This window comes from Amborella trichopoda, chromosome 4 (assembly GCF_054954075.1).
Source record: "Amborella trichopoda isolate Santa Cruz 75 chromosome 4, AtrichopodaSantaCruz75HAP2 v2.0, whole genome shotgun sequence".
Taxonomy (NCBI): domain Eukaryota; kingdom Viridiplantae; phylum Streptophyta; class Magnoliopsida; order Amborellales; family Amborellaceae; genus Amborella; species Amborella trichopoda.
In genome coordinates, this window is record NC_142339.1 from 6,384,897 (window position 1) to 6,456,985 (window position 72,089).

Consider the following 72,089-nt stretch of genomic DNA (forward strand, 5'->3'; position numbering starts at 1 on the left):
TTTATATATATTTTTTTTAGGTAGGGGGCAAAAAAAAAAAATACCTATAAAATTGGCTCAAAAGGATATCTATAATTTACCCTTAATTTTACATCAGACCTCATAATCCATGCGCATAACGGAAAAGGACGTTTCCGTCCTCTAACAAAAAGGTCATGGTACCTCAAATCATTTCCCTCGCAAAATAACTTCTACAAAAACACGTAAAGCGTAATATCCATTGTCCCCTCACCACGTGGCGTTATCTTGTCAGCTAATAAAAAACCAGCGGCGAGGATCGAACGGTCCTTATCCTCTGCATGCATGATTGCTTGCGCCCACTGATACCAGCCGAGTCATAAGGATAACGGTCGTTAAAACGGCCGTAAAATGCGATATTTTGTCGTGAAAATTCGCCCTTTAAAGACAGGCCAATACGGTGGCTTCACGCAAAGTCCGCCTATAAAACCCAAGTACTTGGCCCTCTGTCTCTACAAATTTTCAAAAGCAAGAAACAAGGGGAGAGAGAGGGGGGGAATTAGGGTTTTTTGCAGGCTGTAAGGCGATCCATTTTGTGAGAGAGAGAGAAGCCATGGGGAGCTCCTTCAAAACCAGCTGTTTTGGAGTTGGAGCTCCTTTTAATGGCGTTTTTCTCGCTCTAGGGCTGGTTTCAATGACCCTCTGTTTTAGCGGGGCTTTCTCTGAGTTGACGAAATTTCAACAAGGTGCGAAACCAGATGGATCGCTAGACCTGCTCGTAGTTGGGGATTGGGGCCGAAAAGGAACTTATAACCAGTCTAAGGTGGCTGAACAGGTTCGTGATTGAGTTTTATGATCTTTTCTTTATGGTCTCTGGTTTTTCATCCAAAAACTGAGTTTCAAAGGGAATTTGGTGAATGGAGATTTGTTCATGCTTTTAAAGCGTAAAGTTTGAGCTTTAATGGATTGATTAGGAGTAGATTGAATGCTGAGGGTCTTCTGGAGCTTTTGTTCTGCAATTTTTCAATGGATATAGAGATTTGATCAATAAATTTGTACGATATTGGAGGATAGAGAAATTTTGATGCTTAGATATAGCTTCTTTTGCTTTTTTCCTTCATAGTGAAGATTCCTCTGTTACTTTAATGGTGTTTGAACTCAATTTTCGATTAAAGATTGAGCTCCTCTGCTCTTTCTTGACTAATTCTTGCTCGTTCCACCTAATAAATTTTATGCCCTAAACCTATTGTAAAAGGAAGCTTTTATCTCCATTACTTCTTTGGATTCCAATCCTCACTTCCAAATGAAGCAATGCTTTTTGGATTCCAATCCTCACTTCCAAATGAAGCAATGCTTTCACTTTCTTTCCGATTCTGCTTCCTCCTCGGCTTTTTATTTTTCATAGTTATCTTCCTCTGCTTTTGCTTTAAGACTCTCCTTTGATCACAGACTTTCCTATCAATTATCTGAAACTTTCCTGTCTTAAACCTCAACTGAAAAGCAACCTTCTACATTTTCTATCTTTTTATCATAAATAAACATATTATAATTCAAATTTTCAGAAACTACTGAGTCCTGAGGCGAAATTTTCATTAATTTTTTCAGCAGAGATATACGATAATACAGAGAGCCACAATTGTTTCAAACTGATCAGAGTTGTGATTTCGAGTTCATGACTTCATATTCTGATGAGTAATTGAATCCATGTTATTACAGATGGGGAGAATCGGCAATGAAATGGGCATAGACTTTGTGATTTCAACGGGTGACAATTTCTATGATAACGGTTTAACAGGCGTTGATGACCCCGCCTTTGAACAGTCTTTCACAAGCATCTACACTGCTCAGAGCCTTCAAAAACCCTGGTACACTGGTAAGTCTCTCTCTCTCTTTCAAAGTCATTTGAACTCGGCGAGTTTTTCGGATACCACCCGATTATCCCGAGTTTAACCCCTAAACCACGTCGAGTTCTCATGATTTTTCTATTCTCACTAACTAAACGTCTTAATCAATACAAGTAATGACCATTCTAACTCGGTCTTTTTTGGCGCCAATTTATTAATATTTTCTGCCGATTAAAACCTCCCGAGTAATTGCCAAGAAAGGAGACGATTTTGTCTAGAAACTACTATGCACTAAACACTAAGACGTGTCTACGTTAAACTTTGACATTTATAGAGAAAAAGGAACAAAAGCGATCGAAAGGGGTCGATTCATCTCTTCTATCAGATTTTGAATTCCACAGTAAATATGATTACATATAACCACATGGCTCGCTGTGATTGAATGATGAGTTTTTTTTCCTTAATACAAATTCAATACAAAAACATTAGGAAAAAAAAAATATTATATATATATATATATATATATAATTTTATTTTATTTTTTCTTTTCTTAAGATTTGATCGTGTGTGTTTTTTGGGTGCCCAGTGTTGGGTAACCATGATTACAGAGGAGATGTCTTGGCTCAGCTGAGCCCCGTTCTCAGGAAGCTCAACTCCAGGTGGCTTTGCATGAGGTCCTTTATCGTAGAAACAGGTAAATTTACAGTACAAAAAGCCCTACTTTTTTAATTAATCGGCTTTTTATCGTGAATTGTTCTCCATTTTTTTCTTTGATTCCCCGGTCTACCATTAATCCGCGTTATGTTCGGTTTGTACTCTATCATGTTCAATTAGTTGGCAATTTAAGCAGATAAATCGTCCATTTCTTCACTATTAATTGGCAATTACTCGCCGTTATGGTCGGCTGGCATTCTATCCTGCTCAATTAATCGGCAATTCCTCGCCGTTTGTACGGCTTTTCTTTGAAGTGGAAAATTACGTCACCCCAATTACGCGCCGATTATTCGGAGATACCAATGGGCCTTGTAACAGATGAGCATATTCTTGTAAAATATGCCCTCACAAAGGAATATCCGATCTTGAAATGGACGGCGTGGATTTCTTCATAGCTAAAGCAGTGTCGATCTCAGCTATCCATTGAAAAGTGCGTCATCAGAAGGCATATCCAGTGTATACGGATTCCATGCCGTCACACTGAATATATCTTACAAAGAAAAAAGGAATCGAAACTATGATAGCCACCTAAATCCCACCCAACAAGGTGAAAACTTATAAAGTTCATAATTTTTGAACATTATGATCAGGAAAGGTTAAAATAAAAGGGATGTGGTTTGTATAGAGCCTAGGCTCTAAACAATCAAAATTGGAGCTTACCTTCAAATAGTATTGAGAATTGTGGTTTCAATACTGAAAATTTTTGTGATAGCTTTAAAATATATTTTTATTTTTATTTATAAAGTTCAAAGTTTCAAAAATAGTGTAGATTGACAGCTCTATAAAAACTTGAAAATCTTGATGGTCCAAAAATGCATTACAAAATACACTATTTTCAAAACTTGAAATACATTTTTTTCTTATGTCTGTGGTTCTTGATGTCGAAATGATCACTTTGACGATATTTGGACATCAAAACAATCTCTTCTAGTAAAATTTTTGATGTAGGTTCTAATTTGATTGTTTAGATCTCGGCTCTATATAAATTTTTCCCTAAAAATTTTTTTAAAATAAAAACTATGAGATATGGAAAAAAGGGAAAAAGTAACACTTCATCCAACTCATTTAGAATTGTCGAAAACCTTTAAATCTAAAAAAAATATCTCAGTATCCCCTATTTTTAAGTTTTGTTTTTTTGATAAACTCAATGTTTCGAAAAATATCTTTTAACCCCTTAACCACTTTAAACTTATTTTTTAACTTAAACAAATGAAATTTAAAAATAGAAGGTATGAAGATACTTTTCCTTAAATCTATTATCTCAATTTGACCATTATGATTGTAAAAAATAGATAAAGATTTTGAACCTTTAAGATAGTGTATATCTGGAACATATTATCTAAACAGTCCATTTTCAAATGTTGATGGTATGCAAAATCAGTCCCATTTTTTTAGGGACAAAATTCATAACCGGCATTGTAAGTTAATTCTAAAACCATCGGAGAGATTTCCTGTGTCACCCGAGATTTCCAAGTGAGACTTTACCGACTTTTATTATTATTATTATTATTATTGATATGGTCAAGGCCTTATAGAAAATGTATTTTTTGGATTATTTTGAAATATTTTAGAACTTAGACCGTAACATCAGAATTATTTGTAATTTTATCTTTTATTATATCAGCAATACATAAAATATTAAAAATTTACTATTTATTTGTATTCAACTATTTTTACTTATTTGAATGAATTTTTATTTTGCAGAGACCGCCGATTTCTTTTTCGTGGACACAAACCCATTCGTGGATGAATACTGGGCCATCCCCAACGAGCACTCTTACGATTGGAGAGGCGTTATTCCAAGACACCGATATATCGAAACCCTCCTAAAGGTGAAATAAAGTTCCTCGATATCTCATATGGCCGCTGTTTAGAGTCAGTCGACCTAAAAAAAGGAAAAATATTAGAGGACCCAATCAAACTAGGGGAGCACCTTTGCATCATAGGGCTGGCAATGGACCCAGACCTGACCCAGGACCCGAGAGGTAGACTCTATCTAGGTTGGATTCCAGAATTGGCTTCGAGTCCAAGATGCATTATTTGGGTCCAGGTTTGGATTCGATCGGGTTTGGGTCCCACACTTTATTTCCAGGTCTGGGTCCGGGTCTCATATCATTTTTTTGATCTGGGTCCAGCCGAACCTAGACCCGGACCCAAACCCAAACCCAAACCCAAACTCAAACCCAACCCGACTCGACGCATTGCCACCCCTATCCTTGTTTAGTTATATGTCAATTTATTAAAATATTCTTGATTGTTTAGGATTCCTAATCCTGTCCAAGGGTAATTGAGGTATCTTTAAATTAATTTTTAGGAAAGCTACATATAACTGATGCATTGTGTACGAGATATATTAATGCTCCTAGCCCATATTTTCCATAGTAATCGTTGCCTCTATCCTTTGTTTTTTGGACAAAACAATCGTTGCGTCTCCATCCTTATTCAACGTATCCCTACCACATCAAGAAACAGAACATTTGAATGGTGGGAGCCACTTGCAAATTCTTGGAGACAGATGGTATCCTCCTTGTGGGGAAATATGTCATATATTGAATTGTAGGTCGTATGTTGAATGGTAAGTGCGAGCTACAAATTCTTGGAAAGTGATGGCTCCTCTATTTGGGCGAATAGGTTATTTGGACTTTGCAATCTTAATCAATCCAATCAAGGCGCACTTCCAAATTTTATTATAACTTGTAATTTTGATGAAAAAATTATTAGGATTATGTCAAAATGTATTTTCATATCTAAGTATAAAATTTTTAACTCCAAAAATGGTTAAAATCAAGTAGATTTATAAACATATGAAAACTTTAAAAATGAATGGTCTACATAATGTATTGAAAAATGTATTACTTATGGGATTCATATTCATACATCTCGATGTCGAGATGATCAATTAGATGTTTTTTAACCATTAAAACAACCTTTTTTGATATATTTTTGTGGTGCATCTATAATTCTACATTTTAAGGTCGCAACCTTATATACATTTTTTCTATCGGTTAAATCACTTTGAACGGAAAAAAAAGAAAAAAAAAGAAACTCAAGAAGTCAAGTCAATTAATTTGTCAATAAGTGGTTGCTTTAATGAAATCGTTTCACTTTTGTACCTTATCAAGCATTTTTTAAAAAAAAATTGCTCAAAATGTCCATGCTGAGTGTTTGGAACCCTATAGGAGTAGAGGCTTTTTTGATAATTTGGCCCGTGAGACATAAGCCAATTTATCACTTGTTTTATTTCCAATCAAACAAGTTCTATCCTATAGGAGTGGAGCCTTTTTTGATATGTTGAATGGTAGGTGCGAGCTACAAATTCTTGGAAAGTGATGGCTCCTCTCTGTGGGCGAATAGGTTATTTGGACTTTGCAATCTTAATCAAGACGCACCTTCAAATTTTATTATAACTTGTAATTTTGATGAAAAAAATCTTAGGATTATGTCAAAATGTATTTTTATAGTATAAAATTTTGAACTCCAAAAATGGTTAAAATCAAGTAGATTTATAAACATATGCAAACCTTCAAAATGAATGGTCTACATAATGTATTGAAAGATGCATTATTTTTGGGATTGAAAATCTTTTTTTATTTTCATATTCATACATCTCGATGTCGAGATGATCAATTAGATGTTTTTTAACCATTAAAACAACCTTTTTTGATATATTTTTTAGGTGCATCTATAATTCTAAATTTTAAAGTCGCAACCTTATATAAACTTTTTTTATCGGTTAAATCACTTTGAAACGGATAAAAAAAAAAAAAAAAACTCAAGAAGTCAAGTGAATTAATTTGTCAAGAAGTGGTTGCTTTAATGACATCATTTCACTTTTGTACCTTATCAAGCATTTTTTTAAAAAAAATTGCTCAAAATGTCCATGTTGAGTGTTTGGAACCCTGTAGGAGTAGAGGTTTTTTTGATAATTTGTGTGTCATTTTTTGGCACAAAATCTAAAATAAAATTTATCAAATATTGTGATACATTTTCAATCTTTTGAATTTCATATCAGTTAAAATTAATTGTGATCTCTTTGTATAAAAAAAATAAATAATCTAAATGATCTTATTTTGTTAACCTCAAAGCAAGTCAAGGTGTTTCACTTACTTTGTCCCTTGGGTCAAATAACAAATAATACCCGTACTTTTTAATTATTTACAAAATAGTCAGATGAGAATGTTTCAATGAATAAATATTTTAATAGTATTAAATTAGTTGATTTGACATAAACATATTTTAAGGTGGCATAACAATATATATCCTCATTTTCGGGGTTTATGACGAGTGCTGAGTCTTTTTCCTGTGTTAGCGTAACGACGGTGAGGTCATGATCTAACGGTACGCTTTTTGTCAGCATGTCGACGTCGCACTACGTGAGTCGTCAGCCAAGTGGAAGATCGTGGTTGGGCATCACCCGATAAGGAGCGTAGGCCACCACGGTAACACCGTGGAGCTTGACCAGCTCCTCCTCCCAATCCTCGAGGTAATATCAAAGTTTCGATTGACAGGATTAAATTATTTTATATAAATTTATCAAATTATTTACGAAAGGCGAAATATTGAACTCCTAATTTATAGATTTAATTTCAAAATACCTATACTAAAAAACACGTAGATTAAATTGCTAGCTTTCTATACTTCCACTAATGTATGGTAGCCGTATAGTTCTCCTTAACCATCACATTTGAATAGCTGAGATCAATGGTTTAAAAATCGGATCGGTGATCCGGATCGTCGATTCGCTGAATCGGTTGGATTAAAGCTTCAAAAAAATCCAAAAAAATTATTAAAATTCATTATAATTGTTGTTTTTTAATAATCCAATAAGAAATGAAGGTACTACATTATTAACTTTCATTTTTTTCATCAATTTGTGAATATTGAGATGCTCTTGTATAAACTTAAGTATTAAATTTGCATCACATTAAAGAAAAATCATAGAATTATCATGGATAAAATATATAATTATACATGGACTATAATAACTAAATCAATGAAAGAATGGCCATTAAAATCTCGTTTTGACGAAAAACCCTAATCCGTTAAAAAACCCAAATTATTACAGCCTAAGTAACTATAATCTAAAATTATTACAGCCTAACTAATTATAATATTATATACTGAAATTATAATTATTAGTTTATATTTTATAATTATTTTATTAGACAAATAATAACAAATTAAAAATATTTTATAATATTATCTAATTTAAAATGTATTATTGACAACGGTAAGAAAAATAATACATTACATGATTTATAATGTAAAATTTAATAAATAAAATAAAATATTTGGTTATCAATGTAAAAATTAATAGAATGCGTACAAATTTTGGAAATAACACTTCAATTTTTCAAAAATTTATTTTTTTAGGTTTCTATAATAAATTTAGTGAAAGAGATTGATAGTAGAAAGATGGAGATTTCAAATAGAATAAACTTTTTATTTTTTAATTTTTTATGCCTTTCATATTATTTACAAAAATAATTATACCACTATATACAACAAAAATTAACTGCTATACAAAAAATTAACTTTTTTATTTTTCATTTTTTTATGCTTTTTATATTATTTGCAAACATATTTATACCACTATATACAAAAAAAACTACTATACAACTAAAGTGCAACATCAAGTAACAAAGGTCATAACCATCCCGCTGTCTCGCCACATGTGATTATAAATTGTTGATTAATAGAATATATTTACATTCCGTTTTTATTTAATGATGTTTGGGAATTATCCCATATCGAGAGATGGGTATTCAACTTTGGTATATAAATATCTATGTAATATGAATTAAGGTATTCGCGTGGAAACATTGGGGCAACCTCACACGTGATTTTGTCGCACGTGTCTGCTTGTTGCACGTGTCGGAGTGGTGACGGCGGTTCCCGTTTTATGTGTGGAACCGGCTCGTTCTGTGGCGATTCCCGTATTCGACTCGGCATTTGTGAAAACCCTGGCTGAGATGGATCCGATTACAATGTCATGTCTCTGCTTTGTTTTATTTTTAATTGGTTTTTACAAAACATTTTGACACCAAATTTTAGACGTCCACTTCCCTCTTAAACTCATACCTGCAAAAAATTATAAAAAACATATTCTCGATAAAATAAAATGAGCAAAATATTATTTTAATTTATTAAAAATATTTTTTTGTATTTTTTAAGTGTGCCCCATTAAGATATGCCACATACCAACTTTCACATTCATATAATTTATAGAATAAAAACAAAAAATAAAATACTTTGAGACATCAAATCTAGATCAAACGATCAATAGCTTATTTGATCTAAATTGGGTAGCTGGATAAAGGAAATAAAAAACTTCTATTACCTTTTCCAATTGTTAAATACGTCATCTCTTTTACTGATACCTTGGCAATTTTTAGTTATTGTATTTTAATATCACATGACTGTAAACCCCAAGCAACCTCTTTCCTCCTCCCAAACACCTCCTCTTCTTCCTTCTCTCTTATCTGCTTTGAAATGAATGTTGACGTCTTAGCTGTTTAAATAAATGCCAAATACTAGATGTCTAAGATTTATTTTTTGCTGCTACAATACTCGGCCGTATTCAGATCGGGCATGGGCCGAGTACTTGGCACGCGTCTTGGTTCCGAAAACTAAATCAAACTGAGCAAATCAGAATCAGACCTTAGTATTTCATGGCCCAGTACGATTTTCCAATCACCTTCTCTCCTCAAGGGAGAGATTGTGACCCAAAGAAAATTGGGTCTATTTGAAGAGTATGGTGTGAAAGAACTCTTCTAGACTTCTGCCCTTTTGTCTTTCTGAACTTTACTATGCACTTGTCTCTTCATGTGATTTTCTCTCCCCCAAAGTGTATATACGGCTAAAAGCGTATTTAATCATGGCAGGCTAACCACGTCGATCTCTACGTCAACGGCCATGACCATTGTCTCGAGCACATCAGCGGCATTACGAGGTAAATTTACATATGGACACACAAAAGAAAAAAAAGAATACAAAATAGGGTAATGTTGGGCAAAAATTATTTGGAAGGTTGATCGATATGTGTTTTTTTTTTTTGTCAAAATTGCCCTTTGGTCTACCGGTCGACCCACCTTTGTATAATTTTCACCTAAAATTGACCTATTTTATATTTTCTTTTTTTTGTACATGAACATAAATTAGTTTAAAAATAAACATAAACACCCAATAAATACCTGCATTTTTTAAAAATGACGGGGTCATCACATGCTCTTCCAAAATTCCCGTATCTTGTTTGGTGCCTTGGAATTCCTAGACTTCCCAAGCCACCCCAATAATTTAGGAACTTTCTATTGGAACCTAAATCTCCAACTACAAACTACATGGCCTTAGCAGTGACAATGAGCCAAGCCTGGGCAGGGCCAACCATGGCCTTGCCCTGCCTTGATCCTTCAATGGCCAAGCCAAATAATGAAAAAATATACATGTATATAAAAATATACATGTATATAAAAATATACATGCATATAAAAGACGAAGACATGAGGGCCTGGACAGGCTGAACCGGACCGGCCGTTTCTTGGCCCTAGCCGAGTCTTGATCAGACTAGCCCTTGAGCCATGGTTGCCCGGCCCTCGGACCATATTTTGTAGCACAAGCCCCAGTTTTAGGACACCCGTCCATGGCCATCCCTTAATGCCTTCAATCTGGTTAATTTTCAAAGTCAAACTAAATTAGGTTAAAAAACCAAGCTTGGATCTAATCTCTCAATTTTAAACCCAATCTTGTTTTGCATTATATTATTTTATTTTATTTTTTTTTAATCTTTTTTTTTTTCATTTTTCTTTTGCCCCCCCTTTTCAGCCCTATCCAATTCCTGACTAGTGGAGGGGGTTCAAAGGCTTGGAGAGGTATTGATGATAGTGCAAACAAGGACGGTCTCCGATTTTACTACGATGGGCAAGGGTTCATGTCCCTCAGCCTCACACCAGACAGGTGTGAATTCGTCTTTTATGACCTCAATGGCCAAGTCCTCCACAAATGGGAAATTTCGAAAGAGCTCCACTTTGCCAACTAAACCACCTCCTCTTCCTTGGCCCTGATCTTCTCCCTCCTTTTTAACGCTTCTGTAAAATATATTGGTGTAGGTAAATGGTTAGTTAGCTGATGTTGTTTTACGAAATTCAAGTGGGGAAAAAAGAAAAAACACAATTTACCCTTCTATAATAGGGAATGATTGCCCTTGTAACATATATTTGCAGTTAATTGAACTAAAGTCCTTGATTTTCTCTTGGAATTGACGTACCTCTTTCTCTCGAACAAGCATACTGTACACTTGTTCTTTTGGGTAAAAGGTGAGCCTTTTTTTTTTTTTTGGGGTCTAAAATTTTGGGATGCATTTGAGATTTATAAGATGATTAGTTTCAAAAATATCATCATCAAATCTTGTTTTCAACTAATTGGGTTGGTTACACGAATCCTTGTTCATCATTCTACTCTCTTAAAAGATATCCCCTGTCTTTTTTGACCTTTCTACTTGAATTCACTTAAACCGCTAACTTAAACCTCCTAAGAGGTATTGCGTTGTACATGGTTAGGCCACCTAAATCTGTTTTTTATCATCTCATCCTCAATAGGTGCCATACCTAAATTATTTTTAAAAAAAAAAACAAGAAGATTTCTTTAGCAGTTGGATATTTCCATAGTTGGCACTCATTCTAGAACATTAATTTCATAAGGCTTAACGTTTTTTTTTTTTTTTGTCCTTTTCAAATTAATCGCGTGTTGAAGAGGAAACATCCCTAATCTTAGGGTCTTTAATATTTTAGATTTCCTAGAGGGGGTAGATTATGTCCCCACCAAAAACATAACATCTTTTGAGCTCCCAAAAAAGAGAGAATAAAAGGTTAAATCTAAATGAACAAGTTCAGTAGTTTCCTATAGGATCATTACTCTTAACTTTAATAGTTTCTATCTCCGCGTACAATCCAAACTGGAAATATAGAAAGGGCAACAAGAATCAGCAACCATTATCATATGTATATTACAGCTTAGTGGCATTGAGAAAAAATAACATTCAAAAAAATAGAAATAATAAGTGATCAAAAAATCGTGCATCCGACTCGAAATCAGTAGAATCAAATCAGAACGGGGAGGCTCGCAATCTCAAGGTATAAAATAGTGAAATCTCCCGAGTCTCTCAGTTTTTCATCTTTTTAAATATTGTTAACTGTCTCTTTGTCTACACAGACCACACAATAACTATTTTTTTACAAACTAAAATAAAAAACAAAAAAGAACACTACCTGATGAAGTGAGTGATGTCTGACACATTAAAACACAAAAAGGGTATCACTTTTTCTCTCCAACTTATTTTCATAAAAATTATTTTGCCGACATGATAACAGTAACTGAAAAGCCTCACTTATAAAATATAGAAAAAGACCAAAAGGTCGATAATATCATATCTTTCTCCTCCTAATGTTAGGGTAACATAGATCAAGGCAATCGTGATAATTAGCACTGACGTATTAATTATTGACAGGGTGTTGCCTTTTTGCTTTTTTTTATTTTTTTTATTTTTATTTTTATTTTTTTTTATGGATAGGGTGGTTCCTTTTGTCACTTTTACCTCCTTTCTCTTATTATTATTATTATTATTATTGTTGTTATTATTTATAGACAGGGTATTTCTTTTCGCTACTTTTTTTTTTTTTCTATTGTTTTTATAAACAATTGTTTCATGCAAGCTAGACCGCATTTCTACAGTATGTGGTCTAGATGTATAAAGCATCCATCTTAAGGATATATACAAATAGGTGGTCCATCTAAAAATAATTGTAACTAATTGTCCAAATGTTTTTTTAATATAACTATTATTTCTAATTTTTTTTTTTTAATCATATTTATTCATGATCTCCATGTTAAAGATTATATAAACTCCAAAAATTACGATCAAATTATATTTTAAAAATATATTTATTGTAAAGCCCGTATTTCTACAATATGTAAGCGGGCCGCATGCTAACGACATCTTTTTTTTATAGGCAAGCTTTCTATGCTTCCCCTACATTATAGAAGTATCCAACCGTCCATTCTGAATGGAGGGCCAAGATTGCTCCAATCACAATGTCACGTCTTTACACTATTTTATTTTTAATTTTTTTTCTATAAACTATTTTGATACCACATTTTGCACATCCATTCCTCTATTAAACTTGCACTAGCGAAAAGTATAAAAAAAATATTTTCAATAAAATAAAATGATCAAAATACCCCTATAAATTTCAAGAGGTATTTTGGTCCTTATATTTTATCAAAAAATTGTTTTTAACATTTTTTATAGGTGCGCTCCAATGAGAATAATGCACGTACCAAATTTCATAGTCATATAATTTGTATAAAAATAAAATACTTTGATACATCGGATCTAAGATCAAATGATGAGTGGCTCTCTTGATCAAAATTGGACGGCTGGATGGTAGGGGGAGGATAAAACTTCTATGCTGTAGAAAAAACACAGAAACCTTTCCCTTTTTCTTATTACTATTTTTGTTCTTTTATGTTTTTCTTCTATTATTTGTGCGTTCAAGGCTTCAATAATGGAGGAGTGAGAAGGAACATAACCAGCAGCTTTACAATTTCCCCACAAGTGCGCAGTTAGAAGCTACCCATTTTTATTATTGTTTATATTACAACAACTTTACAATTTCCCGACAAGTGCGCCAGTTGGAAGCCACCCATTTTTATTATTGTTTATATTACAAAATTAGTTGGTGTCAATCCCATTATCTGCTTTAGAATCTTAGAAGAGAAACAATTAAAATGAAGGAAAATTAATCAAGATTCATAATAATGTAGGAGAAGATATTGAATTAGCTTGTTTAGTACATCAGTGGGGCGCTTGCATTACTCCTTTTTTTTTTCTGCAAATTTTTGGAAATTATTGTTCTCTACTCTGTACTCCCATGGGAGCAATACTTTGCACCTACTTTTTCACTCGAAAGACTTCCTTAAGATTTTTATTTTAGTCTAAAATTTTGAGAACCACTTAAGAATATCACTAGATGGTTATTTTCGAAGAACAAAACTTGAATTTTTAGTTTTGTGACACTTTGATCTTGCCCTTCAAAAATTAGACGGTTACTATTATGTCTTGAGAGATTTTTTTTTTTTTCAGAGTTCAATTCTGAATGTTTTTGATATAGTCTATGGTTTAAGAGGCTACCTCCCCAAGATTTCAAGTTCTAAAATTACTTCCACATTGGGTTTTACACCAAGGAGTAAAGCACGGAATACTCCCATGGTTATAAATCTTTTCACAATAATAAAAGGAAAACGTTTATATAAGGGTGAGGCTCTAAACAATCAAATTATGACGCGCATCAAAATTCACTAAAAGAGGTTTTTTGAAGGACAAATTTCTCAAATTGATAATCTCGACCTCAATATGTATGATCATGAGAAAAAATAGATTTCAAGTCTTGGAAATAATGTATCTTGTAATGCATTTCCTATACTGTCAAATTTCAAGATTTTCAAGTATTCATACACTATTTTTTAATATTTAAATTTTATAATTAGAGATGAAAATAAATTTCCAGACCATCACAAAGTTTTTCAGTGCTGAAACAACATCTTTCGACACTTTTTGAAAGTGCGCCGTACTTTGATTGTTTAGGGCCTTAAGGCTTATTCAAACCACACCCATAATAAAACCGGCCGGTTGGGAACAAAACAAGCAGCTTTTAAAACACTAAAGAACAAGACAAGCTCAGCAAAGGTGCACCAGTCAGAAACTTAGAAGCCATATATTCTATTAATCTTTGAATTAAAATATTTCATTTGGGCTCATTCATTTCTCTATTGTCTCTTTAAATTCTTCAGCATAAATTTGTCAAAACACCTATTAGAATTGAAGTATTTAAAATGTTAAACCCAATGTTTTTCTATGTTTTGAATTAAATCAAAAGATGCGAGTGAAATGTCAACTTATTAATATGTCATAGATAATATGATAACTTTCACATTCTTTGAAAATGTACTATATACAATTAAATGGTTTAAAATGTCTGAAATCGCTCATGATACTGCTTGTTGCCTGGTGGGCACTGTTTTCTTCAACGTTTTTCTAGATTTTTGTTTTCTCGCTGTATGCTGTTGTTTTTCGGATGTCAAAAAAAAAAAAAAAATTTATGTATTCTTAGAAATGTTGTTCTTCGCATTGTTCGACTACCCGGATAAGGCAATTCGGACTTGCCACCCTGGTGAGCATGAGCATCCTGAGTTTGGTGTTCAAGCTCATGATCTTAAAAGAGTTCCAAAAAAAATTATTTTTTTTTTGAAAACAATAAATTTATTTGTATTTTTTGTTCTTATGTTCTCTGTCAATTTGGGAAAGATTGGGAAGTGTTTTGGCCATGAATACTTATTTTTACATTTCCTTTCTTTTTGGATTCTAAAATATCCTTACAAATTGATTTTTTCAAAATTCATTTTTTCACTACCTTTTTTTACAGCATTTAGATGTGTTCTATTTAATTTTACTTCAAACATATTTTTTATTTTTAGTATTTTTAACACATTTTTGGCCTGGCCAGGACCTGCCTAACTCAAGTTAAGTTGCTCGGACTCGGCCCGGTCTAGGACCCGGTTCCGGGACCGAGACGTTCTTTCCTACGCTTGGTTCTTCCATCTCAAATCTCTCTTTTTTCGAACTTAAAAAATGAGTAGTGGTAGCACCATACGAACCCCAACTAAAAATCTAGATTTTTATTCTGACCTAACACCTTCGAAAATCCTTAACTCTATAAAAAAACAGTTAGGGGGCTGTATACCCCACAAAAATGGTGGAAATGGGTGATATAGAGGTTAAGAAAAAGTGCACCGAACCGTCACTGATATATTGGTGGATGCTTTCAAGAGAGTCGTAATGAAGTAATGAAGTGTAGAAGTATGGTTTCAGTACATGGGCATAATTGTTAATCGGTAAACCAATGGCCAGCTAGAAAGAATAGTATATAAGTAGAATGGGAGCCGATAAATTTTCATCATGCGGTTTAAAATGCACATCACTATTTTAATTTTTAATTTTTTTTATATAAATATGATTAATATAAAATTTTGGGTGTATATACCTAATACTATTACACACCATATAAAAATATAAAAAAAATATTTTTTAATAATTTAAAATGACCAAAATACCCCATAATTTGTCAGGGGTATTTCAGTCATTTTATATTTTAGAAAATATTTTTTATTTGTGCGCTCTATTTTTTAGTACACATGTCTAAAGTTTCATTATGATTCAATTTATAGAAAAATATTTAAAATTAAAAAAGTGATATACATTCTGAACTGTATTATGAATGTATGACGACTTCCATTCCACTTATATTACTATTTATTATAGCTTGTTAGTTATTGTTAGCTTTTTTACATTATTAATTATATTAGTGCTTTTTTGTGTGATACAATTAGCATTATGTATGATAAAAAATGCTTGTAATATTTGTGTGTCAAAAAAAGTTGCGCAATGTTGGATGGTGATATATAATCACCTTCGCAAGGAGAACATATTTGAGTGGGAGAAAATGTTAGGGAGAGAGAGATTAAGGGTATTGCCTTGTATTGGACCAGATTTATCGGTATTTTCTTGAAATGATGGAGCCAATTGAAGGTATCGAGGAAAAGAGTCTATTAATGATTTTGTAATAGGAAAGAAAATTAGAATTTTTTTTTTTTTTTCCATTGTGAAGTAATCTCTGTAAAACCTTCAAAACTTGTAAATTTTTCCGTGATAGTAAATTCCTCTTTGCCCATTACCTGCAGATATAGCCCATTTCAAGTTAAAAAAGTAAATTCGTGTGTGCATTTGGTTTGTGACTCTGTTGTGGTTGTTTGATTCCCATTTTGTTTGTTTTTTGTTTATAAATTCAAAGGTTCGTACAATTTTCTCATTCCTAACTGCCTTAGAAAACCCTGGCGCTCTCTTTGTGCAATTTTGAAGGAACAGAGCATACAACAGATTCTTCCTTCTGTAGGTTTTTTATTCATTCTAATGACAAACCCATCTGGAGCATCACTTGATGCTTCAGAGGACTTTGATTTTACAGAGTTCAAAGAGAGGAAGAAGAAAAAATTAAGCGAATATCATTCGACCTTCTCGTTCCCTCCTCTTAAATCCGAACTCCTGTTCAATTGTAGCTATCCTAGTGTAACTTCACTCTTCTCAATCATTCTCTCGCTATGCGTAACTTCTCTCTTTCATAGTAGTCTCTGTAGCAATTGAGATAACTACTCCAGAATCGGAATCAGAACCTGTTAACTTCTCCTCCTTAGTCGAGCTTCATGCTCCTAGTAAAGGGCAATGGATGGTTCACGGGAAATATTTTCTGAGTTTTGGGGTTTTCGATTTTTGATGGTACATGTTCATCAGCTCTCATGGGTCAGTGTGGACCTCTTTGAGCATGATGATTACGGCTAGATTTTCCGGTTTTCTCAAATTGGACGACGCCTAGACATAAATCTGCTATCTAGCTATAGAGTTGTACATATCAGGTGCTCAGGCTTCGAAGGGGTCGGTCCCTAGTGGATTTCCTGCAGTTGAGTACCTACAGACCATGGCCAAAGGGTTGTCATTCAAGTCCTAACATTCTGAGTTTGGACATCCTGCCAATGAGACCTATAGCTCTTCAAATTCTTGAGGGACACTTCGGCACACCATCATTCATGTGCTGTCGTCGATCGTGATGATCATCATCATTTATAAAGCCGATATTCTCTGGAATCCAAATGATTAGTTCCTTAGTCAATACCGCCATTATCGTTTTGGGCAATTTACTCAGCAATCGAAATCATGTGAAGTCGCCATTGTGACTCAAAAGGTCTGGACTTGAGTCTTTTAGGCTATAACACCATTGAGCACGACAATGGCTTGCATTCAGCCCCTCACTCATTCATGCTGCTATTTAAGCCTGAATTTGGTGCCTTTGACATTTATGTTAAACATTATATCATTCAGGTCATTGCATTTACCTGAATGCTCGACTTTTGGCCACTTATCCACGTGAAGTATTATCCTTTGCTATGGGTGATGATTTACCAATTAATTCCCCCTCTCATACTGCGTTTGTTCTCCCGATCTCCGATTTTTCTGTGCCATTGCGCATTTAAGCGTCTTCAAGGGTTAACAATTCATTCAAACAGCTCATTAGAATTCTCACTTTCTCAAATTGTTTTTGATGTGAGCAACCTCAACGTTTGTAGCAGTCCTCAGACATCTTGACACTTTCTTCCTTTGATTTCTTTAAGCAACCCTTTCAATTAAATGTAGAAGCTTAAAAGATCTGAACTCTTAGTTTTCTTGACTTGCTGGTGGGGGAGGGTACAGTGCATGCTCCTCCAAGGCCATGAAGAGAACTTCTTACTCTCTCTCCCAATTTGTACTTTCTTATAATCTCTAGCCCTCCTGCCCAAAAAAAATTTTCCCCAAATTTTTACCATTATAGATTCAAGAACAACAATTTGAGCTGCTGGATTGACTCTTATAATCTCCTCATATTTTCCTTCTGGCATTTTCTGAACTTCACAATTATAAAACCAAGAGGGGTTAAAGAGTGTTAAAACTGTTCTTTTCATGAAAATATTCTTTTCCTTAACCAAGATTTTGCATTTTCGACATTTACAGTGGCAAAATGGATATTTCACTAAAAGAGGAGAACATTTTCAAATGGAGTATGCTGCCACATAGTGTACAATTTACCTAAGACCTTAAACAATCAAAGTAATGTGCACCAGAATAACAATTTAGGTGTTGGAAGCCTTACAATAGCCTGAAAACTTATATTTAGCTTTAGTTATAAAATTTAAAGCTTCAAAAATGGTCTGATCATATAGATCTATAAATGGTACAAATAATATGCTGCAAACGTACTATTTTTTGGAATTTAAAATCCTTTTTTTTTTTTTTTAATGTCTCTTGAGATCAAGATGAATGATTTGAAGCTTCTCCTGCATGGGAATAACCTTTTTGGGTAGGATATTTTTTTTATTTTTTTTTTTGGGAAGAATAACCATTTTACCTTGTAAATGATAAAAATACCTCATGGCATTAATATTCATGGTTGTTTAACATAATTTATTTTAATCAAATGAGTAACAAGTAAAACATAGGATTGTGTATGGATCCAAGCCCCGGGTTGCGCCAAGGGGCACCAGAGCCATGCCCAAGACAAACGGCCTTGACCTAGGGCCAACCCGATTTAGCTTGAACCAACCTCACCTTGCCTAGCCTGATTTCCAAACCCTTGAAGCCCGACAGTATGGTCTCGATTCATTTTGTTATACTACGAATGTAATGCTAGAAATGTAGATTATGCTTAATGGGTACAATTTTTACAAGGTATTGTCTAATATTTATCTTTTGTACATGAAGGTTAAAAATTAAATTGACCAAAATACTTTTAAAAGTTTTGAGGAGCATTTTGATTTATTTAATTATTGTAAATTATCTTTTTATATTTTTATTAAATTGACCTATTTTTTAAAAATATAGGCTCCAAATTTCAAGTGATTTGGATTTATATAAAAAAATTAAAATTAAAATACAAAATGCAATCGTGACCGTTTGATCGGCTCAGATTCAATCTGGACCATTGGACGTTTTACTGTAGCTGTCAAAAGGCTAACCTTATACTCTCATATATATATATATATATATATATATGATCCTATAAAACCCTCCGCCACCCATGTATGTAAGACATCAAAAGATCATTATTAAAATTGACACGGATCTCTAAAAAAATCAAATTCCATACACTGTGATAACTTTTTTAAACATTCTTATCAAATTTAATAGTGATCCTTTGAGATCCTACACACATGGGTATGGGAGGGTCTCATAAGCCTCATGGGTATGAAACTTGACTTTTTTAGAGATTCGTACCAAATTTAATGGTGATCCTTTGGGATCCTACACACATGGTTGTGGGAGAGTCTCATAAGATCATTACTATATATATAGAGAGAGAAAAATCAAGTCCCACATAACTTTTCTAAAGATCTATGCCAAATTTAATGATGATCTTTTGATATCGTACACACATGGGTGTAAGAAGGTTTCATAAAATCGTTACTCTATATCTATATATATATATATATATATATGGAAAAAGCTAACAAACACCAACAACTATAATAAATAGTAATATAAGTGAAATCTCAACTGTCAGATCTTCATCATGTGGTCAGAATACGTATCACTATATGAATTTAATATATTTTTCCAAAAATCATATCATAATGAAATTTGAGCCGTGTACTAAAAAATAGGGCACATGCACAATTAAAAAAATATATATATATATTTCTCAAAATATAAAATGATGGAAATACCTCTGAAAGCTTACAGAGGTAATTTAGTCATTTTTAATTATTGAGAATAAATTTTTTTTATATGTTATATAGTGCGTAATAGTGTTAAGTCTGTACATCCAAAATTTCATCTTAATCAAATTTATAGAAAAAAATTAAAATTAAAATTAAAATAGCGATATGTATTTTGAACCACAAAAATTTGACGGCTAAAATTCCACATAAATTATTATTCACGATAGCTGCCAAGTGTTCGGAAGGTTTACTCTATATATATATATATATATATATATATATATATATATATATATATATATATATATATATATATATATATATTGAGAGAGCGACTTAACCCTCAATCTAAGAATTTAAATCCACATATCACAAGAAAAACACTCCAGATCCCTACCCCATTTTTGGGGAACCCAGCTGAATTTCATTGCATGTGTGTCAAAAATTCAATAATTCCTAGGAATTTCCAGCCATTATTCTGGCAATGGAACATTGAATATGGATCCATGCAATTTCCATTGAGGCAAACTGGTCACAAGTTTCCTCCGCAACCCATGAACATAGTCCTCCCATAAGGCAACCGCCATGGAGAAGTCAGACCAATCAAAAGGCTGCATATTTTGACAATAAGAGTTGATGGGAAAACTTTCGGAAAAAACACTTTTGGGTTCAAAATATGCCGGGAAAGCGAGTTTCCGGTAACTGGTGATATCTGATAAGAGATGTGTTCTTTCAAGGCCATGAGTAGCGCTCATCTTGCTTTTAGAAGCTTGCAGTTCTGAGCCTTTCCATCGGTAGAACTCCAAGACCTGTTAAGATGAACCATTAACAACTGTGCTTCATTGCATGAAAACCCAAAATAGTCGCAAACATTCCATGTGAATTTAATCCAAATAAATTTATTTAAGAATTTTCGTAGAATTGATGAAAAATTACATGATGAACATCTCTCTCTTCCTTCTTGTTATGGAAAAATATAGGAATCTCTCTCAAACTTCCCAAAACATAAATCCAAGAAAAACCAGTCGAAAACAGAAGAAAAATAATTACCTGGTGAGCATGTAAAGCGTTTGCAAACTCCTTCCCAAATATTTTGCCTTCTCTCCCCAGTTTCAGTGGCTTATCAAGCATATCACATGGTTCCCAAGCAACGTCTTCAAACTCATTGGAAATGTAAAGATCGAACCCAAGGGCATGTACTCTTGCCCACCGAATATCATAACCTAAGTGATGTTCAGTAAGTGAAGAGGGTGAAAACCAGTACATGTTGTTCGGAGCTGATAAAGGAATCCATGATTTTGTATCCTCATCTTTGCTATTTAGAGAGAAAAGGTTGAGAAGCTTGGCATCCTCATCATAGGAAATATCGCGTGTGAACCACAACGTTAATGTGAGCCTTTCACCCTCTGTAATCTGCAGAAACCAGAAAATATAGAACAGTGATTCCATCAAAAGAAGAGGGAAGAGAACAGTGAGATTGGAAGGACAAAGACAACATCAACGTTCAAGCCTCCTCCTCCTCCTCTCTCTCTCTCCCTCTCACACACACACACACACAAAAAAAAAAGCACCCAAAACCCACCAAGATCTCTCTCCACCCCCCTTCAAATAAACCCAACAAATGGCCATTGAATCAAGAGAGAATCATTAGATTTTTCCCTTCATTTTTTTTTTTGTTATTGATATGATCCCTATGTTCTAAATAGCCACATGTTCCACTCACGTGACTATAAGATGTGAACGAGAGGTTCCTTCCTTGGACGATGACTCACCTAGACCATTGGACTCTCTTCATATGTGCTAGAAGGTCACAGCCATATAGAAGCACTGCAGAAAAATCTTTTGGAACTATATGTCAATCTCCATTGGCAGTCTGCTCTATCGTTAGCCCATGTGATTACCCTCTTTCAATCTCCTTTGACCAAAGAACAATGTTGAGATCAGGTATGGAAAATACGTTCTTATCAATCACAAGTATGTGACAATAGTTTTAGGCAATTGAAGGGGAAACCCAAAAAAGCAATTTGGATACCTAACTTTACAAGTTAAAAGCCACCCAATGGTAAAGTTAAAATATTTGAAGAGGGCTGGAATTTAACCAGCTGGATAACCAGTCCATGTAAAGCTGAGTGTCCATATAGTTTTCTCAGGTTTTTCCAACAATCTTCTATTGTGAAACAATCTTTATATTAATAGATTATAATATGTCATGGCTTGTCTGTATTTGGAATATATGTAGTATTTAAGAAAAACTAATGAATTGTCAAGATATGGGTGAAGATTGGTCATGGTTTAGGATTTGTCTTGGTTTACTTAAACCTCCAGCATCTAATTAAACCATGTTTAGTGAATGATCCCATTCCCTCCCCGACACATTAATAAGTTAGAAAACGGCATTATTTGGTCCACTCACTCAATTCATGGGTAAGGACCATTCTCTCAGAGGCTGATTTGGAAAATGAAGCAAAACTGATGTAGGCGCAAGTAAGAAAATACACAGACTGGAAAAAGTCGTAAAAGAACCATATGAGAAACAAACAAAAGTTGCAAGTCCTACTCGCCAGGGCTTAATAGCCTCTCAATCAGCTTCAACAGGAAATGCAATTCTCAATATCTCAAAACCTGCTGCCCCCCCTTCGTTGGGTGGTGCTTGTGTGGGGGGGGGTGTGCCACCAGAAATCAGGCTTGAAGCTCTTGCCTTACCAACGAGCTGACTGCTGATGGCTGTTGGTCTCAACTACCACCAAAAGGCTCCAATGGAGATCAATATTTCACATGGAGGACTGTGCATCTTTATTATGGGTGTTCTTCTATCATGCGACCCGACGGCTCATGTGCGACCTGTGGCCCACACCTCCGATTTGTTCAGGGCGAGCAGCCTAAACTTCGATTCGATCCGGGTATTCAATCCCGCCGCTGAGATGCTCAGTTGACCCCCTAACCTTGATACGAAGATAGCTTCTTCCCAAATTCGTGCGCATTCTCTCAAAGGCTGATTTGGAAAATGACGCAAAACTGATGTAGGAGAAAGTAAGAAAATACACAAAGGGAAAAAAGTCGTAAAAGAACCATACGAGAAACAAACAAAAGTTGCAATTCCTACTCGCCAGAGCTTAATAGCCTCTCAATCAGCTGCAACAGAAAATGCCTTTCTCAATATCTCAAAACCCGCTAACAATTAGATCTCTCTTATTACCCATATATAACTATGTTGCCCCAACCCTAATAGATCTCCTAACATCATCATCATCATCATCATCATCACAGCCTTTTCCCAACTATTTGGGAATAGATTTCCTAACATCTATCTAAAAATTCCAAAACATCCTAACAACTCGAGAAATACCAAATACATCCTAAAATAGAAAAACAGTGAACTCTTGCTGAACAAGGTTTTCCTTCAATAATTCTGCAAAACAGATGCTACAGTTGTTGCCTTTGTCTCATCAAGATATCACAAAATGATAAATTATAATGGAGATTTTGATGCATGGATCAAAGTTATGGTCTTCGACAGAATTCAGTCTCTTAAGGTACAATAAAACCTATTTCCAATGGGATTTCTTCTTGGGACTGGATTTCTTGAGCCATGGAACTTGATTAGGAATAGGAACTGCAATATTACACCTTGGACTCTAGGTAAGCCAAATTAAATCCCATATTGTAATGGATATTCTCATTCTCATCTCGAACAGATGCAAAAGTTGCCAGTTGGGATAAGCCATCTATATTTCATGAGATGATCGAGGAAGCACCTTAGGATGATCTTATTTTTTATTAAGGTGGGAAGTATTTGGTATTGACAAAAATAATTCAAAAGACGAGACCTTGCTTTCATTCATGCAGTCAATTCTACAAAAGGAGAACGTGTAGGTTCGAAGAGATCAAAGGCAACTGGTGGGAAAATACCACCAATTAATAGAGAAGAAGAATGAGGAAGGCAAGGGATTCGGTTTCGGACCCATCTAACTTTATTTTAGAAGTCGAGAACGAGTCTTTTCCAACTGGAGAAGAATGACACAGTCTGCTTCCAGAGGGCATAACTTATAACCTGGACATTCGCTTGATGCATCCCAAGACTCATTTCTAAGGTCTCCTCAAGATCTTTAAAACATAGCTCTATGTACTTTTCCTTATTTTTGATGTTTTGGGGATGAATTAGAATTAGAAGTGATGGTTATTTGTGTAGATAGGCTTTAGGAGACTTATTTCTTGAGAGTTCGTTTTTTTAAAAAAAAAAATTGAAAGATAGTTTTACTTGTTTTTTATCTTCTCCTACAAACAGAAATGCTACCAGGACTATCAAAAAGAATAGAAATGCACTCAATCGTTAATATCCCCATTCCTTGATGGACATAAGGGAACAATCCACATGCGATCTAATTGATTACAAAGATTTGAATTTATGGAGATAAACATCTTCAGTATGTCATTCTAATGATGAAAATGCAGCTTGTATGTTGCTGACGCACATAGGTATAGCAGGTGCCAAACCAAGTCAAACTTCTTAAATTTGTAAACCAATGATTGGCAATGATTTATGTCAATAATTGATCATTTGATAAATGGTAATCTAGAATATCTGCTTAGGATAATGATCATCTTATTTGAATATAAAATATTTAGAAGCAATAACTGCTTCTAAATTGTTTTATTAAATTTATATACAAGTATGACTCAAACAAGGACATACATATTTCAATAGCTCAAAAACACCCAAGAATAATGACCAATATAGTAATTCCACTCATTGCAAATGTCAGAAAGTTTGTTGAGACTCATACACCTAATCCAAAGAGTTAGTCCATAGTTGCTGGGTACGGGAACGGGAATGGTTCCGGGATCGAGAGTGGGATCGGCAGATCGAAGCTATACTAAAGATCGTTGTGTTAGGGATAATGCCCGTACAGCCTCAAAGGTCGGGATAGAGGTCCTTATGCGTTGGGGATCGAGCTCCTTTATTACATAGGATCGAGAGTTGTTATATAAAGATGCAAGATCCTATACATAAGAAGCGAAGTTCCCGAGGACATTTTTTTAGTTTCTTAACTCAGGAAGCGTATTACTGAAAGTGATCCAAATATTATGGAGCGAGGAATAACTTTTATAGGAGCGAGCTCCATTTTCTTAGAACACAAATTCCTCGTGTGGGTAATAAGGACCTGTGGCTTTAAAATGTAGCTCCCGGCGTTGTTAACCAAAAACATGTAGGCTTAGTCCTTCTATGAAATAAATGAGGAACTTTAAAGCAATCCCATATTGGCGGGATCCGGATGCCACATATGACGATGCTTGTGTTCCGTTATTTTAGAATCTAGATCCCAATGCACTCTGGAGTGTGAACCATAAGACTAGGGAACGAGATCCTATAATGTTCAAGAACGCGAAATTAAATTGTAAGGAACTCGTTCCCTTATAAGATGGAGCGAGATCCCGAAAACACTAAATTGAGTTTCAGAAAAAATCCGCTCCGGGATCGAGAGAATCGAGATTCTGCAAGCGATCACCAAGCAAGAAAGGAGATCCCGGTAACAATGAGTTAGCCACAAACTAGAAAATCTCAGTTCACATCATATCTAGACGCAAGCATTCACTGGTTCTGACCATTGCCCCTACTCAAATAAAACCCTGCAATAAATGATCTATGAGCAACTCACCTTCAACTGGTGGCAGCTTAGACTGAAATTAGAAGTTACAAAATTGTACTCCTAAAAGATTTGCTAGCAATACCTAGAAGCCACTAAGGAAGGGAAGTTCATTATTACAATGTTAAGATGATGACAATTAAATATGGTGCGAACTGTAAAATGCACAATAGCCACCAAAACAATGTCCTATGTGAGAAAGCCAACTGGACAAGGGGAACAAATCCAAAAGGTATAACCAGGCGTTGTTATAATAGGATTGATCAAAGAGAGTGAATTCCCTCAGTGCTATACTTAAGCGTTGCATCATGTCCTAGGGTTCTACGACACACACCTTGAAGTAGAACAATAATGATTTTCTTTTCTTTGCTATAAATCTCAACCACCAATTATAACAAAGTAAGATTGCAAAGCAACCTGATCAACTACATGCTTTACTACAAACCATGGAGTTCAATGATAGTGCATCCCAACTCTTCATCCCTTAATATCAATTTAGAAATTCACCCCCTAGAAATATCATTGATAGTAAATTTCTATCACCTTCCAAATTGAGAATGACCTAATGAAATATCAACTTTTATGACTCCCATTGTTATATGATCAAGAATACCAAAACATATGTTTCAAAAAATTAATAAACTTCACTGGTTAATAGGTAATATATGTCGAGGAAGTACACCACACACCAGTCGTATATGGTATATAGCACACCAATATGGCATCAGAGAAACTCTTGATGACAGTGAAGATCTGCAGCTCAAAATGATAAATATTCAACTGGGTAAACTTAATCTCCACCAAAGTCATTGGGAAGAAACAGTGATGCTCCAGTCTGTACCATACATCATACACACCACTAGTGTTTTAGTTAAATGTATAGCATAAAGAAACATAATGAGCAACCCCTAGGCAACATAGAGAGGAAAAAAATAGCAGATGATGTCTGAAGCAACAGCCATTAGGCACCCATAAATCAAAAGGTGATGAGACAACACAATTGACTTCAAAGCGAAGCAGAAGATCCTTAAAACAACTTTCATATACCTTGACCTGACTGATAACCAGGCTCTAATTATAGGAAGATAATCATCCATAAGTTAACCGTGAACACTGATAAAATTTCAAGTTGAAAATAAGAAGAAGTATTTCAGATCTACCTCATCAACACAGTGAATGTTGCGATCATCTGCTGTATAAATAAGTACATCCTGATGATACATCATTGAGAAGTACAATTGTTAGATACGAAATGACATCACTAACTGTAATTTAGGAAAAATGAAGAGTAAATATGCCACATCTTAGAACTATTAAAAACCCGCATACTCCATATGTTCTCTACCTACTAATTACTACAAAGTTAGGAGCTATAACAAATTCTTCTAAGAACCGTTATCAAATAGCAGTTCACATAAGTGTGACCTAATTCATCGAAAATTATACAGTTCATGACTTACACCAGCCATTGGAACAATTGTTGCGGGCTCGCCTTCTTGGAAGTGGAAAAGTCCGCCTTTAAAATCTTCACTGTGATTGCTCAAATAACAAACTGCCTTTACGAATCATGAAAAACAAAGTCCAGTTAGTCTACAGAAGGCACGAATATCTTATATGGAAGGGACGGCATACCATATACAGGAACTGTTTATAATATATACAACCAGGGCATCTTATGGCCATCTCCAAGAACAGATAGTGGAGATTAAACACTCCCAGGTGAATCAGGAAATATGGTTAATCTCCATCTTCCATGATTAAGAACAGATATTGGATGCTCTGGTTTTGTACCATACACCAAACTTACAGTAAATATACTTACTGCAAAATGCCGCTGCTTAAGATAGGGCCGGTTATCATCACTGTGCCATCCAATACTTGATCCACAACTCCAACTGAACCACAACAAATACCAATGAGTATATTAATTTAAATCCCAATAGCTTTCTCCCTGTGTTTCCTCAAATTCAAATTAATTCAGGGATTAAAGACATATCATCAAAATATATATGACAATTCAAACAATAACTCCGTGAAATAAGCAATGGAGTTATAGAACATACCCAACCTGATTAACCCTGTGAATTCTATGAAGAGCTCAAACTCACACCCAAAGAACTCTTCAACCCTCTCTTTCAATTTTTCTGCAATCCAAGAAACCTACTCTTACAGTAATCTCTAGAATTTCCCAGTTCTATTTCTCAATAAATAAATTTCTCTGCAATCCAAGAAACCCATTTTTCCATAATGTCTAGGAATTCCCAACGTCACTTAAATGTTTCTGGAAACAATCTGGTTTGAAATTCTTCTTTATACCAAAATTGTACATTTATTAAACTGAAAATGAAGGATAATGGAAACATGTAAATAATACCTCTGATGTCCACAAGTGGGAGGATGAGGTGAGAGGAGTTAGTGGCAATGAGATGAGAGAGAATGGTCGACAATACATGTGGTCTGTACCCCACTGCACAGTTGCTTTTGTGTATGAATTTAAGCTCCTGTCCAATGGAAGTTAATAAGGATTTTGAATGGGTTTTTGTACGCTGTGAAGTTTAGAGAGAGAGAGAGAGAGAGAGAGGAAGAGATGAAATAGTACGTTTCAAAAACAGAATGGTTAGGTGAGAAAGAGAAAGAGAAAGAGAGAGAGAGAGAGAGAGAGAGAGAGAGAGAGGAAGAGAGAGAGAGAGAGAGGAAGAGAGAGAGAGAGAGAGGAAGAGAGGAAGAGAGAGAGAGAGAGAGAGAGATAGAGTGAGTGAGAGAGAGATGGAATATATATGTTGTTTTTCTCTTCAGAGATTAGGAGGTAGGTTCTGAGAGAGCTTAAAAGTGAAAACAGGAATAAGATTTTTCTCTGAAAATAAGAATGGACCTTCGGGGAGTTGACAGAGAAAGAGATGAATTTCACTGCATAATTGAAGTAATTAACAAAAGGAAAGTACTATAAGCAGATAGAATGCCCTAGTTTTCAAAAGGGAAGGTCTAGAGAGAGATGAGAGATGAATTTTGCTGTATAATTAAAATAATTCTATACTTTGAGGAGGGATAATGCCTTATTTTTAAGAAGGAAAAGCATTCAGAGAGAGAGAGGAAGAGTACCTCGCATAACTGGGTGGACATGAAACCAGGGAGAAAGAGACGGGGATGGTCAGCCATCACTGAAAGCGCGCGAGCTTTAGAGAGAGAGATGTTAACCTTTGTCCCAGGAAGAGAGAGAGAGAGAGCGTGCGTGCCTCAAGAGAGAGATTTACATTTTTTCCGAAAGATTTCATGCTCCCGAAGGAGCGTGTCCATTTAAGGAGTATTTTATTAATTTTTTGCAACGGATGCATCCGTTGCTTTAGATGTAAGGTCACCACCTTCAAATTTTTTCGTGGTATATAATTTTGATGTAAAATGTTTTTAGGATTATCTCAAAATCTATTTTTATATCTAATTGTAAAATTTTTAATTTCAAAAATGATTAAAATCAAGTAGATCTATAAACATATAAAAATCTTGAAAATGGACGGTGTAAATAATATGTTGTAAAATGTATTATTTCTGAGACTTAAAATCTTTTTATTTTTCATGGTCATACATCGATGTCGAAACGATCAATCAAACGGCCTTTCAACATTAAAACTACTTTTTGCGATGGATTTTTGACGTGCATCCATAGTTCTACATTATAAGGTTGAATTTTTATGTAAACTTTTTCCTTATTTTTTAAAAAAATTTATTATATTACACATAGGTATTGTATGCAATGAGACCATTTACCTTTTATACACCGTGGTCACAATTCCTTACAACAAACTTTGATAGCTTGTTTAAAGTTTGAGCTTGGTCAATAGAATAATTGCAGCTGTCCAATTTCACATATAATGGTCAAAATTAATGTGACCCTCATGTATCAAAGGTAAATGGTCTCATTCTCTACTTTTTTCTGTAAGGGATAAATAATTTAATACCTTACATTTTTTTTTTGTTTTAATTTCAAAATACCCATGAGAAAAATACATGATCTTAAGTTTAAATAGTGGCAAATGAGTAAAGTGTTAAATAATTCATGACATTATTTATTTTGATAAAAAAAAAAATTTCTTTACCTTTGCATCCATTTTCCAAAATACTCGCATTTTCTCTTTGAGTTAGAAAACGGTTCAGTCTTTTGGATATTCGAACCCTTCTTTTCTTTTCTTTTCTTTTCTTTTCTTTTCTTTTCTTTTTTCTTTTTTTTTTTTTTTTTGTAAGAAGGGCAGTTTGGATATTTAAAGCTAAAGTGAATATCATTAAAAAGAAAGGTGTGGTTTCTATAAGGTTGCAACTTTAAACAATCCAATTAAAGTGTACTTCCAAATTTTATCATAACATGTAATTTTGTTGTAAAAAATTTTTAGGATTATCTTAAAATCTATTTTCATCTCTAATGAGAAAATTTTAACCTCCAAAAATAGTTAAAATCAAGGAGATCTATAAATATATAAAAATCTTGAAAATGGATGGCCTAGATAATGTGTTGCAAGATGCACTATTTCTAAGACTAAAAAACTTTTTTTTTTTTTTTATATCCATACATCTCGATGTCAAGACGATCAAGTAGAGGGTTTTTCAACATTAAAACAACCTTTCCAATAGATTTTTGAGGGGCATCTGTAATTCTACATTTTAAACTTGCAACCTTATATAAACTTTTCCTTAAAAAAAATTCATAAATCTATGTAGAGACTTAAAATATTTATTAATTAAGAATATCAATATTTTGGAAGATTGTAAAGTGAAATTTACAATTTTGAGTTTTCTTTTCTTTTCATTTTATCCCCATTTCAGGAGTTCAAATCTCTAATTGATTTTTCTTTTGAAATCAGTACAGTAGTAGGAACTAACTATTTAACATTTTACCCTAATTACAAAATTCCCCACCAATGCGTATTGGAATAGTTACAAATGTATAAAATGTTAAAGAGTATGTATACTATGCTCCCTCATGAGTATAGTTTACTTCTATGCCCTCAGGAAAACGACTTCTTAGGAGGATTTTCCCATTTTGAAATCTTAGGAACCACTTATTAGATGATTATTTTCAAAAAGATAAAATTGAAATTTGAGTTTTTTAACAGTTTGATCTTACCATCTAAAAATTCAATCTCCATATATTATTTTTTCAAGTTCATATTAATTAAGAGCTCTTTTATTGCGGTTAATCTACGGATTTATGAGGTTACATCTCCAAAATTTGGAGTACTGAAATTAATTCTAAGTGGGGTTCTACCCGCGGAAGTAAATGGACATTCTACTCTACTCCCACTAGAGTAGAATAACCTTTGGCAAAATGTTCAATACTGCATCGCTTGTAAGTAGTTTGATAAATTTTCCTTCGCTTTTTTTAATTAAAATTTGGGTCAGCAATTCGAATGCCTGGTTGTAATTTTTTCTTAACAATAAACGACTCAAATATGGATTATTTTTTAATTGTGTAAATTATTTTGGATTTTTACGTAAATTTCTCCAAAAAACAAAAAACAAAAAATCATAGTATGGGGTGAAGACATCCGATGTCCAAACTGCTAACATATATCTCTTTTTAGTCCAAAAGGGCAATTTAGACATTGGACATCCGAACCGTGTATTTCACTCAAAAAAATATCAATTATCCGATCCAGATTGGATGGTCAAGTGCATATATCGTCTTTTAATTTAATATTTGTATAGCAGGCTAAGCTCAAATTTTGAGATTATATGTTTATCAATATTAAAAGGGTGCAGGTGGCATACAGATGCAAAATGTTCTTAGAATTATATCAAAATCTATTTTTATATCTAATTATAAAATTTAAAATTTAAAAATGATTAAAATCAAGTAGATCTATGAACATGTGAAAATCTTGAAAATGGATGGTGTAGATAATATGTTGTAAAATACACTATATTTTAGACTTAAAATCTTTTTTTTGTCACGGTCATACATCTCAATGTCGAGATGATCAATCAAAGGGTTTTATAACATTAAAAGTAGTACCTTTTCCGATAGATTTTTGAGGTGCATCCGTAGTTCTATATTATAAGATTGCATCCATATATAAACTTTTTTCTTACAAAATACAAAATAAATATTTTAAAAATAAAAAAACAAAAATACCTCTAAAACATTGATTATTTTTTATGTGTATTTTATAGGTGCGTGTTGGTGAGAAATATGTAAGCCCAAATATTGATCTTAATCTGATTTAAAAAAATGAAACTAAAATAAAACAATACATACTCCCAACCGTCTGATCAGACAACTGAGCTTTTTCAGGATTAAAAGAAAAGTTCGGACAATAGATGCCCAAACTGCCTACACTTATCCATTTGTTTGAGCGAAAGAATGATTAGGATATTGGATAACTAAATCGATATTTATAAGGGTTTTTCTTTTTATTTTGCTAATACGTATTTTTGAAATCTTGGAGTTTTGCTCTCAATTGGTAGAAGACTTGCCTAGACAAAGAGAGAGAGAGAGAGAGAGAGAGAGAGAGAGAGAGAGAGAGGGATAGATATTTGCTCCCAATTGGTGGAAGTTTTGCCTAAATGTAATACATTTAGGAAGTAGGGAGAGGGAGATTTGTATGCTATTTGATGCCAAGAAAAAAGAAGATTTACTTGCTATTTGATGCCAAGAAAAAAGAAAAGGTCTTATGGTATGTAATAATTTATTTTATGCCGAAAGATATGCTGCTCTCTTAGGAGCATACTGTCTATTTTCTTCCTTGGATAAATCTTAATAGGAATATTTTTATAGCTCAGCTTGTTTACTACAAGACTACTTATCTTTGTAATAAGTATTATAAGTATGTCGTTAATTGACATCGGAGTAATTATGAGCTCCTTATTACAAAGGATAGAGCAATTCGTGGGGTATGAATCTGAGAAGAGAGAGGATGTGAGAGTTCATTTCCCCTGAGTTTAGCCCCTAGGGCGCTCCGGGCCCTCTCTCACACACGCATTGTCACATTAACGACATCACACTCCAGATAACTTCACCATGAAATAAGATCTAGACGGCACTGAAACCAGAACAATTCATTAAGCATCATCCTGACTCCTGAGATTTCTGATATCCAAAAACAAAATAAATAAAAAGAGGGATGCGAACCTCACGTGCTACAAAAACAAGTTTCCGTGGGACAGCCAAAGCCGCTTTCACTCTCCCGCTCTTTACATTTTTCCCATCCTCACCAGGTTTCGAGCACAATCCCCTCAGCAATAAAAACAAAAATAAAATTAACAGAAACCACAACAAAAGGAAGAGAGAGAGTTACACCTCAGGAACGAATAAACTCCAAAACTAATAGGAAAAAAAAAGAAAGAAGGGGAATAAACTCTCCAATTGCTTAAAATCACTTTGAAGCTGCCTTCTTCAACCCTTTTGCACCATTCCCATTCGACTCAGACTTTAAACCCTTTACAATCCCTTCAGCCTTCCCATTTGATGATCCTCCACTCTCCACAGACCCGCTCTCAGCTGCAGGAAAACTGCTCTCTGCTGCTGCAAAACTTCCATCCCCTGCTGGGAAACCACCATCCCCAGACGTGGGCCCTGCAGGAGGCAAAAAAACACCGGTGCCAGCTGGCACTTGAATCCTCGGTGGGGCTGGTCTTGGCAACGCCGGCCAGCTAGCAGCAGGACCTACAGGCACTGGTACTGAAGGAGGTGGGGGGCCCACTGGAGGTGGGGCGCCCATAAAGAGGGGACTTGGGGGGGCTGGTAAGACACCAGTTGTTGGGATTGTGATGTATTGTTTTTGGGGTCGAGGGCCGGGTTGTGGACCCCCTGGGTGACGGCCCATGGGCCCATGTGGTGGTGAAGCCCAAGGCCCAAAAGAAGGGGGGCCGGGCATTCGTGGGCCCCCGCCCCCACATTCTCTCTTGGAAAGTGACTTGACGAAGGTGATGAGGATTCGGGGCTTTCTGGTGGAGGAGATGGCATGCTTGGACAAGTCGGCGCTCTTGCTTTGCAACACCAGAAGAGAACTGCACATCAAGAATGAAAGTATTACTAGGATAAAAGTGAACAAACTTTGACGATTAGATATATGAAATCGGTAAAACTCGATAACGATCTATATATGAGAGAGTGTAAGAGTGTGTAGACTTGCACCCCGCTAATGGTGCCCTTAGTAAGGGAAAGTGTACGTGTTTTAGCTTATATGATCATGGTAACAGTATCATCATAGGGGTTGCCACAGTTCATTCAATGGGTTGGGTGGTAATAGAGGAAAGTGGGTCCCAGCAAACATGTAGATATTTCAAATTCGGTCACCCTCCTCCATCTCCACCCGTCCCATTGATTGGATGCTGATGTCCCTTTCAACCATTGATTACCAGTTTATCATGATCATATTATACTTTCTCATAATACATTCACAAGTATATTCCGGTATAGAGAAATGCATGCATATGTGCACGAGGAAGTGAAACAACTTCGAATTCTTGACCTCAATACAAAATGTATCAGTCAACTTACATGAAGGGTGTGTAAGTGTGTGTTTGTGTGTTCTAACTTGCAGACCTATAATGGTGAACCTAATAGATACTCAGTTTTGACAAGACTCCCCATACTCTTATGTAATGTAAAACATTTCTTGTGAGGCCATTTTTCATCATGTGTCAAAATACAATTGAAACAGACAACCAATACTTAGCATGCAACGATGATCCATTACAAAGAATTTTGATCACTGCATCAGCAGATGATAAATCGAAGGAACCCTACCCAAAATGTCTTATAGCACATGAAGGGGTGTTTTGTGTCAAAAATATGCAGGGCACACCATTTAAATACAGAATTGGAGGGTGCACATCACTAATAAAATGTCAAAAAAACATGGGGTACAATGTACTTCATGGAGACATATGTGCATGTGCAGGCACAAGCACACCAGGTGCACATTCTCGTGTCCAATGCATGAACTCAAGCATTAGATTATTTAAAAAATTATGAAACAATAATCAAATGTTATATGCATGCATGCATATGTATGTATGTGTGAGTCAACACATACATAAGTGATCTGCTTAGTTATATTTTTATATGGCGGGGGGAAGGGGTTCAGTTTTGATGAGGGCACCCTGTCCCTAATAGATACATCAAATTTAAAACATCAAATTTGGAAAATAGATACATTATAGGCAGCTAAAGACAGTATGCGGACTCGGAATTTTGTATCGAATTTGAAAAGTATACACACTAGGCAAGATGCAAGCAAAGATCACAGACTCCAATGGCTTGAGCAAGTGTTGATACAATTGAAAGAGTGGGGTGAAAGACATGCAATGGGCAGGAGATGGAGTGGACATGCATTAGAAAAGTGGGGACAAAATGAACCACACCCCAAGGTGGCGAGGACGACAATGATGTTTTTCAACTGAAAAAGAAAACTTAAAAGATCACCATTATTAGTTAAATTCAAGTCTTCCTTTGTATATTGATTTAAGGCATGTCAGAACTAATTCGACTATGTTTGTTGAGCATATATGGTTTTGACCAGTGTTTTAAAAAACGGCGAGTCGAACCGAACTCGCCCGGTTCGACTCGGGAACCGGCACAGCCCGTGCCGGTTCCAGCACAAAATCGAGAACCGCCCGGTTCTAGAGTAGAACCTCCGGTTCAACCCGGTTCACACAACGCATGACACGCACGTGCGAGCGTGGCCCACGCACACTCACACGTGCACACGTGTGTCTGAGCGCACGTGCGAGCATGCCCCCACGCACACTCACGCGTGTACACGTGTGTCCAAGCGCATGTGCGAGCGTGCCCCACGCACGCTCGCACGTGCACACGTGTATCCAAGCGCACGTGTGAGGTTGCCCTAATATTTTTGCACACATATTATAGTTTATATTACATAGGTATTTATATACCAAAGTTGAATACCCATCTTTCGATGTGGGATAATTCTCAAACATCATTAAATGTAAATATAGTCTATTAATCAGCAATTTATAATCACATGTAGTTAGATGGCTTGGTGGTTATGACTTTGGTTTTTTTACTTGACCTCCCAAGGTCGAATCCCCTTGGGCATGTGTTGCATTCAAATCTCCTTGGGCATGTGTTGCATTTTTGTTGTGTATATAGTGGTTGGTATAAATATAAATATTTTTGTTGTGTATATAGTGGTTGGTATAAATATAAATATTTTTGTAAATAATATAAAAGACATAAAAAAATGAAAAACAAAAAAAATTAATTTTTTATATAACAGTTAATTTTTGTTGTATATAGTGGTATAACTATTTTTGTAAATAATACGAAAGGTATAACAAAAATAAAAATAAAAAGTTTATTCTATTTGAAATCTCCATCTTTCTACTAACAATCTCTTTTACTAAATTTATTATAGAAACCTAAAAAAATAAATTTTTGAAAAATTGAAGTGTTATTTCCAAAATTTGTACGCATTTTATTAATTTTTACATTGATAACCAAATCTTTTATTTTATTTATGAATTTTTGCATTATAAATCATGTAATATACTATTTTTCTTACAATTGTCAATAATACATTTTAAATTAGATAATATTATAAAATATTTTTAATTTGTTCTTATTTGTCTAATAAAATAATTATAAAATGTAAACTAATAATTATAATTTCAGTATATAATATTATAATTAGTGAGGTTGTAATAATTTTGGATTATAGTTAGTTAAGCTGTAATAGTTTGGGTTTTTTTAGCGGATTAGGGTTTTTCGCCAAAACGAGATTTTAATGGCCATTCTTTCATTGATTAGTCTACTCTTTATAATAGTCCATATATAATTATATATTTTATCCATGATTGTTCTATGATTTTTCTTTTATGTGATGCAAATTTAATAGTTAAAATAAGTTTATACAGGGAAAGAGCATCTCAATATTCACAAATTGATAAAAAAAATGAAGTTAATAATGTAGTACCCTCATTTTTTTTTATTGGATTCCTAAAAGACAACATTTATAATGAATTTTAATAATTTTTTCGGATTTTTTTGAAGCTTTAATCAGACCGATTCAGCCGATTCCCGCTCCGGATCACCGATTTACCGATCCGGATCGGTTTTTGAGGTGCCCGATCAGGGTCACCGATCCGCTTTCTAAACCATTGGTTTTGACTATGAAAATGGACAGCACAGGATATAGATATTATGTGAGACATGGGTCGAACAGTTGTAGATCTTTCCTAATTTGGTGAGTGGTCTAATATCCGAGCTTACTCGTTACAAATTGTGAATGAACATGAATGCAGAACGGCGAGTGCAATACAATGTTCTATGCTATGAGATGAGAATGTTGAATTCAATGCTAAAGTGATGGAATTGTAGCTGAGTACAATTCTATTTTTGTGAAATGGATAACCTATGTTTTTTTCTTATTATATTTTTCCTAATAGCCACAGCACTTCTCTTCACTGCAACGGACACTGAATCGCATTTAACCCCACTGGTTAGATAACAGTGGATGACACTTGGATTTCAAACATGAGCCCCAATTTTGGTGTTCAAAACCAAATATTTGCATATATATATATATATATAGGACTTTATGGATAATGGACTTAAGTTTGCAATCGATAAATTAGAATACATTCAGCTTGACCCATACTTTTACCCCAAGAAACGAACAACAAATTTCTTATTCTTAGGGAAGAAAGTTGAATTCCTCTAATTTTACAGTAATTCAACATCTTATCTATATGGATCCAGTGTTCTAGCCTAGAACTAGAGGGAACTAGAGGTTTTCAGGTTCAGCTCGCACAAGGGGAAAAAAAAAGAGATTCAACTCAGAATCCATTGCAGTAGCCAGATGCTAAACTCAATATTACTGCCCCCTAATTGTTGGGTGAAATTATTAAATGAAAATAAACATAAAATTTTCATTCATTGTAGCCACAGCTCTGAATGCATGAGGGAGATGAAGGGATCAAACTTTGAAATTAATTCCAGAAACAACCAAACAGACCACATTAATCTTCCCTTTATTGCTACTATTATAACTGCAAAAGAACAACAAACTTAATGGGAAATTTCAATAGTAAAGAAAGCACAATTACCCAGGAGTTAATGATAGTTTTAAGGAGCCTCTATATTCCCCAGGATGATCCACGCCAATTACACGGCCAAATGCCATGTTGCATTCCGTCAAGAACAAGCTGCAGAATGGTCTCCGGAACCAAGCTGGGGGCATGAAGGGTTGTGAATGATCCCCCTGCATCACAGCTCATTAGAGAAACAAATCCCACCTAGGCTGATTGTAGGAAAATTCTAGATCTCAGAACCAAAATCAACTTCCCCAATTAATAAATTCTCATATTACCTCATTAAAGAAATTGATGAGGCAACAGTCAGGCTGTACATTCAACACTTGCCAGCAAACTAGTCTATCAACAACATCTTGCAGCTCATTAGGTATGGCTTCCACATTACGATCTGAAGAAACAAATTGTTTAAACAAAGTTTCAAAGTTGTTCGTAAGACAGGACAGTCGCACTTAAAAAGGTTTTGTTTTTCTTTTTATCCAATTTAAAATGGATGCCATAAACACATACACACACAAACACAGCAAAGAAAAGGAGGATTTTGCCTTTAGAAGTTCCAGCAGTATTTTCCTCTTCCACGGGTCCATCATAAATTGGGATACCTAATTGAATCATCTCTCTTCCATGACCTCTCATTGGTCTCTTAGAAACCACAAATGTAGGCCCTGCATTTGCCAGTTTTTAACTTTTATTGAGGGGATCACAAAACTCGTTGCTGCAACTTTGGTAATAAATTTCAATATCATAAAGAAACATATATCTCCAACTTTTAAACAAGCATAAAATCTACCAGTACACTTCAAAGCTATTAATAATAATAATAATTATTGGCCAATACAATTTTGATTTTAATCTATGGAAAATTTCCATTCTTACACATATTCTAAAGAGAAAAACAGAGAGGTGCAAATGCCATGAGCACAACCAAGAAGAATACTAGGCAAGTCCCCAAATTTTGATCATTCAAAGTCAAAATCAGCACAATGGCCAAAATATAAGTTGTGATACTTTTGCATAACTACAATAAGCACAAATGGCATCACGTAAATTAACACCCTTGTGGCTAGCTAGTTAGCTATAATAGAAAGAGCAACAAATTGACAAGCTAGTAACTGGAGTCTACACCTTCCAAAAGCCTGCCAGATAAATACTCAAAATTGGGAGGGGTCATGGTTATTACTTATTAGCAAGAAAAAGGGCAAAAAGAAATAAGTGATGTGAACCAGTTAGAAAGGTGGGGTTCAACCCTGTTCTGACCACTTCTCTACTACTTTGGGTTACATGCAGCTTGACCCTACTGGATCATATATGCCACATCTAGGTGTAACAGGCTGATTCACTATGTCCATTTTGGTTCTCAGAAAATTAATGGCGAAACCTTGTAGACAAGGCTAGATTTGGCTTAACTACAATGATGTTTTATACACTGTAGCAATTAACTTAACAACAATTCATACTAAAGGAACACAAGAATTCAAATCATATATGGGTTGTTTTCTGGACTGCTCTCATCATAATGAAGAGCTTCATAGCTTTTTCTGAAGAGCAAAAGACATGGAAGATGGCATCACAAATTGAAAGGGGCAATTGTTACAAACAAAGAAGTTACCAGTGATAATGCCATCTGGATTTCCCAAGTACATTGTCAAAAAATTGAAAAAAGTTAAATGTAAAGAATCTATACACTATCTGTTGGGGTTTGAGGCCTTTAAAGCCCGTACAAGCATGTAAAAATAATAAATATTAGTGGGTTGCACACTTCAAAGAGACTGACCTAAGATTGGATGATATATAGCCCAGGTCATGTCCAAAACCCTTTCCCTTAGGCATAGGCACCATTAAGGGTTTCAAGAGGGTTATCCCTTCTCAAGGTTAGAAAGATGTCCAAAGACGATGTGTTTAGGCCAACAAAGCTTTGTAATCTACTATGTGCAGTTGTAGGCTTGTGAGATTAATGACCAAAGCCTCAACTAACTTTTGTAGGGCATTGTACATATGACAACCACATTCTGTGAAGCAACCCTGTAGAGGGGATACATGTACATGTGCATAGAAAGAGCCCCCTTTGTACAATAGTGATTTATGCATGTAACTTGCTCTTGGGGGAGGGGAGCCTGTAATCCACATACTAAGACCGTGGTTTCACTATTTATTGGCCACCTTTGATGGGTCAATCATGAACCCCTCCGCATGACTATGAGTCATGGATCCCTTTGGGCTGGCTTAAAGATAATTGTGGATCACGGATCTTGGCACGGGTGGAGTGCCCTAACAGTCACCCTTCCTGACCTATTGGTACCAATCCACTTCTAAAACCATTTCTGAGTGTTTTCGAATTTTGAAGAACTTCAAAAAGATTATTTTCAACTTCATTTATGTTCCTATGAAGTTTGGATATTTTTCGAACTTTTTATAAGATTGTTTTAATGGCATAAAACCTAAAAGGTCTTTTTTCTTAAATTTCTAGAACTTGTAGGGGTAATGGGACCCATGGGGGGAAAGGGGCTAACGGCCCAGCCCCCACACATAAGGGACCCCCATGATGTGGGATGTAGGGCTGACATTGGCCTTGCTATATGGTTAAATAATAGCTATATTTTTATCTTAATATTCTTATTCTATCGTAGTATATTCTACAATATGGAATGTGGATTAGAATCATTCGAGGAAATGAAATAATCGCGAATTTCGAGTAACTGGCCAATCCGCTGAAGTAGCTAAAGTAGTGATGAATCCCGTCAATAAAATGGGAGATCTACTAGGGAATCCTCTTAGTTCTGGAAATCTTGGAAAAGATTTTGTTAGGAGATTTTGTGGGAGTAGAAAACATTTTTTAAGATCTTAAAACATTTAGTTAATTGAGAAATATATTCTTATGACTATGAAAATTGACCAAGACTCTTTGATTTTGAATATCTACAATGTCTTTATGATAGAAAGGAAACTCTAATCAAAGTAGCACATGAGATTTTATTGGTCTTATTCTATATTGACTAGAGTGGATATGGGTCAAAGATTAAGAGAATAGGTACCTAGATTCCTCCCTAAATTTGGATGGCTGATTTCAAGGATAGACGGCTCTGATTTGTTTCTCTCACCTCACAGATTACTTCGGAATCCTAAAGTCAAACTGAATCCTAATCTTAAGTGGAATATCCTAGAGCCATTAAGGCTTATATAAGGAGGGGTTCTCCCCTCATTCCCATCACCTTGTGATCAGACACCTCTCTCTCTCCTCCACGCCATCTCTCTCTCCAGCTCTCTCTCTCTCCTCTCTCGCTAGCATGCCCCCCCCGTAGAGACTCAGGGGTGGCACACACCACGTAGGATACAAAAAGGGGGCACACCCAGCTGCAGTGTTGGTTAAGGTAGGTGCCTTTGTGGCATGACCAAAGGTTTTAAAAGGGTTTAAAGAAACCCTAATTATAGAAGCCCATGCTCTCAGCCCCATAGTTCTGTGATAGGGTATTTCAGAGGTGCTTCCCAGTTTCAAAGGATCCAGCAAGACCTAAGGAATATGTGCACCACCGGTTTAGTAATCAGGTATGGGGTGTACTACGTCCTAAGAGGTTAACCTTAAGCAAAAGGGTTAGTGACTCTTTTCCCGATTTTTCTTTGATTGATTTTGTTTTCAGTTCTTGATTCATATTTGTCTAGAAGTCCTAATTGTGTGTTTTGAGTCCTATTTGGATTAGGATTCCTACTTGGACTGGAACTCCTACTTAAATTAGAATTCCTAATTGCATTAGAATCCATATTGTAAGTGTAATAGAATTCCTAATTGTATTAGAATTCATATTGTAAGTGTGAATTCAGTTTTGAAAAAGTTTTTTGGTAGTAAGAATTAAAGAACCTAGATTGTAGTAGGTTTATTTTCAATTTCTGCATTGTATTGTGGCAACTATAAGTAGAAATTCCAGTTATATACATAAAAGGAAAAGTTTATATAGAGCCGCGGCTCTAAACAATCAAATTTGAGCCTACCTCAAAAATTGCACTATAAGAGGTTGTTTTAATGCCGAAATATCTTCAGATTGATCATCTCGACATCAAGATGTATGGACAAGAGAAAAAATGGATCTCAAGTTTTGGAAATAGTGTATTTTGTGACGTATTTTGGGGCCGTCAATTTTCAAGATTTTCAAGTTTTCATATATATGTCGATCTACACTATTTTTTAATCTTTAAACTTTATAAATAAATATGAAAATATATTTTAAGGCTATCACAAAGATTTCCAATATTGAAACCACATTTCTCAACACTATTTGAAGGTAGGCTCTAACTTGATTGTTTAGAGCCTAGGCTCTATACAAACCGCACCCATACATAAAAGAGGAAATTGTTAAATTTATACTTAGTAATTCTACAGAGCCACACCCTTCACTATTTAGACAAATCATAGAAGATCAAAACCATACTACAAGACATTTAACTCCAACAAACTCAATGCCCTCATTTTGTTTTATTTATCTATCTTCTTTGATGTGTCTACATTTGTTTTCAAGTTGAAAATAAACTAGTCCAAAGTCCCCCAAAATCTTTCAAAAGACTTCTTGAAATAAATCAACAAAAATTTCCTTAATTGGACGAAGTATATGTTCCTATGAGATCCTTTAAACAAAGATTTCTGTTACAATACATCATGTGCCACCCCTAGATCGTCAAAAAGTCACTTTAGGAGCAACATCAATAACACATTGATTCTTAGATAGGTAAAAGAAAATACTAAATACTCAATATTGAAATAGGCAGACAGCAGCAAGCAACAGGAAACATAATCTGACGCTTTATTCTACTTTCCCTTAAGCCTAAAATGGCAAAGACCCAATTCAACATGCAAGCGTGTTTGAATCTAGAACTGCCATGAAAGTATATTCCACATTTTTTCAATTCTCATCAATGTTTCAAAAACCAGATCAGCCAAGCAAACCGGCCTTCCAAGAATCTGGTCCAGATCGACGAACTAGACCAAATCCTCTGGTGCGCGAATCAGTCCCCAAAAAAAAATTAAAACACTAATTTTAATTCTGAAAAATAAAAAATGAAATATAATAAAAAATAAAACGGGTGAGGACCAAGTGATTTTGAAAGCCTGGTTTCATGACAACTCACCCGGTACTCTAATCGGAACCTGGCAAGTTCGTCAAAATCGAACTGGTTCCTGGTTTCTGCTAGGGAACTAGTCAACCCCACAAGGAACCAACTCAATCTCCACCAATTCCCAATCCGGATCAGTGATTCCCAATCCGGATCAGCGAATTTTGAAACATTGGTTCTCATTATGGGCAGGATCATCCTAAAACAAGCTTAAAGATACCAGAAACGAAAGAATAAAAATAAGACTAATTAGTTTTCTGAAAATACTTTGTGGAACCAGGCAGTTTTCCAAAACTTCTTCCAGCCCATGTTTCCCACAGTTGGTTACATTTATTGTAGTTTCATGCCCAAACAATGTGTCCCATCTGTAGGTAGTTTAACTCTTTCAATAACCAAAAGGATCCCACGTGATATACAGTTATATACTGTCTTGAAAAGAGTTATTTTCAGGTCTATCACTGTATAATTCACACATGTCCTGATAAAGGACAAGGTCATATAATCATCTCCACCAACAATTTATCGAACTATATAATTCTATTGGTGCAAATATATTTCCAAAATTTAAGTGATGCAATACGTATAATGTCAAAATAAATGCAGGGAATTTGTCCAAGCACAGACATAAAATGATGTAGAGAATCTGTCACTCGTCGCATATGCTGTAATCATGTATTCATGTGAAGTAGGAAATATACAATTATTAAATTTACACTGTACAAATTATTAAATTTACACTGTACACAAAGCGAGAGGTACAAAACTATTAACATTTAAGAGCAACCCAACTTGACCTCCAAATCCACTAGAAAGGCATCTAAGGCCACCCCGTTCTAGGCAAGCAAGCACCAGACCACCCCATTCAAGACAGGAACATTGAAATGCCCCCAGGTGGGAACTTTTAACTTCGTAGGTGGAAAGGTTACTAATGACTTTTCAATGAGGTTTTAAGGTCAAATCCGACATATCTTCTTACATTTTTAAAATCATGGAAGGGTCATGCTTCGGTTAAAGCTTATTGTATGACTTAGATAGGATCCTAGATCCCTCGGACTTGACTTTTGGGAGCTTAGAATTAATTTCGTTATTCAAACTCTGAGTCTAGGTGGGAACTTTTAACTTAGTAGGTGGAAAGGTTACTAATGACTTTTCAATGAGGTTTTAAGGTCAAATCCGACATATCTTGTTACATTTTTAAAATCATCGAAGGGTGGTCATGCTTAGGTTAAAGCTTATTGTATGACTTAGATAGGATCCTAGATCCCTCGGACTTGACTTTTGGGAGCTTGGAATTAATTTCATTATTCAAACTCTGAGTCTAGGTAGTGTAGGTTGTTCCACATGCATCCAACAAGTCCAAGCACGTAATTTATACCCCATCTAGAATCCTAAGCTTCAACTGATATTTTTTATTTATCCTCTTTGCTCAATCTTTGGTCATCATAGAGGACTGTCATGTCAGTTCTTAAGAGCTAGGTCCATTCAATCTAGGTGGCTCAGGGCATGGTTGACAATCTTTACGCTTGGAAGGAAAAGCTGGGGACTAATTATAATCAATCAAAAACCTTAAAATTATGGTTACTTTGTAGTAGGAGGCTCAAAATAATCAGACAAGCTTTTGAAGACTTGCGATAAGTTGATAACAATAAGCTCCTAACATATCCATTTCCTTTGTGCCACAACATCCCTACATAAATTTGATAGTGACTAGTAAGCCATATGAATTTTACGTTTCTCTGTGTGAAATCAATGATTGAAAACGGTCAAGTCCACTTCAACTTGGCCGAGTTACTCGGACTCAACTCTTGGCGAAGCCAAGTAATCTGGTGCAGTCCACTTTAAATATGTAAAGAAATCACAAAAAATATATAAGAAATGTGGAATGAACGTATAAAAATTTATGTACATAATTTGGATTTTTTAGGATGATTTATGAGTTTTTCTTGTCATATGCCCAATTTTTATATTTTCCCCTTGTTTATGGATTTTCCTAGAATATCTCCAACCATGAATCAATTTTTTCTAAAACTATATTTTCTATATCTTTTTTAGCTTTTTTGGACTTTTGTGTTGCCTTTGGATTTGTTTAACTTTTACAATATGTATTTTATTTTTAAACAATTTTTTTGAATTTTTTATTTAAGGGCCTTTTGGCTCTGTAGACTTGCTGAGTTACTCACCTTGGGGCAGTGTCGAGTACGAGGCCTGAGGTGAGTTAAAAAATATTGTCTGAAATGATACTCAATCATTACAAACACAGCACCCTTTGAGCTCTCTATTCTTCATTTTCTTTGTCAGTAGCATGCCTTAGCATTGATATTTAAACCATCCTTATTCCAAGTAATTTTTCCTTAGTTAACATTGCTATTTTTCATGTATTATAGGTGAATGAGAGAATTTGGCCAACTGTACGAGTTTCCTTTTAAGAAAAAAGTCAATGTCATTGTTTTGGCCGCTCACAATTTCTCATAATGAAACGTGCAATTTGTTGAACTTGTGCATCATAGACTTGAGACATTTCTTGAAACCCCATTGAATCTGGTTTTTCATATTGTATCACCTGTAAATTATTACATTCTGGATGATGCCTAGGTATATTTCATGAAGCACAAGCCTGAGGTGTTCAGTTATTGAAACTTTCAATCAGTGATTAAAAAGTGCCAAGTTTGCTCGCAATCACCCGAGTCAACCCGTACTTAGGGGATCCCCGTTTCCGGATGGATCCCAATCGAGGTCACATGATCCCATTGGTTCACTACAATGAACCGGCAGGGTCCAGAATTTCAAAGTCTAGAGCAAGTCTCAGAAAATCACCCAAGTCCAACAGACAACTCCCTTTTTAGGGGGTTTTTCTGTCCACCCAAAAAATTGCCCCTTTAATCGGATCTCTCTGATTTGCAATCTAAAGGCCCATGGGCATATAATCTTTCTTCTTCTTTCTTTGACATCTTAACAGGATAGGAGTGGACCTCATTGAGGTAACGTTGTCACTCACTCCACCACCCTGATCACCATGCCAAGAGCGCCGTTCCTTGGGGGTTTGATTTTTTACAGTTTTAGGGTCAAACTACACCAACTATTTCCTCAAACAAGGTTTGATTTGCATTAGTTTTTGAAAAAAAATACATACTAATTCAATGGATGTTTTTCCAAAAACTAACAATAGAATCATTTTTCAGAGTTTTTAACAAGTTTTCCTTTTTTCCATTTAAGGGGCAGCCCTCTCAAACTCAGAAAGCCGACTCAGGCCTGGTAGAGGCGTCGCCTCAGCATATTAACTGTCCCAAGACTGGGTTTTCAAACGCTAAATCCAAGGTCATTGATTCAACTCAGTCCCGAATGCCCATCAAAATGCTTAGGCACATAAAGGATGTTTAACACTGGGACGATGTAAAGGTTGTTCAGGATTTTATTATCTCCAGGACATAAGTAGCTTATTCATCTACGATTGCACGCACAAATTGTACATGTATGTTATCTAAAAAGAAAAGTGTTAACAGTAATGTATCCATTCCAGTAGGATACAAATCGTTTCCCATTTTATCATGCTAGCAAAAAAGAAAAAACAATGAATATAACAGATATATTAAAGAAAAAAAACTAGATACATATAATAGAATATGAGTATCTTACAACAAGCATCATCAGCTAGAAAAACTTGCCTTGAATATCTCCTCTACGCCCCGCAGCCCTAAGTTCATTTGCAAATGTTACAAGCCGTGAAATCTCTGTACTGTCGAATAGCTCTTCATACAACTCCAGTCCTTCAAGAACATTGACCTACAAAAAGAATGAAGCAATATCTAATATGCAATAATATATGAATGCTGTTAGCAGGAAATAGCATCCACTATCCAAAGAAGGTGCACATGAAAGAGATCATGCACTAATATGTATAGGATCCTACCGCCTTCCCATCTAAGTATTCAGTAGCCACGAAAGTCTTAGGGGCCGGGACACTCTCGTTTTCCTCAACTTCCTTCTGAACACCATCTGCTTCATCCTTTTGAGTCACAGTATCACAAGGCCCTGCAGAATATCATGACCAAACCAATAGAAAGTTGTTCTCAAGACATGCATGAAAGGTATCCAAATATAGATAACTACATCCATTTGATTTCTTAAAAATATGTATCGCAACAGAGACTCCAGCATTAAATAAGAGATATTCACATGATAAACAAGAATAAAAGTATAAGCTACTAGCATATTTTGCATATGGTTCATTGTCTATCCTCAATGAAGGGATCTCAATCCCAAAAACCTCCATGCATCTCCAAGCAAAAATTGGAACTACACCATGCACATGTTACACAGAATACTAAGGTAAACTACTGGCTACAACTGACTTGTACACTTCCATAGATCACAAGACTTCCAATCCATGAAAAAAAGTGCTCTGCAATGAGTCAGAAAAATGGGAATCATGTTTTAAGTATGGCATACCACAATTGTTCAAGATTTTAGGCTCTGAATTACCATCCTCGGTTCCCAATGAATTCGGGCCATTTGATAAGCTGCAGACTCTCTGAGACTTGGAAACCTCCACTCCTACACAAATAAAATGGTTTATAGACTATATGTTTTTTTCAGAAACTTGAGCACAACAGCACCTACAATGACTTGCAAAGAAATGGAAGTGCTCAAATTTTTATACAGTAATGTCCAGGGAATTTTTTCAGCTGGATGACTAAGTATTACAATGTAACTTAATATGCTAATGGCATCGCAATAAAATTCAATCCAATAAACATGATTTTGCTCAAGAAGCAATATATCTCACATATATGGAAACTCAATCTCATAAGAGTTAACATTTTATAAGTTCGCAGCCAATAAGGATAACAACTAATAGTGAAGTAAATTAAAATGTGAACGCCGAAATACTAAAAGGCCTTACAAGCTAGTAGAAACTTCATCATAGAAATAAATACAAAAAGGCCAATATAGTAAAACAAGATAGAGATCCACATGAAATCCATAAATACACCAAATAAGGACGAAGTCATCAAATCCACAAATACACCAAACAGTTACAAAGACAATGAAAATAAATTAATGGTACTATGTCATTACCATGATCTTCTAAATCTGGAACATAAAAGAGTACCCAACCATCAGATAAAGATAGAAGCACTAAATTATAATTACCTTCTCTCTCCTCGCCAGACATTGACCCATTGACCTGTTTAACCTCCTCTCCATGATCTGCACCGTTACCAGAAGTCCCAACAACAACTTTACTCGAAGCCCCAGAGTCTTGACTCTCCTTCTCGGAGCCCCCATAAATCCCATGACCCTGAACCATGCTCCAATGCCTATTACCAAAACTCTGTTGACCTGATTTCTTTGGTTCTTTCTCTGAATATCTCATATGAAAACCTGGCATTGTTGGGTCGCAATGCCTTTGTTGCTTTCTCCATGCTACCTGTTGCAATGAGTATGCTATTTCGGCCACTGGAAAGTATTGTTGCATGTGAAGAACTGGTGTCCAGTTACATCTCCTTTGTTGAATGAAAGCCAAGGTAGTTTCATATTCACCTGGTGAACCAACTGCCTTGAGATGATAGCATAAAGAGTCTATAATGGCATTTGCTGCTGCAAATTCTGATCGAAGCCATGAGATAAACCCATCTCTCTCATCCGGGAACCACGGCTGTTGCCTTTGGTGGATCTCACCACCCTGAAACTGCATTCTATCGGGGATGGTTATGCAAGGGTTGCTATTGAGAGATGCATCTCCAGCTGGCATTTTGATGCACAGTCAAGCCTATCGTAACCACATTCTCAACAGATTGATATTGCTACTGCTTGTTGGGTCAGTTATATTGACCTGGGAAAAGGCCTATTGGGACCAGATGATCAATGCAAGCAATCTATATATCACTGAATTTCTCTATAACTTAATTATAGCCAGTTTCCTTATAAGGTGATGAATAATTACTGGACATACACAGAAATTCCATGTAACAAATGAGGAATTGCTTGCAAAGCTTTGCAATGATGTACTGTGACTATATGGAATGAATCATCCACAAGTAAGAACACATTAACCGCTGGATCTTGTGCATCCCAAAAGGGTAAATAACCAAGGATAAATAGCCTCAGTCTTCAATGACTAGATTCAATGTATATACTTCGGCTCAGATAAATTGTAAGATTCAGGTAAATTACAGTGTTCTTCGATGAATTTAGCTTCACTGATGTTAAAATCCTATAAAAATTAATCCAGATACTATTGATTTCTGACAACAGGCGAGACCAGATGCTCCTTTCTTGCGCTAAAAAGACTTTCTAACACTACAAAGCCTTTCAAGGGCTCTACTAATACTGCATTCTAATAATAAATGATACACCAGACATTTATAAAAATAGCGAGTTCAACATTGAAGGGGAAAAATACAACTGATTCTCAACTTATCCAGAATCCCCTTGAAGGCATCAGAGACTTGATATTTTATGAACAATTGCAGAACTTTTAACTGATCCCACAGAACAAGCCTCCTGACTTATCTGATACTCTTCTGCTCACTGAAAATCCTCTGATCCTTTGAGTTGGAATCCAGAACCAGATAGAGCTTGTGATCAAGAATCAATAACTTCTAAATAACAGAAACTCAGCAAGATTAACTGCATTATAATGATCCTTGAACTACTCGATCCAAAATCATCTGAATCCCTCTATCAACAGAACATCGCTTCAAATTGCCAAAAAACTGCAGAAAGACCAGCAAACTATCTCAAACCACTGAAACATGAAGGAAAAACCAGAAAAATCCTCGAAATTACCAAAAATACAGAAAACCAGTAAACTGCCTCAAATTACCAAAAAACATATGAAAATCAACCAAATTGCCACTTAATTACCAGATCTATGGCCAAAAACACCAAATTCAGCATCAAAAACACAAAAGCAAGACCAAGATAACAAACTCCAGCGGAAAAAAAAAGCTCTAGCAAAGATTTAGAAACGCCAAAATGTAGCTTCATACCAAGAAGCTTACCTGTAATGTAAGAAAGAGAGATAGGGGGCAAAATGAAGGTTTAGAGCAAGAAAATGAGATGAAGATACGGAATGAGAAGATCAAAAAAATGGAGGAATAGAGTGAGAAGATCAAAAGTGGAGTTCTGAACTAAGATCACAGAAACAAATAAATTGATAATGGTGGAGAGATAGACTCCTACAGTAACAAGAATGGTAGAGAAAGAGGAATATTTATACCAGGGTCAAGTGGGTTCTAGTGGGTTCAATGTTGAGGGCGCGCTGGGCTCAAGATGGCTCGAACCATGTGCATATGAAGAAGCCTGGGGAACACGCCAAGATCCCTGGGTCCATGCACTCTCTCTCTCTCTCTTCACGCTGAAGCTGCCTTTTATACCTTGAGGGTTATGAGTAGGCGATCGGGAGTGACCGCGAACCGGCGGTGGAGATCCGTGATGACCGGTAATAGACGGTGGCGGTGGGGCATATGGGGACGGGATATCGCGGTGGTGACCGGCTTGGGAAGCGCCGAATGGTGAGACGAGGGTTAAAAGGTCGCCGCCGGTGAAAATTACGAGAATGTCCCTAGAATATTCGGTATATGCCAGAAATGCCCTCTATACGGTTGGCGATACTGCCAAGATATCCTACCATTGCTATTTGTGCTCTCTGCATTTGTTACTCGCACCCAAAACAAGCTAAACAAAGCGTCGTCACGTCTTTCGAAGGACAGTTTCTATGCAGTCAGCCCGCATATTGTAGAAATGCGGGCTTGACAATAAATATATTTTTTAAATTTATCTTTAGAAAATATATAATTTTTAACATGGATATCATGAATATGAAAAAAAATTGAAAATTAAAAATAATAATTATATTAATAAATTATTTTGACCGTTAGTTACAATTGTTTTTAAATAGACCAACTATACATCTATCCTTAAGATGGATACTTTATACTGGACCGCATATTGTAGAAATGCGGTCGAGGCCGCATGAAACAATTTTCCTTCAAATAATTGGATATGGCCCATTATAAAGGTGTTCATAGCAAAAACAAGTGTGCACATGGAACCCACTTATATGCGTGTTACACGTTTGCGTTTATTATCATCTTCTTTGTCTTCTCGACTAATTGAATCATTATATTAATCATTATGATCAAAGATTTTTTTCAACTAATTGGAGCCACCTATATGAATCATGATCTACCATTGTGCTATATTAAGGTTATACCTTTAGTGAGGCCAAAAGTCCCTATTTGTACAATGAAATATTCACATTTGTGCAAATATTATAATTTACAAAGGGTATGGTTTGTATAAGGTTGCAATCTTAATCAATCATGTCCAAATTTTATCATAACATGTAATTTTGGTGTAAAAAATTCTTAAGATTATCTTAAAATCTATTTTCATGTTTGATCATAAATTTTTAAACCCTAAAAATGGTTAAAAATGGACAGTCTATAATATGTTGCAAGATGCAATATTTTTGGGACTCGAAATCTTTTATCTTTTTTTTTTTTCATAGTCATACTTCTCGATATCGAGATGATCAATTGGAGATATATTCAACATTAAAATAACTTTTTTCGATAGAATTTTGAGATGCATCTTTATTTCTACATTTTAAGGTATTAACCTTATATAAACTTTTTCTATTTATAAATATGGGTTATGTTAGGGTGTTCACACTATAGATCACTTTATAGTGGGTGCAATTGGCATGCAGATGCCTCCGTAGCTGTAGAGGTAAGGTGCACCTTCAAATTTTATCATGGCATATAATTTTGTTGTAAAACATTCTTAGGATTATCTCAAAATCTATTTTTATATCTAATTATAAAATTTTAACTTTCAAAAATGGTTAAAATCCAGTAGATCTATAAATATATGAAAATCTTGAAAATAGACGGTGTAGATAATATGTTGTAAAATGCCCTATTTCTGAGACTTAAAATCTATTTTTTTTCATGGTCATACATCTCAATGTCAAGATGATCAATCAAAGGGTTTCAACATTAAAACTACCTTTTTCGATGGATTTTTTAGATGCATATGTAGCTGTAGAGGTAAGGTTGCGACCTTATATTAACTTTTTTCTTTTATAATTGTACTCAACAAACTTTGGACACTAATATATTATTGTTTTATGCATAGAGCATTTTTTGTAGTAATGGTATTTTGGATCATTAAGAGAAGTGTGACACCATCCACATGGGGTATGACATTATCCATATGTGTGCTCCATATGGGTGATGTCATATCGTTCCTAATGATAAAAAAATATATTTACTAAAAAAATATTGTAATACAAAACAAATGTATATAAGTATCTAAATTTTGGTAAGTACATAAAAGGACCCGGTTTCTACGCGGCCAAGGCCGCATATGTAGAACAATAAATCTATTTTTGAAATGGATTTTAAGACAATTTTTAAGGACATGTAATCTCTAATATGGAAATCATGAATACGAAAAAATAAATAAATTTTAAAAACTAAAAATAATAATTCTAGTAAGAAAACATTTGGACCGTTAGTTTTCATTTTTTTTATATGGAACCCCTACTTGTATCCATCTTTAAGATGGATGCTTTAAACTTTTTGGACCGCATATCTAGAAATGTTGTCCAACCCGCATGAAATATTTTTCCATTATAAAATGCTCTATAGTGTTAGCACCCTAACATAACCTTATAAATATTGGCCATTTGCACAATGAGATATTCAACTTGTTGGATCAGAAGGTGGTTTATATAATGTGACAACCATACTTGCATAAGTAAAGGTGCAATATTATAAATGAGTGATAATAGTTACATAATATACATTTGACGGGTTTTTTAAGACAATTTTAAAAAGTAGCATGTTTTTAAGCTAATGTTAAACCTACATTATCCAAATAAAATAGATAATATAAATACTACAATATTACTTCTACAAGTGAAGTTCCAATATTCTACGAACTTTTTCCTTTAACATTATGTCTAGTTTTATTCAGCTTCAAAAAGATTATTAAAAATACTTAGTGATCATGAGTTGGAATTGTATGATTTGTATGTTGTCTTTAAAAAATTGTTAATTTGGAGCAGAATCAGTTGATCTCAATTGGATTTTATACAGTGAGATCATTTACCTTTGGTACAGGTAGATCATAATTACTTAGTGAATTTTGATAGCTTGGATATATCAAGAAATTCGAGTAAATTTCTTTTGAACTTTGAGCTTGGTCAATGAAATAAATGCAGCTACCCAATTTCACATCTAATGGTCAATATTAGTTGTGACCATGTTGTACCAAAAGTAAATGGTCTCGTTACATACTTTTCCAAGCCTTTTTTTTTTGGTAGATTTGAAATTTCAAAGAGCTCTAAGCATGGGTTTCCTTTCATTCGAATTAAGTTATCCCTTGGCTCAACATTAATTCAAATCATACTTCAATTCAAAACTACTCCAAAAAAATTTGTCAGTGGGATTTAAGAAAATGTTAGTTCTTCTTTCCATATTTTATAATTTAGTGCTTGATTAGTGATCAATTTCTTTTTTGATTTTGAATGCTCCAAATTGTATTTTCAACAAGTATTTAATCAGTTTTATCATAACATATATTCAACAATTTTGAAGATTTTATGTCTTTTTTTCCTCATTTTGAGGGGCCTAGCCCTAAATTGGTGAGCTAAACAGGGAATCTATAAGCCACCTCAAATCCCCTGGAAGCAAAGTTACCCATTGGTTTTTATTTTAAGGGATTGTATATTATGAAACTTTTATCTTTGTTATAAAGAGGTCACGATTACTTTTGACCATTAGATGTCAAATTTGATGGTTTGGGTTGTGTTATAAAGTTTGAGATTTTTTATGTTTATTTTTTTTTAAACTTTGAACCCTGTCAATGACGGGCTCACAACTGGTCAATTTAAAAATATGAAGGATAATAGTAATTATGACCTCCTTGTGCTAACAACAGTGATTTAAAAAATGCCGGGCAGGTGCGGAGTCGCCTGATCCAACCAAAGAATTGGTCACCCTAGCTGATTCTATCAATATATAGGAAATGATCCTGATCTAGAAGAGAGCCAACAATTTGTAACAGTAAAATGATGTTTTGCTACAATAAATACACCGATTCATCAATCCCGACCGGTGTTTGGCTGGTTCACTGTTTTTGCATGTGTTTTTTTGTCGATTCGTTGTTTTTTTCGCAAAATAAAACGGTGACCCGGACTTATCAATTCACCGATCCGATCCAGTTTTTACGATTATCAATCCGGGTCACCGATCTGTTTTTTAAATCATTGGCTAAAAGTAAATGGTATCTTTCTATATTTTAGGGTCATGATGTTATTCCCACCCAAAGATATATTTGGCAAATCTAATTCCAATTTTTTTTGTCCCACCATATTTTAGGTGGAAATAGCAAACTGCAGGTGCAAAGACTAATTCCAATCACGGAAATGTATAAACATGTTAATGCTAAAAGAAAGTAGTTTTTTTTTAAAGAGTAATGATCCTGTGAGACCCTCCCACACCCATATGTGTAGGACCCCAAAGGATCACTATTAAATTTGGCACAGATCTGTAGAAAAGTCAAGTTCCATACCCATATGATAACTTTTTTAGAGATCTGTGTCAAATTTAATGGTGATCCTTTGGGGTCCTACACACATGGGTGTGGGAGGGTCTCATAGGATCATTACTCTTTTTTAAAAAAGGTACCCCGAGGCTTCTATTAAATACTGAAAATTCCTTCTTCTTTTTTGAGTAAGTGTGAACTTCATTAAGGTAATGAAAAGTGCAATAAAAAGTAACAACAAGAAGAAATAAAGAAAAGGAAATAAGGGGGTAGGAAGCCAGACACAAGAGGCCAGGCAAAAAAACAAGGGGGAAAGGTAGAACAGAACAAGGTCCAAAGGAGACCAAAGATTAAGAAGTAGCCAAGTGATCAACATCTGAATTGTACCCTTGAGGAACATGAGAGAAGACAACATGGTAGTCTCTCAAGCAGATAAGAATTTCATCCATAATACTGCTGAGATACCACAAGGTTGAATCAGGATGAAGGTACCATCTGATGACATTTGCTGATCCCCCTAAATATGCACCCTAGAGAAGGCAAGATTAAGGTTGCACACGGCCATTGTCAGCGCCCAGAGCTTTGCTTCGTTAATCTCACATGAGTGAATTCTACCCGAGATCGTCCATATGACCTCCTCTTGATGATTGCGAAGAATACCCCCATATCCGACCACGAGGCCCTTGACACTTCCATGAAAGTTAAGTTTGACTCAATTCTCCAAGGGAGGGTTCCACACGTCATGCTTAGGAAATCGTTTGGGCTTAAAACTCATCAAGTTACTAAAGTGGGCAAAGAAGAATTCCATAGGGATGGCTCGGATTGGCAATGAGCTATAGGCCCACGACAGAATTGACTGCTGAATTGTTAAGAGAAAGGAAGGGAGATCCCGACTGTGGCTTTCAAACGTTATGAGGTTACGCTCTCTCCATAGGTTCCAGAGCATGGCCGAGATAGAAATCCTCTATAAGTTAGTGCCAAAAGAGGGAAAGGGAGAGGCCCACACCCGTTGGAGCAGGGCATGAATATTGCAATGTATGGGAAACTCTAGTTTGAAATAACTTGTAGCCAATCCCAAAGGGCACCAACAAAGGGGCACTGGATGAAAAGATGGTCAATGGACTCCTTGCTGTTTTTACACAACAAGCAGATATTAAGTGAGGATGATATCCCTGTTCTGCAGTCTATCCATAGTGAGAAGTCTTCTCTGGCTCAAAAGCCAAAGAAAAATCTTGACTCTGTAAAACATTGCAATTCTATAACGTAGATATGAGAGGCATTTCCTCAATATATCAGTCTTCGGCTCTTTGCAAAGAACTTGGTAGAGGGATCAAATTGAGAATAAGCCATTAGGCTCCAGGCTCCAAATAGTTCTGTCCGGCTTCCTCGGATGGAAGCAAAAGGCACAGAGCGAGCTCATAAGAGATTGGAATTGTTCTGCCACAACTGCATCAACCCTTCCAATATTTAGGTTCAGTTTCCATCCCAATTGGTCACCTGAGAAGGAAATCATATTGGCAAATACCGAAAATGCCTTAACGACATAAAAAAGATGAACACTGTTTTGTCTGTTTATGAATAAGAGTAGTTTCGATATTTGTCAAAAGGTTGAGGATTATTTGCCCCTACCCTTTGCTTGATAGAATTCATTTGTCTTGTGATCGCTGTTTTGCGACGTGAATAGATTGAGAAATGACTAACAAACCCCCATTTTTTTAATAACATTTAATAATACCTTTTTATGAAACAAACAAGTATTTTTTTTATTAAGAAATAAATAACAATTATGCCCCACTAAAAATAGAAGTACAAAACCAATTTGGGAAACATGGATTTGATAGCTTTAATCTATTTGAAATTCCATGAAAATAATAATTTCTGAATTCAAATTCGAACAAAAATCAGTCTATGAGTTGAGCCAACTTATGCAACTGACTGAGAAGTTTAGGGCAAACAAAAAAGACTTTTACTTGATTTTTATTGATCTAGAGAAAACTTATGATAAAGTACATTGAGATTTGAGTTGGTGGGTATTAGAAAGAAAATAGTCTCTAATTACTATATTAATTTGGTGAGAGATATGTACGATGGAACACTAACTAACGTACGAACAACTAATAGAGAGACGAGTGAGTTCTCAGTAACCATCATGGGTCATCATTGAGCCTATACCTTTTTATCTTAGTTATGGACGACTTAATTAGGCACCTACAAGATGAGGTACCATGGTACATGTTGTTCATAGATGACATACATTTGATCGATAAAACTAAAAAATGACTTCAACACAAAGTTAGAACTTTGAAAGAATGCTTTAGAATATAAAGATTTAAAATTAGCCAGACTAAGACAATATGAAATACAAGTTTAGTAATAATAGGAATATAGATGAGGAAATGATTAAGATTAACTGCCAAGAAATACAAAAAAACGTATTTTCAATATCTTCGATCGATAATCCAAAAAAATTGAGAGATTAGGTAAGATGTCACACATAGAACTAGAGCTGGGTGGACAAAGTGGAGATATCTAACTAGAATTTTATATGATCGTTGCATATCAATGAAGTTGAAGGGCAAGTTCTCTAGGACAGCACTAAGACAAGCTTTACTCTATGGGGGCAGAATGTTTGGTGATCAAAAAACAATATACCAATAGAATGAGCATACCGAAGATGCGGATGTTGAGAGTAGACTTAGTTGAAATGGCAAGCCAATAAGGATAGAATTCGAAATGAATACATTTAGGAATATTTAGGTGTAACACCAATATGCAATAAGATGAGAGAGAGTAGGCCTAGGTGGGCTGGTCATGTGTGGCACAAACCCAGTACAACACTTATTAGGAGGTGAAAGGCTAAAAATAGGCAATGGTAAGCCCAAAAGAACATGATTGGAAGTAGTGAGAAAAGATATGATGACTTATAACCTTATTGAGGGTATGACTCTTAATAAAACAAAATAACAAACCAAGAATTATGTAGCCGATCCAATTAGTTGGGTAAAAACTTTGGTGATGATGATGATAGTGATGGTTCAAAAACTTTATTTCAAAAAGTATGTTTTTAGTTTTAAATTTTTTTCTTTTTAACATAGTTATTATTTATATAATTTCATGTAAGAGACTATAGATATCTCAAATAATTAAGCCCAAATTCCATCTAAAGAATAAATAAAAAAAGAGGAGCCGCATGTCTACGTATGAGGCCTAGGACTCATAGAAACCTCGTCCCAAATGAAAATTCATGTAGCGAAATTAGATGGTATATTAGTAAGACATGCGGTTGAATAAACAATTAAATAAAACATTTTTTGAGATAACAAAAATGAACAAAATGCCAAGTACCACACTTCCTCTCTCTCTCTTTTTCTCTAATAGGAAGGTCTGACTTTTCAATTGAAATTGCAACATGCACAAATAACACGATGACATTATGAAAGAGTACTGACCGACAATGAGAGTTGGTGAGTACCACTTTGCAGCCTCCTTAGTAGCTTCCATGTAGCAGTGGCCAATTAAAATGTTTATACCTAAGAATGAAATTTTTTATTCCCTATATAATTGGAATGAATCTCCAAGGGGCTCTAGTATCTCTTTTGCACTGAAAAATAGTGTTAGCAGAGTCTCCTTCAACAATTTTATTCTCATTAAGAGGAGATAAGTCATAACCCATGGCCCATGCTGCAACATTTGGACCCCAGCCACATTGAATGTGACCATTACAAAAGCCCTCAAGAAAGAAGAATGTGGCCTCTATGATCCCTGGGAAAACCACCAATACCTCTCCTCCCCAGATTTCTAGAAGAATTTCCCGTCTCTAATTTTCCAGAAGAACTTCCATCAAAGTTAGGTTAATTTAAATTTTTTGGGGATGCCACGCGACAAGTCTTCTTTGCCTAGGAAGTACTAGACTAATAATGACAAAAAAAGAAGAAGAAAATATCAAAAAAAGAGAGGGCAGGTTGAAACCCCTTGCAATATCATTAAAGAGGTCAAAAGACAACAAAATACACTTTAGGGAATGTTTTTAGGTTTCTATATCAATCAAGTGTATCATAAAAAAAAGGTTCAAATATTCCCAAATTGTCTTTGTTTGGTATTTAAAATGCACAACAATCAAGGGTTTTACATCATTCGGCATGGGCAAGGCACTGGTCTTAAATAACAATAATAGCCTTAATATTAGATAGGTGGAACACATTTTTGGAGTTTCTAAACCCAAACAATAGCAGTAATTGTGTAGCTCAAGCAAAATTAATTTTTTTACCCCTAGTTGCTTCATTTTAGAAACATGGAACAATGCTATCTGTCATTAAAAATACATGTCCCCAGTTCCTAATGCTGAGCGTTGAGGGGCAAAGTCTTTTCACTTGATCTAGTCGTCTAAGAAGATGACCATTTTAACCCCAGTTGTTCAGCATTAGGAACCTAGAATTATATTTTCTCCTGTGGAAACTTTTTGTTCTTTTCTAAAGTGGTCTAATGAAGGGCAGTTTTCATAATAACACCAATACCTTGTCAAATGATAAAAATACTCTTAAATATTTCACATTTCAAATAGGGCAATTTAGAAAAAATTCCATATATATATTTTTAATTATGCAATAGATTGGTATAGAAACTTAAAAACAGTCTCAAATGGTATTTGTTCTCTTTAGACACCCTCTCAGTGATATTGTAAGGAGTTTCAACTCTTTTTTTGATATTTTCAAAAAATACTATACTTATAACTCATTAAAAGAAAATCTTTTGATCGCGTATGCAACTCTATCAAAATAAGTAAAAACTCACTAAAAATTGCAGTTCTAGAGTCGTAAAACCTTCAAATCTATCATCTCGGCCTTGACCATTACAATTGTGAAAAGAAATAATGCACATATAATACATTATTCAAATTGTTCATTTCACCCTAAAAATTAAGTGTGCAAATCTATCCTATTTTTTTAGCCACAAATTCCATAAAAAAAAGTATACAATGATACCATTTATCTTTGGTATAAGGTGGTCATAATTAATCTTGACCACCAGATGTGAAATTAGGTAGCTGCATTTATTCTATTGACCAAGCCCAAAATTCATAAAAAAAAATTTCAAACTTTGTAACACATCCAAGCTATCAAATTTCACATCGGATGCTTATAAATAATTGTGACCTCCTTGTATTGAAAGTAAATGATGTCATTGTATACAATCCCATTTCATACTCAATATTAGAAATTAATTTTAAAACTACTATAAAAAAAAAAAAAAAAAATTCTGTTTAAAGTACTTTCGAGACAAGGATTCGAAGTGAATTTTTTTTTTTTTTTCCCTCTCATGAATGAACTGTTGTAAACGTTCGGAACTTTACAAGTACCACGTGAGTTCTTAAGAGGATTAGTCGGCGTGCTGTTGACTTGACTTCGCGTTAACCTCTCACGCGGTTTCTAGTTTTCAAATTTTATCTTTATACTTATCAAAAAGATTTGGTGAGCCTTTGATTCATTCACGCGCTCAAATTTCAAAGAATCTAGAATCTTAAGTACATTTATAAATTAAAACCAATGCAAATCATATTTACGGCCCTATTCTCTATGTACTATAAATCTTTATGCCTCAAGATTGAATAAACATCCAATTTGGTCTTCCAAATGTCATCCTAGAGCCAAATGGTTCTCTTGGCTGACTCTTTATGATCGTTTTTGCTCGCTCTTTATGATCGCTTATCCACTGCATCTCTTTTGCAACAACGTGGTGTTAATATGAATTATGTACGCCATTTTTGTAGGAATAGTGATGATAGCCTTTATCATTTATTATTTCACTGTGTGTTCTCGTAAGATGTTTGGAGTTCGGTCGCATGACGGTGTGGCAAACGTTTCACCCCTGATATTTCTACTCTTGATATGTTGAGAAGATGGTTAAGTTTCATATTTAAATCAAATTGTCTCCTAAATATTTGAACTTCTATCTTCTTCACCACAATTTGGTTCATATGGACGAGAATGCAATAGGAGAATATTTGAGTCAATGTCAATAAGAAGGGAACAAATTATTCAGCCTATTTTTTCTCATTTCAAGGAGTTGGCAACACAAAGAAGGGGTTTTCAATTTGTCATAAAGAGTTATCATTGAAAATTTCCATATTAGATGGCGACAACAAGAACCTAGATCCATTATTCCGGTGGCCTGATCATTTTCGAACCCCACAATTTCAAGTTGAATATTGATGGAGCTTCATTGGAAAATCCAGGATTATCGGGTGGTGGTGGTGTTATCAGAGACAATAAATGGTGTGTTTGTTATTGTCTTTGCTAAACCATTTGGTAAGACCTCAAACAATAATGCAGAGTTTTTTACTCTTGAAAAAGGTCTCCATCTAGCTATCTAGATGAATTGCTTTCCTCTCCAAGTTGAAATTGATTCTTCCTTTTTGGTAAATGTCATTCAAAGTTGAAATTGGTTCTTCCGTATTGGTAAATATCATCCATGATTGTTGTCATGCCCCATGGAGCTTACATACAGTTGCAGTTAATTGTCTGATGAGACTTTCTACTCGCATATGGTCAATTTCACTTTCCACGCGCATATCGTAAATTTTCCATATTTATTATGAGGCCAACATAGTGGCCAATGCTTTTGCAAAGAAAGTGTCTTTTAGTTATGGGATTCTATTTAGCGCTCTTGATTGCCGAATTTTATTTTTCTACTTTTACTTCATGATTTGGCACAACTGCCCTATTATAGGGTTGTAAAATAATGAGTTGTCTCTTTCTTATTATTTATTAATAAAGAAAAATGGGTAAGGGGCCTTCTCCCTCGTTGACTTACCCTAAAAAGGAAAATTGATTCAAATTAGAGCCGAAGCTCTAAACAATCAAATTAGAGTCCACCTCAAAATTTCACTTGAAGAGGTTCTTTTGATTTCCAACTATCTTCAAATTGATCATCTCGACATCAAGATGAATGGATATGACAAAAAATGGATTTCATGTTTTGGAAATAGTGCATCTTGTAACGTAATTTTGGATGGCCAATTTTCAAGATTTTAAAGTTTTTATAGTTCTATTCGATCTACACTATTTTTGAAGCTTTAAATTTTATAATTAAAGATGAAAATATATTTTAAGGCTATCACAAAAATTTCTAGTATTGAAACCATATTTTTCGATAGGTAAGCTTTACTTTGGCCATTCAAAGTTAATTTTATTTTTCATGTTTATAATCTCATTGACCCATTCAAAATAGACTCTAGGATGGTGGACTCACTATGCTAGGTACACTATGGCGACAAAGAAAAAAAAAAAAAAAAGAAAGAAGAAGAAGAAGAAGAAGGTTGAAGTTTCTATAAGGCATGGCGTTATGAAAACAAACAAAAGCCCCACTTCAAATCCTCATCCTAAAAGCACTTTTGGCAACGGAAATTTCCATGATGGTGCAAAAATGAATTTCCAATACTGAAAATAAAATTTGAAACTCAAAAAATTGTATAGATCTTGTGGATCTATGAATACTTATTTTTAGGGTAAAATAGACAATTTAGATAATTTTTTATAATATATACTTTTTTTACATCTTGAAATGCTACTTTTTTTTTTACAACCATAATGTTCAAGCCTAGATGACCCACTTAAAGAATTTTCAATGCTTGAATTATCATTTTTTATGAATTATAAGGTGAGGCTTTATTTATTTTGATTAGGCTGATGCGCTATCTAACAACTTTCAAAAAAAAAAAAAAAAAAAAACAAAGGATTATTGTGGTCGCCATTCTCGGGTACAATGGGCCTTTGTCTTTCCCAAAAGACAAGGGGCATGAGACAATGGGGTATTTTAGTTATAAAATAAAGAGAAGAGGACACCCCAAATCCATTTTCCACCTAACCATTATAATCACGTGCTGAATTCTACAAAAGAGTGATGTGGTTTCATGCTCCCTCGGGAGCATGGTGTTTATTTGCTCTATATGCTGAAATACATGCTAAGAGCATTTTGAGGAGCGTAAATTTTGGGTACGTAACTTCTTGAACCTAAAGACCAATCTAAAAAATATAATTCAAATTAAAGTTGCACTCTCTACGTGCGTGAAAAAATAACATTCTAAGATTTGAACAATGATATGGTAAAAAAAAACATGTAATATTGTCAAAAGAAAAAGGACTGTCAAATTTTTTGATATTCTAAATGTCGATGAGGTCAAAATTCAAATTTTCCTAAACACTTCAGGCAAAAAAGCCTCCCAAGTTTCTCTTTGCATGAGGGAGTGCTTGTACAAGGTTCATAACAACATAGGCAAACATATTATAAGATCCCTAGGGAACATATCCTTCATTCAAAGGACAACCCTATTTAAGAGTATTTTTGGGGCCTCAAAAGTTTGGAGAGGTAATCTCCTCATCACAACCACCAACCCCCCCAAAAGAAGAACAAAAAAGAAAGAAGAAAAATAAAACAGTTAATAAGTGTTTGAAAAAATAATGTCCTAATAATGAATAGAGACTTTCAAATAGTCAGATCTAAGTATTCAGGAACTCAAAATCTAATAACTTTAGTTATGCTAATTTTTTATTTAAGTTGTTTAACAATAGGATTCAAATAAAAAATATATATGAAAGCGTATGTATATTATGCTTCCTTTGGAGCATAGTTTACTTCTAATACCTCGGTCATATGACCTATTTGGGAGGATTTTTTTAAGCTAAAATTCTAGCAACCACTTTTGAATCACTAGATGACTATTCTCAAAAACAAAAGAAAACAAAAACTGAAATTTTATTTTTTTAACGTTTAGATCTCACTTTCTAAAAATTGGACGGTTTCTATTCAATCTCGAGCCATCCTTTTTTTTCAAGTGCGCAGAGGGTACAATTAGAATTATTTTTTTATTGGGATTAATTTATACGTTAAATAGGTTACTGCCCCAAACTTTGGGGTCCTAAAACGAATTCTAGGTGCGATTTTACATGAGAGAGTAAATTAGAGACAATACACTCCTGCGAGAGTAAAATATCTATTCGGTACATGAAATTCAGTATTGAAGGTCAAATTTTTCCTTATGTTTGAAGGGAATGTGCGTTGATCGTAAATTATCACTTTCAAATATTCCACTAGGATGTGATGCCACCTTAATGGCATTGCTGTAGTATAGAAACTAGTCGTTGACACTTCAACTCTACAAAAAATAAACCCTAGAAAAACATGGGGGAGAATGCCACTTTCTAGTGAAAGATCTCGCTGCTTATTTTTTTACTATTAGTGAGCAGTCCAAATGCCAAACAAGCGCTAACCAAATGGGAAAGACCTAAAGTTGTTATTTCATAACAACCCAAATGAATAAATAAGGGGAGAAGTTTGTATAAGATACCCACCTTGTATAATACAAGTAAGACCACTTCTAAATTTTGTCAGAAGATGTAGTTCCGGTGTCAGAAACCTTACGATGGATTGAAAATCCATGTTCAATCCTAATTATGAAATCTAAATCTCCAAAAATAATGCAAAACACTTGAAAATATTGAACATAGACCGTCCATATAACTTGTTATAAGATGTACTATTTTTAAAACTTGAAATTCATTATATCCATACATCTCGAGGTTGAGATGATCAATAGGAATATATCAGAACACTCTTTTCTACTAGAATTTTGAGGTGCACCTTACTTCTATAGTATAAGATTACAACCTTATATAAACTTTTTTCATGAAAAATAGGGTTTAGACAAATCTATACCATAATACAATTGAGAGAGAGAGAGATTTGGGGTAATTCAGGTTTATGTTTTGAGAATCTATTAAATTTATCAAGAGATTATGCTGCCCCATGTTACTCTCTTTCCAATTAATTAAAGTGGGAGCGTTTCAACGTTTCATTCAAGTGGGAAGCGTTGTACGGTTGAGCATAAAAAACTTCTATAATTTGGTCCCTCCCTCCCACTTGCCATTGTCGGCCTAAAATGGGGCTCTTAATGTTTTTTAATGGTTCATGAGCTACACTTTTATATTCGAACTGTGTACAGATTAGTAAGATGCCCGAGAAATATTAGTAAGCAGCCTGTGCTTTGTATGAAACCTTGGATAATCTCCATCAATAGAATAATTCATGAAATGAAATTTAATCAATCACATATTTATAAGATCCAGTGTTAGTGCATCCGAGCCCAATCGACAGCAGGTGCGGGCTTGTACATTTGCAATGCCCATTAAATTAGATGGTGTAGATTGCACCAAGTTTTTATGGAAGGGAACCAACAACGAGTACCCTAGGTTGCCACTTTTCACCCAGCTATTTCTTCTTGAGTGCAGTTGGAACCAAGATAGTTGCAAAAACCAGTGGTTGAATAGCAAGCGTTTGAACACCTAGTCCAGTCTGCATCAAAGAAAGCATATAACTCAAGGGAACTAGCAGATAAAATTCTTATACCATAGGATTATGTATGCCTAAGATAACGAAGAATCCACTTCACTGCCTGAAAATATACAATTATCGCAGCATGCATAAATTGACACATTGTTTTAACCCTATGGGAAAGGACAGGTTGTGTTATGATAATGTATTGGAGTGTACCAGCAATGCTCCAATAAAGGGGTGGATCAATAAATGGTTCAGAATTCTCATGAATCTTATTCTTCATTGTCATTGGTGTTGAAATAGGTTTATCATCGAGTATTTGTGCACGATTAAGAAGATCCTATTCATATTTGCTTTGTGACAGAACAATTCCACCTGAAAATAAGATACATCTATGACAAGAAAGTAGTAAATATGCCCAAGATCTTTCATTGCAAATTCTCTCCAAGTTGGAAAATAAACCATTCTAAAATATCTGAATTATTACCAGTAACAATAATATCGTCAACATAAAAGAGAAGGATAATAGCGCCTTGCGTAGTGCAAGAAACAAATAGAGAGGAATCAACTATGCTGCAATAAAATCCCAATGATAATAAATGGGTACTAAATCGATCAAATCCGGCCCGAGGTGCTTGCTTGAGATCATATAAGGCTCTTTTTAATTTGCAGACATGATTTGGATTGTTTGAGCTCACAAATCTAGGAGGTTGTTTCATAAATGCATATTCCTTAAGAAAACCATGCAAGAAAGCATTTTCATATAAAACTGTTTGATAGGCCAGTAGTGCACAATAGTTATGGTAAGCGCAATCTGAATACTAGCAGGATTAATAACAGGACTGAATGTTTAAGAGAAATCAATTCCAGTAACCTGATTGTATCCTTTAGCAACTAAGCCTTTCTAGACTACCATGAAACTTTAATTTAGTATTATGGACCCAACGACAACCAACAATATTCATACCTAAAAGACGTGGAACTAGCTCCCAAGTTGAATTGACATGTAGGGCTTCAATTTCCTCTTCCATCATACGGTGTCAACCCAGATGACCCAAGGCAGACTTAATGGTTTTAGGTTCAGAAGGGATATAAAAAATAGGAGCACTTGTGATTGCTGCCATGGATGGGGAGAATCTGAGGTCTTCGAGTACCATATTGAGATCTTGTGACCATGTGATGGCTAGGATGCTCATAAGGTGGTAATAAATTATATTGGTTGGTTTTTTGAGTGGCAACATTTTCATCATTATGATTGTGTATTGGATCATCCTGAATATCTTGGATTGGTGTTGTAGTGGCGATGTCTTCCTCTATAAGAAAAGCTGAAGAGCTATCATTAGTGATGGGCAAAACAGGACATGAAGGACCATATACATCAAGGGTGTCTTGTATAGGTGGTTCATGTGGAGGTGATGTATCAGAAGAGAAGGAATCTGTACGTTAGACTCATAACACTCTGGCCATTCTGCAAAGGTGGACAGCTCCCCCTGAACCTGAGCACTATGTCTTTTAACATGATCTTTGGTGCTTATTTGATGGGTAACATGACTACATTGATTATTAAAGGGCTATAACAATAGACATGTTGTTGATCCAAAAGAAATGATATTCCCAAAAGAAATGATATTCATCATGATATTTGTGTCTTTTGACATGATCTTTAGTGCTTATTTGATCGGTAACATGACTACATTAATTGTTAAAAATTTTTAAAGGCTCAAAGACAAAGAGGTTTAGAGACAAAATTAAAGATCTAATCAAATACATGAACGAAAACAAACTTGAAAAGGAGATATGTAATCAGATAGAAGAGTATGTGCGATAACAGTATGTGAGCAGCTATACTAAAGCTTTTGTCCTTTAGGAGATTCCAATCTCTATTCGTGCAAAGCTTTGTCTAACATTTCAAACTCACATCCTTAGGTTTATGTAACATTTCAAATTCACATCCCTTATTCGTTATGGCCTACCCCTCCCCAGCACGTCTCCCAACTTCGTCCCTCTTAACCCTACTCTACCCCTCCCCAACCCGTCTCCCAACCTCGTCCCTCTTAACCCCATTATGGCTAGCCCCAATCCTGCTCCGCTATGGAAATATATATTTTTTCAATCCAATAGAAATGATATTTGTCATGATATTTGTATTTTTTGACATAATCATTGGTGCTTATTTAATCAGTAACATGACTACATTGATTGTTAAAGGATCAAAGACAGAGAGGTTTATAGACAAAATGAAAGGTCCAATCAAATACATTAATATAAACAAACTTGAAAAGGAGATCTATGATCAAATCAAAAGGCTGGTGCAATTTAGTCCTCATAGGACTAGCCTAGACTTGGTCTGACCTTGACCCTGCTCGGCCCTAGCCCTATCAGGGAGCTGAGCAAACTAAAATCGAATGAAAACAATAGAAAAAAAAAACAAAGAAAAAGAGGAGCTGAGCAAAATAAAATAGAAAAACAATAAGAAAAAAAACAAACAAAAAAGGGTTGAACCGCCCCCAACCCGGCCCTCTGGTCATAGTTGCCCGGCCGGCCTTGCCCTCGGGTCCTAGTTTCCTGGCTCGGCCCTACCCTCGAGTCCTGGTTTCGCAGCCTGGCCCTAGCACTCTATACTGCCTACATTTTCTACTATTTAGCAGCTACAGTTACTAAATCATAGGATGGTTATACTTGGATATGAAGTTTAACAGTGGGGACTACAACTATTCACATTTCAGAGATATCAATCTAATAAAGCGGTATTTGACATCAATGTATTACGCAATAGTTATCATGACCACTATAGTCATTTCTCATTTTTTCAAAATTATTTTCCTTGAAATGTTTGAACGAGTGTAAGAAAAATCGAACCGGAATGGGGGTAAAAAAAAGTTAAAAAAAATTTTAAAATACAAAACAATATGTAATAAAATATAAGAAATAATATTTAAAGTATGATTGAACAAAGTACATCCAAATGAAGGTGAAAATTAATGAAAAATAGATTTTAAAGAATTAATTTGTGCCCAGGGGTATTTTTGAATTTTTTTAAAAAAGATGGAAAAATGCAAAAATAAATATTGATGGCCAAATATTTTCCACCAAAATGATAAAAATGCATTAAAAATACAATATAAACAAAATCTCTTATTTTTTGGGATTTTATATTATGTTTTTAAAATACCCGGTCTGTTCACCCAAACCAGCCGAAACCAGAACCGGCTAGGGGCTGGTTCCGATCTAACCCCTGATTGTTTAGGTACTCAACTTTATATAAACTTTTTCCATCTTTTAAATTTTGTATGCTTAGCTATGTATGCTTAAACCTCCCTATATTGGACTTGTTGTTTATCTTTTGTTAATCATATCTGTATTTTTTGTCAACATATATGTGTGCGATTGTTATAAATTGTTTTCCAATATACTTTTTACAAGAGCAAATGATTTATAATAAATCATTTAATGCATGTAAATGTGAAGTTTCTATAATATGACTTCAAGGATTACACCTAGAGTCACTCATGTATGAAACTTATATACTACATTCAAATTGTTCCAGCTTTTTTTGAAAGGTAGAAGTTGATGTAACTCAAAACACTTTGTCACAATCAGATTTTGATGACTTTGCTTGTCCTTTTTTCTCAACACTGTATTATGAAGTTTTATTTCTCATGGAGTCATTCATTTTTAATATAGTTTGCAATACATAGCTTGTTTTTTTGTTCTTGTTAACAAATCACATTGTTGCATGATGATCACAACAAGAAGATCACGTTGCTATCATGAAAAGATATGCGAATTAACCAATCACATCCATTTAAGAGAAGTATATATAGGCAATTGGTTGCTACAGCATGAAGCGACAATGGGAGTTTATGATGGCCGCGAATGGAGTTGACAAGTAGGGTGGATTCACTTTGATTAGAAGAGGGAAGCATTGCAGCATAATCGCAAATCAATGCACGTCTCAAGTGCATGGAACTTAGCAAATTTGTTTGATGCAATCCCTAGTGGAGTATCAAAAGAAGAAGTAAAATGACCATTATCATCTCTTATGAAACCACCACTTCTCCCCAAACCAGGATTTCATAAGAGACCCCATAAACATTCAGCTTTAAATGTCGAGGTGGTGGCATGGACCAAGAGATCAGAGTAGTGACCCAGATCCTCTACAATAGTCATTATATGGAGAGATTCGCCCTTTCTGAGGGATGAAAAGCCCAAGACTTAGTATCTACCAAGTCTCTCACGTGGCAACAATCCGACCAAGCAGATTTTCACACTTAGCAGCTCTACCTGTAAAAGGCTGATTATTATGCTCATCTCATAAAAACCAAATTGTTGTGAAGAAAAAGAGTTCAACACATGCCAAAGCCCCTCAAATCTAAAACAGTACGCAAATTCATTTCCTAAGCATGATTGTTCTGGCGGAAACTTTTGTCACACCTGTACGCAATGGATTTCCAAATGACCTGTGAGAAGGCACACTATAGCAAGATATGGTTAGAATTATCATAGCTATTAGAGCAAAAGGGGCAAATGGATGCCAAGATGGTCCCCATGGTTTGCAAAAGTGTGATAATTGGGAGATATTGATGAAGGGACTACCAAGAAAACCATTTCGCCTAAGGATGAGGGGGTGACGACCAATCTTGACAATGGGTTGGGGGCTATTTTTATATCTAATAAAGTCCCTAGCATATTTAGCTAAAGAACGGTCATCAAGAGTATGCACCCAAACAAAAAAACCGTTGCTAGGTTGTAAAAGGACCTTGGAAGATTTGACCTCCTCCCAAGCTCGAGAAAGAGAAGTAGAAGTCGAAGAGGTAATATCCCAACATTGAGGAGAATAATGCAAATAGTATGAAACCTTGGTTTGGCAAGGGTATCTATGTTCTTATGAATATTATCACCATAAGACTCCCATGTTGACTATTCAGATAACCATGTCTCAGCTCAGGAATCTACTAAAGACCCATCACGGATAAGTCCCCTCTTAATATCCTTCAAAGCAAAAGAATAGTTGTTCTTTTTAACACTTTAGATGGAAGAATTTCTAAAATAACGATGCTTGAAAAAAGGGAAAATTAAGGAGGATAGGCTGGCAAAGATCCTCCATGCTAGTTTCATCATACCTATAATTTTAAAGTTAGATATCTCACGAATGCCTAGATCCCTTTCTTCCAGTTTTAGATAGACCATTTTCCATCTTACCAAATGAAGCCCCTTCTTTTATGCAGTACAAGCCCAAAGGAAATTATGTTGTAACCTCTTGATCATATGGAAAGTATGGCATGACAAGAGAAAAGAAAAGATAATATGCAAAAAATCGCAAAGGAACTAAGAACATATTTAAGAAGCTGTAGGCAGCTCGCAAAAGACAAGGAGAGGGAATGCCAGGATCCAATTTTTCCAATTATCTTTTTGTTTTTTGTTAATTCAATGGGGAAGACATACCCCTACCTATTTTTTCATTTAGGAGTTAATGTTTTAAAATGTTATTGGGGTTGTGTTAGTGAGAATAGAAACCACAACATAGTGACTAGAGTATGGAGGTACTATCGCCACAACCCCTGCCCCCAATAAGGCATTGACAATGGCTATAATTCAAAGATTTGTGGAACAAAGGTAGTTAGATATCTTATATGAAGGGTTCCCTCACCAAAAGTAAATATATTCAAAACTCTATACTTTCGATGGAAACTAGTACTTTTGGCTTTAGTCAGGGTTTTCCCCATATTCATTCAAAGGTAAATAAAATAGATTTCACAATTATGGCAGCCTTACAAAAATTTACAATATCGACAAAGCGAGAAATTCTATTATTATAACAAAAAAGAAAAGCCTTAGGAAGCATACCCTAGATCATTGTGAGATCTAGTTGCTTACTCATAAAGCCTATGACCAATAGAAAAAGATAAAGGGAAAGCCACGTCACCTTATCACAAACCCCTTTTGCCTTTAAAGTAACCTTGAGAGAGCCATTATGTAACACTGAGAAAGAGGCCTTAGTTATGCAATTATGAAATCCAAAAAATAAAAAGATGTAGAAAACCATAAGCATGAAGTCTTGCAAATACAATGGCCTATGATACCCTATCATAGGTACAACTAAGGTCCAATTGTAGACACATTTTGGGCCTAGCATTAATTCTGTGACATAGCGAAATAAGCTCGTTTTCCATTTAAATATTAAAAGTAATTAGCCCACCTTTTGAGGAATGTAACTTGGCACAGATCGATATGGTCGTTGAGGACTCTCCATAATCGGTTTGAGATTACCTTATTGATAATCCTATATAGGACATTGTATAGGCCAATGGATCTGAAATCCTCCATGATGCTTGGTGAATTGACCTTGGGGATGAGATAATTAAAAGTGGAGTTTATCTCCTTGAGGAATTTTCATTTACTAAAAAAGTCATTAAGGATAATGAATATATCCCAATTGCTCACCTCCCAACTGAATTTGTAAAATTTCACACTGAGACTATCTAGACCTGGTGCGCTTTCCTTCTTCAATTCACATATACATGCTTTAATTTCTTTTAGAGTACCATTCATCGTAAGTTGTTCTTATGGAGAAGGGAAGATATGAGTGTGATGAGGGAAACCATTAACCAAAGAAAGATCAGTGTCAAGTTCCTGTGCCAAGAGGTTTTTGAAGTAACCCATCATATGATTCTTTTTCAGTAGCAAGAGTATTACCTAAGTGGTCATTTAGAAGGTAAATGAATCACCCTATCTCAACCAGATTTATCTTGATTTCTGCCTCCATATGCTTTCTTCATTCATAATCAATAATAGCTCTAGGTTATTGGAACATTCTCGCTCTTCCAACATTAAATTTTCAATTGTCAGGTCATTAACTCATTACTGATATGATCATGCAAGTTGGAGAGACTCTAATTGGTAGTTTTGATTTTTCCCCCAACATTCCCAAAACTAATTTTGTTCCAGCCACATAGGTCCTTCCTTAGTCTCTCCAACTTTTCCACAAACAGTAAATCGGTCTACCCCCACTTTTTCCCTCTCAATGATTCCTTGATTATTATAAGGTAACCTGAAGCTTTTTTCATGTAAAATATCTAAATAGTTTTGGTCCAAGTGGAGCAGTATCGTATGAATAAACCAATAAAGGGCAATGGTCAGAGTTACCTTTAAGTAGTAGTTGCACCTTCAATATGGGAAAAGCGAAAATCTAGTTAGAATTAGCTAGAGCTCGATCCTAGCATTCACGAATGCATCTCCTACTAACTTGAGGAACCCACGTTAGTAAGAATTCAGTCCACAAGAATATGTTCAAAGTTTTCAGAGTCACATGGCAAAGAATCCTGGCCACCCACTTTTTTATATTTATCGAGGATCGTACTGAAATCACCAAGACCCCACAATATTGAACCCAACATCCCTGAGCTGATCCCAAAGAACTGATCTATGAGCATCGGTATTGAATGCATATATCTTGGGACTGTTAAAGTGATACCAATGCATAAACGAAATAGCTTCAATTGTAACCATTTGTTCATGGATTTTTATGACACGAACTGAAAAA

General features: G+C 35.0%; 3 protein-coding genes across 18 annotated transcripts; 1 reads left to right on the forward strand and 2 right to left on the reverse strand.

The window, feature by feature from the left end:
* The first annotated feature begins 474 nt into the window (after positions 1 to 474).
* On the forward strand, positions 475 to 10,770 carry LOC18439201 (purple acid phosphatase 4). 2 transcript variants are annotated; one of them, XM_006849373.4, is made up of 7 exons: positions 475 to 793; positions 1,675 to 1,831; positions 2,389 to 2,496; positions 4,221 to 4,348; positions 6,871 to 6,999; positions 9,401 to 9,468; positions 10,338 to 10,770. In XM_006849373.4, the coding sequence occupies exons 1-7, from the start codon at positions 572 to 574 to the stop codon at positions 10,549 to 10,551; spliced, it is 1,026 nt and encodes a 341-aa protein (XP_006849436.1). In that variant the 5' UTR covers positions 475 to 571; the 3' UTR covers positions 10,552 to 10,770. The 2 variants fall into 2 exon arrangements, with proteins under 2 accessions (XP_006849436.1, XP_088720683.1); XM_088864557.1 differs by lacking the exon at positions 6,871 to 6,999.
* Positions 10,771 to 20,269: 9,499 nt separating this feature from the next.
* On the reverse strand, positions 20,270 to 28,793 carry LOC18439200 (2-oxoglutarate (2OG) and Fe(II)-dependent oxygenase superfamily protein). Of its 10 annotated transcripts, none has more exons than XR_016053932.1 (9): positions 28,613 to 28,791; positions 27,888 to 28,014; positions 27,582 to 27,657; positions 27,336 to 27,408; positions 26,974 to 27,069; positions 26,674 to 26,724; positions 21,641 to 21,780; positions 20,919 to 21,281; positions 20,270 to 20,677 (listed from the first exon to the last, which is right to left on the reverse strand). XR_016053932.1 is itself a non-coding variant. In XM_006849372.4 (8 exons), the coding sequence occupies exons 1-8, from the start codon at positions 28,667 to 28,669 to the stop codon at positions 20,342 to 20,344; spliced, it is 1,179 nt and encodes a 392-aa protein (XP_006849435.1). In that variant the 5' UTR covers positions 28,670 to 28,793; the 3' UTR covers positions 20,270 to 20,341. The 10 variants fall into 10 exon arrangements, 6 of the variants coding, with proteins under 6 accessions (XP_006849435.1, XP_088720684.1, XP_088720686.1 ...); XR_016053931.1 differs by having other exon boundaries at positions 21,641 to 21,783; XR_016053930.1 differs by having other exon boundaries at positions 21,641 to 22,883.
* Positions 28,794 to 32,538: 3,745 nt separating this feature from the next.
* Positions 32,539 to 50,004, reverse strand: LOC18439199 (hydroxyproline-rich glycoprotein family protein). Of its 6 annotated transcripts, none has more exons than XM_020670414.2 (9): positions 49,881 to 50,004; positions 47,810 to 49,374; positions 47,138 to 47,209; positions 46,566 to 46,687; positions 46,321 to 46,438; positions 38,104 to 38,223; positions 37,837 to 37,949; positions 37,574 to 37,728; positions 32,539 to 33,508 (listed from the first exon to the last, which is right to left on the reverse strand). In XM_020670414.2, exons 2-9 carry the CDS (start codon positions 48,408 to 48,410, stop codon positions 32,875 to 32,877), a joined length of 1,935 nt encoding a protein of 644 aa, XP_020526073.1. In that variant the 5' UTR covers positions 48,411 to 49,374; positions 49,881 to 50,004; the 3' UTR covers positions 32,539 to 32,874. The 6 variants fall into 6 exon arrangements, with proteins under 6 accessions (XP_020526073.1, XP_020526072.1, XP_088720689.1 ...); XM_020670413.2 differs by having other exon boundaries at positions 47,105 to 47,209; XM_088864563.1 differs by having other exon boundaries at positions 49,663 to 50,004.
* Positions 50,005 to 72,089: the final 22,085 nt, after the last annotated feature.

Excerpts from the sequence above, each read along its gene's own strand:
- LOC18439201 (XM_006849373.4), top strand. The coding sequence starts at position 572 with ATGGGGAGCTCCTTCAAAACCAGCTGTTTTGGAGTTGGAGCTCCTTTT. Across the intron at positions 794-1,674 it reads AGTCTAAGGTGGCTGAACAG|ATGGGGAGAATCGGCAATGA; the intron begins GTTCGTGATTGA and ends ATGTTATTACAG. Across the intron at positions 4,349-6,870 it reads ATATCGAAACCCTCCTAAAG|CATGTCGACGTCGCACTACG; the intron begins GTGAAATAAAGT and ends GCTTTTTGTCAG.
- LOC18439200 (XM_006849372.4), bottom strand. The coding sequence starts at position 28,669 with ATGGCTGACCATCCCCGTCTCTTTCTCCCTGGTTTCATGTCCACCCAG. Across the intron at positions 28,015-28,612 it reads TGTCCACCCAGTTATGCGAG|GAGCTTAAATTCATACACAA; the intron begins GTACTCTTCCTC and ends TCCATTGGACAG. Across the intron at positions 26,725-26,973 it reads CAATTGTTCCAATGGCTGGT|GATGTACTTATTTATACAGC; the intron begins GTAAGTCATGAA and ends ATGTATCATCAG.
- LOC18439199 (XM_020670413.2), bottom strand. The coding sequence starts at position 48,410 with ATGCCAGCTGGAGATGCATCTCTCAATAGCAACCCTTGCATAACCATC. Across the intron at positions 47,210-47,809 it reads GTCTGGCGAGGAGAGAGAAG|GAGTGGAGGTTTCCAAGTCT; the intron begins GTAATTATAATT and ends TTATTTGTGTAG. Across the intron at positions 37,950-38,103 it reads TACTGCTGGAACTTCTAAAG|ATCGTAATGTGGAAGCCATA; the intron begins GCAAAATCCTCC and ends TTGTTTCTTCAG.